Below are 71,545 nucleotides of genomic sequence, written 5' to 3' on the forward strand. Positions count from 1 at the left end.
TATTTGCATGAATATTACTCAGTGGCAAGATTCAAGGCTGCATATGCAACTCCAATTCCAGCACTTATAGATCAGTCTCCTTGGCCCGAAGTAGAAATTGAACTTTCCATGTGTCCTCCCCTAACAAAAAGAAAGGATGGCAGGCCTAAAGAGAGTAGATTCAAGGCATGGTTTGAGAAAGGTGGGAGTAGTAAAAAGGGAAAGGGTAAGAACGATGAAAAGCCAAAAAGGTCCTAAAAAGGTAACAAAAATAGGTGCAAGTTGTGCGAGGAACTTGGACACCGAAAAGGATCTTCAAATTTTCATTACACTCCTGAAAGGCCAAAGTATATTTATGTTTGTGTTTTTTTATTTGGATGTTGTTTTTAATTACTAGACAGATTACAATCTTTTTTTTAAGGAGGGAGCGTGGATGTCAACCCCTTGTTGTTGAAGATTGTTGGGCAACTAAAAAGGCAAGAAGCAATGGCTGTAGAAAAAAAGAAGTTTTGGTAGAAGTGTGTAAGATGAGCCAAACTTGGATGATGTTGTGGTGCAAAATGAGACAAACTTGGGTGATGTTGTGGGCAAAATGAGCCAAACTTGGATGATGTTGGGGGTGCAAAATGAGCAACATTCGGATGAAGTGCACAATGAGCAAGATTTGGATGTGGGGGCAAATTAAATGAGCAAACTGAGCAGAACGTGCTGCAAACTAGAAGTGAAGTTGATGCGGCTGATGTGCAAACTGAACCTATATTGAAAGTTGTGTTACAAATTGAAGTTGTTGTAGTTGATGTTGTGCAAACTAAGCCTCATTTAGATGTTGTGGTGCCAACTAAAGCTGTCCTAGATGGTCCACTGAGGAAAACCAAGAGATTGAGTGGACTAGGTGTCGTACCCGTTGTAGGATCAACAAGTGCCAAGAAAAATAAGAAGAAATCGAGTGGTAAGAAGAAGTAGAAGTGAAATATTGTTTTTGGGTGAATTAAAAACTTGCCTGGATTTGTGTAAAGAACTTTCCTGAATTTGTGTAATGCTATTTTGACTTTGATGGGTATTTGTGTAACTCTATTCAAATTCTGTCCGAATTTGAAATTTCAATAAAAACGGACTGATCCTCGGAATACACCATCATCTTTCGAAGTGCGCAGTCAATATTATGTTATATTCAAAGAAATAAGTCAAAGAGTAAAGGCTTCGCCCTTCAATACCACACTTCCAATCGAAATTCCTACAAGATTGACGTTCGAAGAAAAGGACATGGTTTGATAGAAACTTTAAGTGTCGAGTCCTAGTGGGCCTAGATTCCGCGATAAGTTTTGAGAAATGGAGGAAATGATGCATTCAAAGTTTGCTATGGTCTCAACGCCCTTACGAGGTAGTGATGAGTTTCACGCGCTCTAAGCCCGTCCCGCACGCAGTTCCGCTGCCCGCATAAGGTTCATATCCGTCCAAGGGCAATGGTATAAGGTTCGCATCTTCCCAAAGCCAAACCAAAGGAAAGACAAGGGTTGACGTAATCTCTATGAGTGTTGAGCCTGGACTCGACACCCAGGGCTGTGCCGATCCGCCAACCTCTCTTTCTAGCCGTAATCGATAAGAAAGGAAGAAATATCATGGCATGTGAAAGCAATAAATCTATAATAAAATAGGTAAAAAAAGGAAAATACTCCGGGGTAATTGGCTTTTGAGCCAAATTTCAAATTTGAAGCTGTTTAGAGCATCTCCAACGGACGCCCAATATTAGCGTCGTGCCCAAAAAATCACAAGTTTAGTGCGCGCGGAGTTAAAAATAGCACTCCAACAAACGCTGTATAATAGAGCATGCCGTAAAAAATGTTCAGCGCGCTGGGGAAAAGTGAACGGGACGCAGTATATTTCGTGTGCGAGCTCGTGCGCGCTGAACTTTTCGTGCGCGCTGAAGCTCCTCGCATGCACCCGCTGCCAGCCACCTCGCGTGCGCACGCCAGCCTGCCAGCCGGCCACGGCAAAGGCCAGCAGGCCGCGGCGGCGGAGCAGGTCGCGGCGGCGCGCGGCGGGGCAGGTCGCGGCCATGGCGGGGCGGGGAGGAGCAGGTCGCAGCCACAGCCACGGCGGCGAGTTGGGTGCGGATGATTTTGGGAGTCTGCTAGAGATGGTACGCACATTAATATTTTTGAGCGGCTGTTGGAGATGTTCGGTCATCCGGCGCGGTAAAATGCTATTTTGACGCTGTAAATTTTTTTTAGCGCGTAGCTTCGTAGCGCCTGTGTTGGAGATGCTCTTAGTTTGGGTATTGATGTTACAATGCTTTCTCAAATACTATGCATGTTAGGTGATCAATCCGATCAATTTTTGTTGAGTGAAACACTAGTCATGAAAAATGTGCTCCAAAATGAGCTCCAAGGCTAGGATAAACACCTCATTTGCAAGCAAGTTTTTTTCCGACCTTCTCTAAATGAGCCAAAAATCAAAACTTGACATCATGTGTGCAAATATAGGGTCCTTGTCCAATATTGGATCGTTCGGATAAACTATGACATGCTTAACCCTAAACCCTAATCTGAATCTGACACAACCTCGTTCGTGATAGCTACGTTTTGTGAAGGGTTTTTCATGAATAAACTCATAGACCAGGTTTCTTATTTTTCATGATGGGCGCAAGTTTCATATTTTTCTGATTTTTTTTAAATTAGTTATGGTCAACCCTAACCCTGATAACCCCTTCAAGACCCCTCATAACCTCTTCAAAACCCCTCAAATCCTAGCCAAAGCCCTGCATACTTCTGGCCGTTGGATCTCTCCAAATGGACGGTGTGGATTAGGTGTTAGGGCAACGTCAGCGATCCATGTGAGGCGCTTTGATTGACCATATTCGAGACGCTGGATCACTCCCCCATCCATTTCTGACCGTTGGATGTTGATCAGTGATTGGTTGGATGTGGATCGACCATTTCTGACCTGCAGTGCCACGTTAGCGATCCGTGCGATGCGCTGTGATTGGGTGGATTTGAAAACGGCTATTTTTTGCCCGTGGTTTGTTCTGCGCTCGAGGGTGGGCTGCTCCCATGCATGCGTGCTGTTGGACTCGTGATAAATAAGCCCGCCCGTTGGACCTTTGGACTGAATGTTGCAACGCCTCCCTTTGTTCACGCCCTAGCCAGCAGGCTACATTGCCATGCATGCGAGCAAGCAGCCTACGATGCATGGGCACAGAAGACCGAACAGGCGTGAACCCCCGACCGACGACACAGCCGCGTGCAGCGCTAAAACGTCGCAGCTTGGTTATTGATGCTGCGTTGGGTTTCCCATGCGTGTACACACACCCCTCCCGATGCCACCAAACACCGCCCGCTCATTACTTCCACGCGGTGAAACCAGTGAAAAGACACGTCACACTAGGGCTATTTAATCCACCTATTATCTTCCTCCTCGTCTCACACCCTCATACATCTCCCATCCTCTCCCATCTCATTGTCCTTCTTCTTCTCAACCCCCACAAACAACCCCAAAACCAGAGCGCCGCAGCCATGCAGTTCACTGGTCCAACCTTCCTCTTTCCCCCACCGTGCCAGAGAGGCTCTACCCCACGGAGGTGTACGTGGAGAGGACCCTTCGGGTGTGGGCGATGTCAAGATGGAGGGGCACAAGGGAGTTCACCAACGCCTTCCTCACTCTCGGCTTCGCCCACCTCCCCTGGGTATCTCCAAGGATGTACCGAGTCGAGGAGGTCATCCACAACAGGGTTGTGGTTGCTATCCTTGCCCACTTCACCAACAACATCAACGCGTTCTACCTCCTCGACTGCGTGTTCTCATGTGGCTGCGAGTTCATCGCTTTCACCACCCACAACATCTTCACGGACTACAGCAATATCTTCCACACCGCGGAGCGCATGCACACTCTGTCGTACCCTATCGACAACACCCCGGAGGAGGAGGAGCAGTGAAGGGCGCCCAGAGGAGGAGCGAGGAGGAGGCAGGCGATCTACTATCTATCTTTTCTATCTATATATGTTATTTAAGTTGTAAGCGTACTATGGGTATTTTATGTGTCTTTATATTATTAAGTTCTTGCTACTTATGGTAGTATGGATCTATCTATATAAGTTGTAGGATTAAGTTGTAATGGTACACATTATCTAATATCTATGTCGTGCTTGTGTTTAACATGGAACCGTAGACATGCATAAAAATCATGGACATGGACATAGACATGCAAACATGGAACTTTATTTTTTTTCTGGATCCGCAACCATGAACATGCAGCTAGGAGGACATGTAGCTAGGAGGACATGCAACCATGGACATGCAACTAATTTAACTCATCTAAACATGCAACTAATTTGGGTTTCATGGAACCGTAGACATGCATAAAAACAATCACAAAACAATAGTGGACAAGCAACAAATATGTAAAGCATATTTTTACAATACATACATGTCTTCATGCAGCCATGCATGAATAGATCTATCTCCCACAAAAAAATGAATGGATCTATCTATCTTCCTTAAAAAATGATTCAATTTATTTAGTGTATCACAAAATGTTTTATTGATTTAGATAGTGTGTCAAAAATGATCCATCACAAAATTAAGTGCATGATTTTTTTTATCAAAGCAACATGGGTGCACTAAGCCGTTGGGCTTGTTTGGGACTTCTTTTTCTATTCTGTCCTGCTTTTTTCTCACAATCCTCATCAACCCACGGCCCAATAACGTTTTTTAACCATGAACTCTGCATCTGCACCGTGTTAACTGCATAATTGCTACATTTTATTCATCAGGTGGAGCAAATAATCCAGGCTTTGCTTCACACAAATTCAAATTCAACTGAGAATATCATTGGGTTCGAATATCATTACCAGAATTCAGGCTTTGCTTCACATAAATTGAAATTCAGCTAACAAATGATCCCTGACTAACTGAAACTACTAGCTAGACACAATAACTGAAGGGTGGTGACCCCTGAAACTAGCTTGACACACTAACTGAAACTCTAACAATTTCTAGCGGTTGATGAACATCAAGTAAGAGAAACCCATAGCAATGACACAACAATAAAATGCTCCAGCCATCATATTTGCTTGCTGCTTCAAATCGATCAGTTGCTTTAGTTGCTTGCCCATTTTCTTCAATTCACACTTAAATTGAGCATTGTCCATCATCGGATCGGCTCTGTGCAACAAAGGGGGCGTGTTCGAGACCAAGCCCCCCCCCCCAAAAAAAAAGAGCTCTTGGGTTGATGCCTACAATTTCAGCCTCTCAATGTACTCATCTAGCCATTCGAAATGTCCACATTTCTTCAGAACCTGGAAAACGGGAGCCGGTGGCACATGAACCAGAGATCAGATCCACCGCCCAAATTCGACGGAAAAGAAAGAAATCTGGAGAAATTAGACCATATGATTGGTGAAGTACACAGATCTAACCTGCCCCGGCTGTGGCCTACTCAAGCATTTCACGAACTCGAGCCCACGGTTGCCACTTTCTTACTTCACACAAGTCAAACACTTCAGAGGCTCCACGCGCGAGCAGTCGGGGCATCTTGTCAACGACCACTAGTAGAAAACGGGCCTTTGGCCTGGACCATTTAGTCCCGGAGTGCCTCTGGGCCGGGACTAAAGGCCCGGCCACGTCGCCCCAATTCTCAATGCCTCCCTCGAGGCTTTAGTCCCGGGTCGTAAGGAGCCTTTAGTCCCGGTTCGTGTCCCAAACCGGGACTAAAGGGCTACGCGGCGGGCGGTGGTGGTGGCAACCGTTCGTATCCCCCTTTAGTCCCGGTTGGTGGCTCAACCCGGGACTAAAGGCCTAACACGTGGCATGCCGTGGTTGTGGCGGCGGTTGGTATACCTCTTTAGTCCCGGTTGGTGGCTCAACCCGGGACTAAAGGCCTAACACATGGCATGTCGTGGTTGTGGCGGCGGTTGGTATACCTCTTTAGTCCCGGTTGGTGGCTCAACCCGGGACTAAAGGACTAACACGTGGCCTGCCGTAGTGGGGCGACCGTTGGCGTACCTCTTTAGTCCCGGTTGGTGGTTGAACCCGGGACTAAAATCCTAACACGTGGCCTGCCATAGTGGTGGCAACCGTTTGGTATACCTCTTTAGTCCCGGTTGGTGGCTCAACCCGGGATTAATGGCCCAAACGGTTTGCATCCCGTGTCATTTCGGGCGATGAAAAGCACGAACCGAAGCGTACAGTCGCCATTTCTCTGTTCTTTTTCTCTCTCGCGTCGCCCTCTCTGTTCTTCTTCTCTCTCGCGTCGCCCTCTCTGTTCTTCTCCTCTCTTCTTCCCTTCTCTTCTTCCATCATGCCAACTATCTTTCGTGAGGTGGCCGCGCATGGCGCGACGAAGCTCCTTGTCGTGACACGAACCTGAGCACGGAGGTGCCGTTTTTCCTTCAACAGTTGAAGGAACGATGGTTTAACCACGCACCGGATCATGAGAAGTTCTTCGGGCTTGATCTGGAGTACACGGCCGATCAACGTGGTGTCGTCGTCATCCAAATATGCTTCGCAACCCATGTCTTGATCTTCCAATGGGCGAAGTAAGTTTTGAGGCTTTCTTTGATCCAAGATAATCCCTCCCCTAGGGTTACTACTCCCACGTTCACATGGATTTTGTTTATTTGTGTATCTGATTAAGTAGCGTAGTAGATTTTGTGTATTTGTATATTTGATTTAGTAGTGTAGTATGTGTGGAATACATTTGATTTAGTAGTGTAGTACATTTGATTTAGTACTGGAATACATTTGATTTAGTAGTGTAGTACATTTGATTTAGTAGTGGAATACATTTGTAGTAGTGTAGTACATTTGATTTTGTGTATTTGTACATTTGATTTAGTAGTGTAGTACATTTGATTTAGTAGTATAGTATGTGTGGAGTACATTTGATTTATTTGTGTTCATTTATAATTCACATTGGATCAAATTTTGTCAATCCGATAAGACTTAGTTTGTAGTTTGGATTTACTAGTTAACAAGCTTTCTTTTGTTTGCATATTATGCATAATGTCCATAATCTATCATAGTGAATTCCACGTATAAGTTTATTTGTTTCTATCATAGTTGGTTCCCTTCAAATAGTTGTAGTGAAGCATGTTTCCTTATTGCAGTAGTAGGTTCATAATCTATCTCTAGGTTCCATTGCATATGTGCTATATGAATCCTAAAGATAAGTTTCTCTTTAGTTGTAGTGAAACATGTTTCCTTATTGCCGCAGTATGTAACATTTGGTCCATTTTAATTTGTTTCTGTTGCAGGAGTGACAAGCATTGTCCAGGACTCATGGAGTTCCTTCGCAGCGGCGTCACTTTTGCTTCCGTTGACATAAGGAACGACAGGCTGAAGATGAGGCACAGCTTCGGTATTGAGATACCAGCTGGTTGCCTTGTTGATATCCAAACGATATTCAAGCTTCAACATGATAGGACTTCAATGGCTCGTATGGCAGTTGCCTTGATCGACGATTCATATGCTGATATGAAGACCAGTTTCCCAAGGTCTCAGCATAGACTTTGGGAGAAGGGCCCACTTGATGATATCAACATTGAGTATGCAGCAAAAGATGCATATGTTTAATACGAGTTGTACCGTAGGATTCGACTCGTCCACTATGGCCAGCGTCACCTATATCCCCTCGAGGAAGGTGGACATTCTGATTCAGATGATTCAGACGAGTAGTGTTCTTAACGTCGAACACTTGTATATATATCTATTCTAGCTATTATTATGTACTGTTTGGACTAGTATCATGTACTTCTTGGACCAATTTATATATGTCTAGTTTCTGTTAGTGCCATTATAGTTTCCAAATTTGAATGGTTTAGCCCTTTCTAACTTCATTTGCTACTTTTGAATGGTTTAGCCCTTTCTAACTTCATGGTATCATGCATTTCGACCACATATATATACAAAAAGTCTTCAGTTCAAATAAGTTCAAAAAGTGAAATCCCTTTTGTAACAGATCTGTTTTTGATTAAAACAATCACTTCTCCTTCTTCTCCTCGTGCTAGATATTGGTTATGCACTAGGGGAAGTAGGAGTAGCGACCATCATCGACGGTTGAAAAATCAGGTGAGCTAGTGTCCACCATATATGAGAGAAGAAGAAATCCCTTTGTGATGTGCCTTTGAATGGTGCATTTTGAACACACAAAAAGTATGGAGTTCAAATAAGTTTAAAAAAATGAAATCCCTTGTAAGAGATGAGTTCTCGTTCGAAACCCTTCTACTTCGAGAGAGATTGTCAGTTTTGTACACGAACTGCATCCAGTCTTTGTCTTAGCCCTCTTAACTTTTTAACACATGCTATGTGGGTGAAATGATGATAGCATGCCAACTTTCAACATTTTCAGAGTTCATTTGTAGTGCTTTTCAATTTCAGGGTCAACTAGCTCAAAAAAAAATTAAGTAAATGCATGAAATATAACAAATGAAGTCAGAAATTGTTGAAATTTTGTGATGTGCCTTTGAATGGTGCATTTTGAACACACAAAAAGTATGGAGTTCAAATAAGTTTAAAAAAATGAAATCCCTTTGTAAGAGATGAGTTCTCGTTCGAAACCCTTCTACTTCGAGAGAGATTGTCAGTTTTGTACACGAACTGCATCCAGTCTTTGTCGTAGCCCTCTCAACTTTTTAACACATGCTATGTGGGTGAAATGATGATAGCATGCCAACTTTAAACATTTCCAGAGTTCATTTGTAGTGCTTTTCAATTTCAGGGTCAACTAGCTCAAAAAAATAAGTAAATGCACGAAATATAACAAATGAAGTCAGAAATTGTTGAAATTTTGTGATGTGCCTTTGAATGGTGCATTTTAAACACACAAAAAGTATGGAGTTCAAATAAGTTTAAAAAATGAAATCCCTTTGTAAGAGATGAGTTCTCGTTCGAAACCCTGCTACTTCGAGAGAGATTGTCAGTTTTGTACACGAACTGCATCCAATCTTTGTCATAGCCCTCTCAACTTTTTAACACATGCTATGTGGGTGAAATGATGGTAGCATGCCAACTTTCAACATTTTCAGAGTTCATTTGTAGTGCTTTTCAATTTCAGGGTCAACTAGCTCAAAAAAATAAGTAAATGCACGAAATATAACAAATGAAGTCAGAAATTGTTGAAATTTTGTGATGTGCCTTTGAATGGTGCATTTTGAACACACAAAAAGTATGGAGTTCAAATAAGTTTAAAAAAATGAAATCCCTTTGTAAGAGATGAGTTCTCGTTCGAAACCCTGCTACTTCGAGAGAGATTGTCAGTTTTGTACACGAACTGCATCCAGTCTTTGTCGTAGCCCTCTCAACTTTTTAACACATGCTATGTGGGTGAAATGATGATAGCATGCCAACTTTCAACATTTTCAGAGTTCATTTGTAGTGCTTTTCAATTTCAGGGTCAACTAGCTCAAAAAAATAAGTAAATGCACGAAATATAACAAATGAAGTCAGAAATTGTTGAAATTTTGTGATGTGCCTTTGAATGGTGCATTTTGAACACACAAAAAGTATGAAGTTCAAATAAGTTTAAAAAAAATGAAGTCCCTTTGTAAGAGATGAGTTCTCGTTTGAAACCCTGCTACTTCGATTTGAAACACTTTTCATTATCATAGTTTTCATTATCATAGTTTTCTCAAATTCTCAAATATGCAAAAAGAATTTTTAATAAACATAGTTTTTAATTGAAAATAACAAAATAGATAATAGTTTGGATAGTCAAAATTATTAATTATGAAAATAAAAAATAGTTTTGCATTATTTATTCAATTTGAAACACTTTTCATTATCATAGTTTTGTCAAATTCTCAAATATGCAAAAAGAATTTTTAATAAACATAGTTTTTAATTGAAAATAACAAAATAGATAATAGTTTGGATAGTCAAAATTATTAATTATGAAAATAAAAAAAATTGAAACTATATTCGAGATCATAGAGAAAATTCAACCTAAATTCTCATTTGAATTTAGATTGAATTTTCCCTATAATTTCTAATATAGTTACAATTTTCAGTGAGTTTAGGCCCGTAAGCCTGCTTTAGAGAGGAGCTCGATGGAGAAGCTGCGACGGGGCTTATAAACATGTGTTAGTCCCCCTCGCTGGGCGAGGTGGGACTAAACTTATCGTGCAGCCGAGTAGAGTCTTTAGTCCCGGTTGGAGCCACGCCCCGGGACTAAAGACCCCCTTTAGTCCCGGTTGGAGCCACGCCCCGGTACTAAAGACCCCCTGCTTCCCGCCTCCTGGTCTGCCCGAAAAGAGGCCTTTAGTCCCGGGTCGTGGCTCCACCCGGGACTAAAGGGGGTCTTTAGTCCCGGTTCGAGCCACACGCCGGGACTAAAGATCCACCTATATAAGCGGGACTTTGAAAATTTCCAACCCAAATCGTCCATTTCTCTTCTTCTTCCTCTCATTCTCCTGCCCGGCGCGGCACAGCGACGAACGTAACCGACGCCGTCAGGCTGCCCGCCGTCCTGCTCGCCGTCGGCCGTCCTCCTCGTCGTCCTCCTCGCCGCCGCGCCGTCGTGCCGTCCTCCTCGCCGTCGCGCCGTCCTCCTAGCCGTCGCGTCGTGCTCCTCGTCGTCGCGCCGTCCTCCGCGTCGTCCTCCTCGCCAACACTCCGGCGAGTAAGCCCCCCGCCCCCTCCTCCCCAACACTCCGGCCAGTATAGAAGAAAAGAAGAAAAAGGAGAAGAGAAGAAGAAAAAGGAGAAGAAAGGAAGAAAAAGGAGAAGAAAAGAAGAAAAAGAAAAGATTTTTTTGTCATTTAATTCCTATTGTTATTAGGTTTGTGCTACATTATTAGGGTTAGTAATATTTAGAATTAGGTTAGGGTTACAAGAAGAAGAAATATGAACAAAAATAAGAAAATAAGATTAGGAAAAATGAAAATAAGAAGAGGAGGAGAAGAAAAGAAGAAAAAGTGTATATTGTATAGTGTATATGCTTAAGTGTATAGTGTATATAGTGTATAGTGTATAAGGAGAGGAGGAATTTTGCTATAGTGTATACAGTGTATAGTGTATAAGAAAAGAAGAAAAGAAGAGGAGGAGAAGAGAAGAAAAGAAGAGGAGGAGAAGAGAAATGAAAATAAGTGTTAATAGTTTAATTTTGCTATTGTATATGCTTAAGTGTTAATAGTTTATTTTTAGCAAGAAAAATAATAGAACTAGTTTATTTTTTTAGTTCATTTTACGATGCCTATCCCGCATCCTCGTCATCGACTCGGCGGAGGACACCTGCTTGATCAGAGGGGCCCTGTCCGGGACTGGGCTCCGCCCGGCTGGTATTGGGAGGTGCTACCTTCCGGGGGGCGTAGGTTGGTGAGGAGTCAGCCCTCGTTAACCCGATCCTTGTTTGGTGGCGGTCGCGTGGGCTAGTGAGGATGCCGAGGCTTCCGGACACCGCGGAGGTGGTACGTCACCGTGTCAGCGAGGAGGATGAGCACGTCCGTCGCTACATGGTTGCGTTGGAGGGCAGGTTCGAGCATACCTGGCAAGTTCTTCGGGGATCTCACTGGAGCTATGATCATGTGATGGTTCCTTCTCTTTGGGTGTCCACCGCCCGCGCCGATACCCGTCGGGCGCTACGGTTCTAGATGTATCAGTGATGCTATATGTATGATAGTATTCGAGGAGTATTAGTGATAATATTCGACGATGTACGGACAAAAGAGATGATGTATTTGCTTATAATTGAATGCATGCTAATTTGAATACTACTTTATTTTACGATTTGGTTTTGCTTATTGAATGCTCAAATTGGAAAAGTACTCCTACTTTGAATACTATACATAAATCTAGGAGTCTCAAATTGGAAAAGTACTCCTACTTTGGTTTTTGGTACAAAGGTTAAGAGAATCCGTTTTTTGCAGAACTATGGATCCACATATCAGGAACCTCGAAGAGGAAGAACTTCTGGAAGATATAATCAAAGACGGCCCCGACGTTGAACCAGCTGAATCTCCGTCGTTATATCTAAACCAGGACGTTGGAATGGAGGTCGAGTGACACGAAGATGAAGCCGATGGGGCAGGAGATAGGTCCAATGACGGAGAAGGTGATAGCTCCACTGATGGAGAAGCCGGTGAAGAGGAGAAGTCCGGCGAGGTATACATATGAAGTTCGACAGTCACTTGTAATATGTGAAAAATATTGGAGATAGCTCTATATTGTATACATATACATTCATTTGACAAATGTTTCTCCCTATTAGGCCTCCACATCGAGCAAAACTACGAAACGAGGCCCGACTAGAAAGTTGGATGCACGGACGCATTACACATTTGAGGTGATATTTCCTACGGGAGAACCCAAGCTTCCTAAGAATGCTGCTAACACATTCAAGAAGCAATGCGGAGTTCTCGTTAGGGATCACGTCCCGATCAGCGTTCGGGAGTGGAACAAGCGCAAAGGGGCAGCCGATAGTGACTATGTCGCCGAAAGATACAAAGATAATGTTTGGAATGATCTCATGTCACACTTCAACCTGCCAGAATGTGAGAATGAAGACGCCGCAGACAAACTGAGGGCCAAAGTCAAGCAATGGACTCTGAAGAAGATGGCCGAACGGTTCCGTAGCTGGAAGAAGAAGCTATGGAAAAACTATCTGAAGACACAGAAAGTGCCAGTATTCGAGGGGTATCTAGCCAAGCAGGCGAAACACTGGAAGGCATTTCAAGAGTACAAGGAGTCAGAAGATGCCCAGGCATTATCAGAAAAGAACAAGATAAATGCCGACAAGAAGATATATCACCACAAGCTGGGGCCAGGGGGCTATGAGACTGCCATCCCAAAGTGGGATAAGAAAGAGCAAGATCTGATAGATAAAGGCGTCGTACCTGAACCACTCCGTGATGATTGGGAATTGAGAGCAAGAAATTGGTTCCTTGCGCATGATGGGTCGTACGACGAAACAACAGGGGACCTCATCTGCAATGACAATCTTAGGATACCCAGGGAGAATTGGAAAAGGATAGTGAAAGAAATTAAGGAGGGAAGAAGAAAGTTCACTGCAGATAGAGAGAAAGATTTGCTCACACTGTTCCTCGGCAATGACGAACATGGAGGACGAACGCGAGGCTTCGGTCCTTCTTACCCGTGGTGGCTTGGGTTTGCCAGAGACCAAGACACTTACAGAAGCCGAGAGAGAGCAAAGAAGCGGCAGCAAGATGAGGAGAATGACAAGTTCAACCAGTTGCTTGCCAGGATTAACGAGCAACAGAAGCAGATTGATGAGCTTAGAGGAGTACCGCGCCAGGAAGATCCTGCAGTTGATATTACCAGCGCCCCATCTAAGCGGAAAAGCAGCGTGGCTGAATCTGAGGCCCCGCCCGACGATGAACGAAGAATGATAGAGGGCGGTCCCGGCTACCCCGTGGATGGAATCAAGGAGTCAACATCATGTGAACTCCATCAGAAATTCAAGAACATATCCATGAAGGTGGCCGTCGGACAAGCTTTACCTTCTGGCCCTGATGCACGCTGGCATGGCCATGAGATTCCAGCTGGCTTTGCTAAAGTCGGGGTGGATGAAATCATGACGGGGTTTAATGATATGGAACTCGACATAGTTGGACCCGAAGATGAGAGGACACTCGGAGAAGTACTGGGTGGAGTCATCCTATGGGACAAGAACTACATCAAGCTTCTAGGCTCGGCCCCAAGGACAACACCGCCTCCGAGTCGTCGCAGGTCACCTACACCTCCATTACCTCCAAGCCCTCCACATGTATCGGCCAGCACAACACGAGTCCATCTCGATCACCGCCGCCGGACTTGGGTCGTCCGTCTTCGCCGCCGCCCGCACATGATACTAAGCGGAAGCGTGCCAGCAAGAACGCTTCGTCGATGATTTCTAAGCGACGGAGCTCCCCAAAGCGCAAACTGTCGCCCCTCCCAAAGGTACCTCATGCTAATCTTCCTATCAGACCTTATGATCGTACCCCCGAGGAAAATGCCAGGATAGCAAAGGAACAACATGAGGCGCAGATGAAAAGGAAGGAACCCGAGCCCCGCCCGAAATACACCGAGAAGAACATAGCATGGGCAAAAGACTTCATAACCACTCCATCACAGTATGACTTACACTATAAGCCTGATGACTATACACGCACATTGCAGAAGGAAGTGAAAAAGAGCAAGTCACATGCAAGTGCAAGTGGGAGCAAATCAAGTTCAACTACAAGCAAGAAAAAATCAAACGTTCCTCAGCTTGGACAATAGGCCAAACAGTCGATCCCACCCCTCAAGGTGTTAACTGAGAATGTTCCCCCTCCGGTGCAGGAGCAAGCTTTTGAAAACGCAAAGGAGTTGGCGGATGAATGTGGTATCTCGGTTGAAAATTTGCTGGCTAATTCCCAAGACGACAGGATACCCAAGGTTGTGGTAGCCCCTAAGCCACAGTTTGTCATGGAAGAGCCTTTGGTCAGCAAAGATGATCTCCCAACAAATATGCGTTACTTGCATAAATGGTACTTAAGTGAATCAAAGAATGGGAGAACGAAGATCGTGCTGAGTGTCCCACAGGAGTACTACGGCCGCTCCGAAGAAATCCATATCGACTTTGATGAACTATTCCAGATGTACAATGGCGACGCCCTCGACAAAACGCTTATGAGTTGCTATTGTCTGTAAGTTTTTCAATTCGTTGTCTACATATAACTTGTTTAGTTATTTCAATTCATTGTCTATATATAACTTGTACTCTATTATGCAGAATGAAGATTCTGGAGTGTAAAATTAAGTGCACCATAAATATTGGGTTTATTGATCCAGATAAAATACATATAGCGACGCTAACTAATTATCCCAAGGAGACGGAGGAAAACCTTCTAAGGTTTCTAAGAGATCAAAATTTTTGTGACCACATACTGTTTCCATACAACTTCAGGTGAGGGTCTTTACTCTGTTGTGTCCATTCACTTATAAGTGTAATTGATAAGTTACTCACACACACACACATATATATATATATACATGTGCAGCTTCCATTGGATTCTGTTGGACATTCAAATTGATAAGGGAATAGTTGATGCCTTCGACCCATTATCGAGACCCTTGGAACAGTTCCAAAGCCTGCAAGACATGCTCCAAGTGTAATTTTAATCATTCTTGCGCTCTATCGGTCTCTTTCGATGATTTTCTGATATATCAATTAATGAAAAACTTAGCAAATCATTATCCTTGTCGGGCAGGGTTTGGAATCGGTTCAAGTGCGTGACTCCCGGTAACTTTCCTGAGAAGCTGACCTTTAGAGCGGCTCAGGTAAGTAGTAGTATGATATACTTCTATTAATTTTCAATACATTTATGATGCTAGATTATTATTTTGATTATATATATTCCATTCTCGTAAAGTGCGACCAGCAGCAACGGGGAACGCATCTATGCGGATACTATGTTTGCGAGACCATTCGCACGTTTACCTCTGAGTTCAAGGAGCAAAGATTCGACGTAAGAAATGAACATTCACACCTCTATTTTTACCCGTCATTCTTTGTTATCATGATTGATATTCATATTCATCTCCTCTTCTTATATAGCACGAGACCATGAGGACGAAGGTCCTACCAGAGCAACGCGCGATTGCTGTTGCAGAGGAGCTTGCGGGATTTCTGAGGACGGAAGCTATAGAAGACAAAGGACGATTTAGTGTAGCTAAGGGCCATTACTGATGTTCGTCCATGTAATCGAATAGACGGGCTCTAGTCCCGATAATTCAGATCTCCATATAATTGTATATGATCGCTTGTAAGATGAGTTAATCTTATATATATATATATGCATAATTATTTCTATTTTAAATTATATGAAAACTAATTCCCAAACACAAAACGAGGCATCACGTTAATCTCCCGAACACCTAAACCCTAAAACCCTAAAACCCAAAAATAATTTCATTCAAAAAAAAGCCAAAAACCAGCAAAATCTGAAAATCTAGAGTCCCGGTCCGTGTAACGAGCCGAGACTAAAGGGCCTTCCCCTGGGGCGCTATGAGGCGCCCACGTGGAGCACCTTTAGTCCCGGCGTGTAAGAGGGCCGGGACGAAAAGGTTAGGCCTTTAGTCCCGCCCCTTTAGTCCCGGTTGGTGAACCGGGACTAAAGCCCCTTACGGGTCGGGGCTATAGGCCCTGTCCCCACTAGTGGACACTGGACCGTACTGCGGCCATGATTGACGGGAGGCCGAAGTCGAGCTAGACATCACTCGTCGACGGTGAACTCGCCGGCGGCGCGCTTCGTTGCCGGAGAAGAGGAATAACAAGGTGGGGGAAAGGAAAGTGGAAGGGCAAGCAATGGGGGGGTGGGCTGGCTCGGGCTCGTGGCTGGCTCGGGTCGGGGCACGCTGCTGAGCATGTGCATGCTTATGGATAAGTAGTGGGTCCCGCACGCACGTGAGTAAGTGGTGGGTCCCACATTGATGTGGATAACTGATGGGTCCCGGGTGTCATAACTCAAACCGCTAACCCCTTGTGTTTTGCATTTCATGGTTAAACAAGCCATGTCACATTGGAGCTATAGTTAGCTGTAAAGATGTTGCACAAGAGCTATTTGCGTCAACTACGTTGCACTCCATCCAATTTGCCTCAAAGGTGTCCCACAAGAGCTATTGACCCGTTGGAAAATATGACGTGTGACATGTGTGTTCGGTGATCTTTTGTAGCGCCAACCTTGCATAGTTTTCCTTTGGAGCTCTCCATCAAATCATGAGCCGTGTTGCCCTCATTGCGAGTGGTTGAGTTTTGGTGCGGGTCTTCGTATGACCCCGCATGACCTCTTCGGTGCGGATTGGGTTGACCATCGTTTACGACAAAGTCACAGTCGCTTGCTAAGAGAATAGGAATGACGACGACGCCTGGGTGGTGAGAAGTGACAATGACGTTTGTGTGCTATCTCGGCGAAGTGCTCTTTCGAGCAGCGTGTGTAGAGTATCATGTGTGTGCTCCTTGTTGTGTGGGTTTTCACCTGATTTTTTGTTAATTAACTGAGTAATTCTCTTTGCTTGATTAATCGGATGTGGCAAATCTTTTACATCCATTTAAAAAACAAGTGCACAACTCTTACTTCAGCATGCATTTGATTTAGCATCGCATGGTCGCGCGCGAGATTTAGTGGGCAGGCGTGCACGTTTTATTCTTTCCAAACAATGATGCATAATCTGTTATCTCCCGGCTGAAAGCTGAGATGCAGAAACTAATGAAGAATCAATGACGGTCGTGAATGTCGCGACGGGCATCTTCGCCGGAAGGCTTGGCAGAGGCGCCTCAAATCGTAGCACGCTGACCGCTTGCTTGATGGACGGCCTCAGGCTCCGGTCAGGGTGCGCGCACCAGAGCCCGACCACCATCACGCACTGCATCTCCCGACGGTCGAACTCCAGGTTGAGCTGCGCATCGGCCGCGTCAAGGATCCTTCCGCTTTCCCATGAATCCCAGACCCATTGCACTAGATGGATAACATCCTCTCGTCCACGAGAAACCGCGGGCCGCTTGCCGCAGGCGATCTCGAGCATGACGACGCCGAAGCTGTAGACATCGGACTCAGCGCTGGTCCTTCCGGTGACCACGCACTCAGGGTCCATGTAGCCCATTGTTCCTGCAAGACCTGTTGTGTATGGTCCTCGGCCGTGGTCGACAAGCCGCGCAAGCCCAAAATCGCCTAGTTTGGCACAGAAGGACGCGTCTAACATGATGTTGCTTGGCTTGATGTCACGGTGCAGAACACATTGCTCCCAATCTTGATGCAGGTACACAAGTGCCGACCCTAACCCCAGCACGATCTCATACCTAAAAACAACACAAAACAAAACAACCTAAAGCATATTAGTTTTGGAGAGACAAGCTAGATGTCGGAGATGATTACACATACTGGCAGTATGTTATACGCACCTGAGTGGCCACGATAATGTGGCGTTTGAACTGTAAAGGTGGGTGTCTAGGCTGCCGTGGGGCATAAGATCGTAGACAAGCAAGAGCTGTCCGCCGCCATGGCACCAGCCAAGGAGCTGTACGAGGTTTCGATGTCTCAGCCGGCTTATGATCTTCACCTCTGAGATGTACTCCTTCCTCCCCTGCTTGGAGGTCTTGGACACTCTTTTTATAGCCACCTCAGTTTTAAGCTCCTTCAAGAATCCTTTGTACACAGAGCCGAAGCCACCTTCACCGAGCTTCTTCTCGTCGGAGAAGTTGCTGGTGGCGACGGCAAGATCACTATAGCGAAACCGTTTGGGCCCGGTACCTTTCTCGAACTCATCTCCTAATGGATCATCGTCAAAAGTATCTACTTGTCTCACCATGCGATTTCGCCTACGACAGCGCAAAAGGAAACAAACCAAGATACTCGATGAGATGAAGAACACGACGACCACACCGGCAGACACCCCGGCCACCAGCGGCGTCCTGCTGCTAGTCCGGTCAGCTGCAAGTGGCGGAGTATCTGAATGGAAAGACATCACCATCATGAGATATCTTCGGCAATCGGGGTGAGAGAGCAGAGAACCAGTAAAAATAATTCAGAAAAGGAAGCACTAACCTCCTGCTCCTGGTCGGAGATTGGTCGGCGGTGGCTGTTCACCTGGTGAGATATTGGACGGCCGCGGAAGAGTGACACGGAGGAAGTCGCCGTCGCCGATGTTGTATATGGCGTAGCAGCTGTAGCCCTTCATCATACCACCGGTGTTGTTAGGGAACATAGCCGAGAGGTTTGACACGAATTCGGTAAGGCACCTGCTGCACTCGCTGGCGTTCAGGTCCCTCGTGCACTGCACCATACCGTGCATGGTCGTCGTCGGCGACTGCGAGGTGGCCGCGTATGGCACGCTCCCGTTAGCGAGCCGCAGCGGCGAATGCGCGGCCTCGGCCACTAGCCGGGTGAGCAGATCCCACCTCGTGTCGCTCATGCTGGCCGGATAGTCCACCTTGGTTTTGTCCGACGTATCGAAGGCGACGCTGAGGTCGGCGACGGATGCGAAGGACTCGTCGGAGTAGCGGAGAAGGCACGCGTCGTAGGCGCCCTTCATCCGCCGGCTGAACGGGCACGACTGCTGTATCCCGTTGGCCGCGGCGTAGAGGCAGTCGCGGCACTGGTTCCAGCTGCGGTCGGCGTAGCACGCGATGAGGCCGAACACCTCGTCCGGCGATTCGCCGGCCGTGCGGGCGTAGTAGAAACTGTTGTCGAAGGCACGCGCCGGGAGGTCGGTCACGAGGGTCAGAAGATTTAGCCGGTACCTGCTATCCGCGCTGTAGTTGCTCGTGGTCGAGCAGTAAGGCTTAACCGGCCAGTACGTCTGTCCCTCTGCTACCGCGACGCCGACGCAGGAGGAGGACATGACAACGGCGACGAGAAGCAGGAGAAGGCGCCGTGGAGCAGTTGCCATTGATCCACGCTAAGCTAGCTAGCTGGCACGACGCGTAGGAATATGTAATAGTGTAACTACATCGTCATTGCACTGCAGTTGAACACTCATTCAAACGATGCGACTAGATAGGGATATAGCGAACCAACCTGCCAGTTGCGTGGTTAGAGCGATCGGGATATCCTCAGCCTATCAGGGTTTAAATTTTGATGTTTGCATTTATTTTTGGATTTATTTTAGGATTTACAACGATGTGCATTCAGTGATAGGAGACGTTCCCGTCGACGACGAGGTGCCTACGATGACTTCGTAAATTTCAAGATAATATACTGGTTCAATCTTTTAAAGGTGTTCATAGGATAGTGCAGGGCCGGACCTATAGTTGTGCAGATTATGCGGTCCACACAGAATCCATAAATTTCAGTCTCCCTCAAAAAATTATAGGCCTAGTTAAGCCGACATGCCGAAAGGTCTGGATATCGTCACACCTCGCTCTCAAGTAATTTGATGGTTTATCGATGGTTGAGATATTGCCGATCGTCTTCATGATTATTTTTGAATTTATTTCAGGATTTACGACGATGCACATTCAGTGATAAGAGACGTTCCCGTCGACGACCTTGGTAAAGGGGTTGTAGATAAATAGATGATTTAATTCAATATGGTAAAAGGGATTGTGATATCCTTAGTCCATAAGGGTTTAAATCTTGGTGTGTTCGCATTTATTTTTAAATTTATTTTAGGATTTACGGTGATGCGCATTTAATGGTAGGATACGTTTTCGTTGACGACGAGGTGCCTACGATGACTTCGTAAATTTCAAGATGATATGTCGGTTCAGTCTTTTGAAGGTTCTCATAGGGTAGGGTGCAAGGCTAGACCTATAGTTGTACAGACTGTGCGGCCCGCACAGGACCCATAAATTTCAGTCTCCTCCAAAAAATTATAAGCCTAGTTAAGCCAACAGGCCGAAAGGTCTGGATCAATAAAAAAAATAGCGCGCTACACAAAATAGTGTTGTCCCTAAAAATATGCTATTAACGTGTTATAGCAGGCTATAGCATGCTATTAGTAAGACATTATACACTGATCAATTTAGCGTGTCAATTTTGTATACGCTATAGCGTGCTATTGACGACGGTATAGCGCGTTATTTTTCAGTGGTCTGGATAGCGTCGCACCTCGCTCTGAAGTAATTTGATCGTTTATCGATGGCTGAGATAATACCGATCGTCTTCACGATCTAGAGCACGACCCTCGATCTACTATACTAACCCTAATTGCGCAACAGCCAGTCCGCAGCTATACGCTGACGACGCAGGAGAGGACCGACGGCCCAGGCTACTCAACACTCTATTAGCCCATCTTGCCTCGTCCAGGAACAATTCTGCCAGGCAAGTTTCAGGTACGTACATGAATTCTGCATCTCAGTTTTACAAATAGTTTGTTGTTAATTTTTGATGTGTATATTCCTTTAAAAAATCATCATCTGGATAGTTTTCTATTAATTGGTATAGACGACTTGTGTTTCAAAATCTAAGTTGTGTCCACTAAAATCTACCTAGAGAATGCGAATCTGGTTACTAGAAACATAAGAAAAGAGAAAAAAAAATAGCGGATTTAATTCAATATGGTAAAGGGGTTGTAGATAAATTGATTATAGTTTTATTTCTCTAAGAAAGTAAACCACATTTTATTGTTTGTGTATTTTGCCGGCCCGGTCTTGATAGGGTGTGCGTGTATGCGTTTATAAAAATGAATATATACGTGTGTGTGTGTGTGTAAACGCGTGTGTTTTTATTGTACTAAAAGAAGACATAAACATGGATACGAAGCCTACATACGTCAGAGGGACATGAAGAAAGTGCATGCAGACTGCAGGAGCATTTCCTTTGTTTTGAATAATTTAGGTTGCTTACCACATATATCATGTGGCTGGAGAAGCATTTCCTTGTCATAGACAACACCACAAATCTATTCAGAACCTTTCAACGTTTCGCCAAACATTTCAACGTTTCCAGTCTGGATCCTCAAAAGAAAAACGTGTGGACTCTAGAGTCTAGTTTTCTTTTTCCAACGTCTGGACTCTGGAGTCTATTTTTGTTTCCAACGTTTTGACTGTAAGTTTGAACCATCTGATTCACGCTCAGTATCTTCCTGTACGCTCGTCCGAATAGCTTGGTCATTTCTAGAAGAGTCAATTATACTGGTCGTGTTAGAACTTTCGCACAAACGACGACTTCGATGTCAAAACTTGCTGTATATATCGAATTGGTGCAATAACTTGGTTTGAGCGTGCAAATACAATGCAAATCTTAATTGTGTACACCCGAACCGTTGACTAGGCATGCCAGCATGGCATGGGGCCACTGTCGGTGACTCGATGACTCGATGAGGCGGTGTGTGGCCAGTTTTTTTACGAAAACCATCTTGATTTTATTTATTTATCACAAAAAGCTCCTGACGTTATTTGCTGCGGCTGAATCTCATTTTTTTTATAAATTGTTAAGAATGAAAAGAGTGCTCCGCGCCGAATCAGCGATCTCTCGCTAGCATATAGACAGTCCTAGCCACTCCACTTGTAACGCATTCATGTGTTCAGTGGATAACTAAACATAATTTAGTTGAAAAGATTGCCTGAAAGAAAAACAAAAAAAAAAGAACCCCTAAAAAAAGAGCGCCTTCATTCATCATTTGAAATAATATTTATAAATAATAAAAATGTATTTATAATTACTGAAATATAAATATTCGTAATTTAAAATTGAAAATAAAAATGTTTATATAATACAATTATATACATACAAATAAAAATGTTTCCATAATTGTAAAACTTTCAATAATTATAGGCACAATATAGTTCAAGATTTGTATAATTAAAACATACGTCATTTAAATTTTGAAATGTTCATATGAGTATCAGTGATGGATAATATATAAATTAGGTAACATTTTTGAATATGAATCATAATTAAAATTATACACATGTGAATATTTAGTACATGTTTGTATTATCAATTTGTATATTTTACATATAAGCTGCAAGTGTATTTTTTTGTATTTAAATATTTACACATTTTTATTGAAAATATATTTTAAATGTCTGTATTTACTAACATTTTTATAAAATACTTGGGTGTACATTTAAGTGTTTTATTTACTAATCATCGTCTTTATGTGTACTATTTATATCCACAAAAAATTAAACATTATTTTTATGCCATACGTTTTACAAATATCGTAAAAAAAACTAGTGGGTGCAAAATGGGCGACACTATTTGCAACCCATTTAAGCAATCCATGCGTCTAGTTTATATTACATGAAGACCTATTATCAATATTCTGCAAAATAGTATGACTCGTGGAATTGTTACTCTCTAGCATTCCAGTAATTGGTCGCGAGTTCAACCTGTTGAGGCTGTCTTATTTCCATTTAATCTTTCAGTACATGCACTTGGACCAAAGTGTTGAGGGGGTAACCGTAAACGATCTCAAAAGGGGATGCGTCTGTGGCCGAGCGCCAATTGGTGTTGTACCAATATTCACACAGGGGCGACCATTTGGACCATTTTATCGGATGATTACTGACAAAGCAACGAAGATTACACTCCATCTGTTGGTTGGCACATTCAGTTTGGCCATCGGTCTGAGGATGTGTGGCAGAACTCATACGCAATTCAGTGCCTTGGACACGCTGGAACAACTCCTTCCAAAAAGAGCTCGTGACTTGTTCAAAATAGAAACTTATTCGAAAAAAGAGCTGGTGAATATACGATCACGATCGGACACTGGCTTCCCATGCAATTTGTACACGTTGTCCAGGAAGGCTTCAACAACCGTAACAGCAGTAAAGGGGTGATGAAGAGGGATCAAAATACCAAACCTGAAGAACTTGTCAATTACCACCAGAATACAGTTATAACAACAAGTGGGAAGCCCTTCAATCAAGTCCATTGTCACCATTTCCCAAGGAAAATTAGGTATTGGAAGAGGTTGTAGTAGTCCTGGGTAGGGAACACGTTGAGGCTTCGCTTGTTGACAAGTTGAACAACGTTGTACGACCGACTAGACAAAAGACTTCATTGCAGCCCAGCAAAATAATTATTTCACTCTTCCACTAGTAGAAACAGACCTTTGGTATGGAGCTTTACTTTCAGTCGGGTTTGGGCCCGGTACTATTGTGACAATTAGTCCAGGTTCCAACGGCTAGGAGCGGACGGAGGGCACGACCAGAATTAGTCCCGGTTTAAATGGAACCGCTAGTCCCGGTTGGTGATACCCACTAGTAGAAAATGACCCATTTGTCCTGGTTTCAGAGGTCCATTAGCCCCGGTTCTTGAACCGGGACTAAAGCCCAAAACCTTTAGTCCCGATTCCTTTACCAACCGGGACAGAAGGGCCTCCACGTGGCCTCTGCGGGGAGCTCAGGCAGGAGGGCCTATAGTCCCGGTTGGTAATACGAATCGGGACCAGGAGGTGGGTTTTTTTGAATGGGGGTGTGTTGGGAGTTTTGGAGGGTTAATTGATGGGTTTCATATTGTGTTAGCTAGCTAATAGAGAGAAGTGTCCTCTCTTTCTCCGTGATGTAGAAGTAATGACTTTAGCAACTTATCCTCGGTCTCTTATGTATTGTGGCGTACCGACCGTTCATTTACAACATCTGGGCTAATGAACCCAACGTCGAAGATACATCCACACATGAATCTAATCCGCTTTTCTTCCCCCAATGATATAATAACCAATCATGATCATAATAACAAATCATCATGATAATCATGATCAACATCATCATCATATTAATATAAAAACTCTTACATCACTATAGCTAATAATCATCATAAGTCATTACCACCAACACTATTTAATCATCGTTCTCGTTAATGAGACATCATATATATAACAAAAGTTGGTCACTAGTCATAATAACAACTCCTCCTCATCATCATCAACTATAACACATTGTAGCACATAATATATAACACATTGTACCTAGGACCTACTCCTCTCTCATAGGACCTACTCTACCCTCTCTTAGGTAGAATATCATAAAACAAGATAGGCCCTGACTCTCCATTATGGAGAATGGAGATCATCTTGTCTCCCATTCTTGGCCTACGCACAATGTTGCTTCCAAGTAGCTCTCTACGATTGACCAAACATTTGTTCCAATCTTTGATTGTCATTTCATCGGCTTTAGAAAACCGGTATGGACAGGAGTGATGCAGATACCTAGGCTGACCTGGCCGTGCTGGTCGTATGCTCATAACATCAACGTGACCTCTTGGAAACATGAGATGAGGCACACAATCTTGCGGGATTTTCTGTTGAAAAACATAGTATTAACTTTGTAGCTAGCAATGTAGTTTAGTTTTACAAGAATTTATGCAAAAGATGCACGGATGTCGTAATAGTAGAAAATCTTACCATGCAATCTCCATGCATGTTACCGTAGTTCACCACGTGCACTAGTGGCACGTAATGACCATAATGTGGGGGAGTTTGCTGATAGGTATTGCAATTCTCAAGATCATTGATAAATGCGACAAGATGATGTTTCTCCTTACAAGTTAATTCCGCTTCATCATTGTAGTAATAGGTTATGTCTACCATCTTCCGTACATTTTTTGAAGAACAAAAATAAGCTGTCAATGAAAATAAGTTGTCAACTATTTTTAAATAAACAATATAAATTACTTACTAAATATGGTTGAGAAACTCACATAATGGTAGAACTGGAGGCGTCTGCACATCGACCAAGATGTCGATATTACCTTCAATTTCATCTTTCGGACGAATATCAAAGGTGATAAGCATATTATGCTCAAATGCATAAGCCTTGCATAGTGCTTGCCAATTTGTGCATTCAAAATAAGAGTAGGTGTCTGCATTGTACAACTTTACGGCAAAAGCATAACCATGCTCGGTCCTCAAGTGAACTCTCTTTACCTCCATAGTTTTTTCAGTACTGAAACTAATCTTATCCAAGACATAAATTCTTGCATGGTAGGGTATATGCTAGTAGAATAGTAAAAAATAAAAATTATAAGTCGAAGCAAAATAAGTCATGCTTAATTACGAAAAAAGACTTATCGTTGTGACTTACTGTATCCATTTCGAAGTCCTCATCCAGCATGATGTTGAAGCGCCTATCATCAACTAGGTGAGGCGTGTCGCACAGGCCGCGCTCATCTTGGCAGTATTCGCACATAACAAATTTCCTTTGGTTGTCACACACTTCCTTCCTAAAACTGATCAACACAGATCACTATTACTCAATATGCAACGGGTTGACTTTAGGTCTGTCGAGTCTTTAATTTCCTTCCTAAACTCTCATCTCACGTATATGGTGGACACTCCCTCTGATATTTCGACCATCGGTGATGGTCTCTGCTCCTTCTTTCCCGAGTGCATTACAAATATCTAGCACAAGGAAAAGAAGGAGAAGCGACCCCACGAACAACAGTCGGGATTCTTCCTCTATCTAGCACACAAGGAAAAGAAGGAGAAGCAACCCCACGACACCTAAAGTCAACCCGTTCCATACATAAAATAAATGACATATAACTTATCATCATCCTTACTCATTTAACAACTCATGAAAGTCATATAAGGAGCAACGACAAACCGAAACATAACTGATATTATCACTAGTACATCTCGAATATTATCATACAATATTACTGATAAAAACGGCTGCAATCTTCGATCGAGCAATGTATCATCGATGCTAAGAACATCGCCAGCAAGAGGGAGGAGAAATCCGACGCCGGTGGTCGGCGTTGATGACGAAGCTAGACGTCAAGCTCGACCTTCTCAGAACCAATCTCTGTTTGTTGTGAAGTGTAGTACATTGTGTTATTTTTCCTGCTGTTAAATTTTAGAGGTTGAGAAATATGTAGGTTAACATCATTTGGTTGATATTTTGCTTCTTGGTCTTTGTAGGAGTTGATGTGAGATTCAATTCAATTCTCTTTTACATATATGGTCTTGGTAGGAGTTTCAGTTTTGCAGTGTCTTTTAATGTGATATGATTTCTATTCTTCAAAAATATAAATAATGTGAGTAAAACTAAATCTTCTTGTTGCAGTTTTGCAGTGCTCTGTAGAGATGTTTCAGTTTCAGTTCGGTAGGAGTTTCGATTTTGTGGTGCTCTCTAGAGATGTGTAATATTTCTATTTGAGTAGAATTAGATATTGTTCTAGTTAGTCAATTCACTATCAACAGAAAGTATTTTTTTACTTTTAAGATAACCACCATGACTTGATATTTGTAATATGACTAGCTACTCCCTTGCAATTCTTTTTAGTGGCTTGATTACAAACTCAGACCTGCGGCACTCGTTGGTGCGACCTGGTGTGTTGCCTTGCTTCCAGTGCCAACAATACGGACAGTTTGTTGCCCTGTAAGGTGTCGACTCAAACAACTGCCTTCTTGGCTACCAAAAGTGGATTACCTCCAGCCTGTGCATCAGAACGAACGATGCATACGGTCCCTTTATTAAAAAAGTGACGATAGTGCGGCAACACAAAGTCTTGAAGAAAGAAACAAAATATTGGAAAAAAAATAAAAAATGCCACAACCGGCAAAATAGGCCTAGATGTCTACTCATCTATCCTATTAGTGGACTGTCATCCAAACCGGTTGAAGATATCCCGCGCTACCGTCTCCCATCGGGTAGACCCAGTAGCCAAAGGCTCCCTGGTTTTCACAGGAGTGAGTGATGACCAAGTACGGATCGATGCAGCCGCTCTGTGTAGTACCTGCAAAAAATGTATATTTGTATGTCTGTCAAACACCACATCATTTCTACAGTTCCAAATAGCCCAGAAAAGTGCACAAACTCCAATGCGGATATGTCTAGCAATAATGAAAGGAACTCCATCTAGCCACGTCCCAAATAACGTGTCAATGTTGTCCGGAGATGCAATATTAAAGGCTATTCGAACAGTCTGCCAAAGAACTTTCGCAAGAGGGCATTGGAGAAAGAGGTGTGAAATATTTTCCTCATTGTCACAGAAACTACAGGTGGTGCTACCCTCCCAATTTCGTTTAGCCAGGTTGTCCTTTGTTAGAATCACCTTCTTGTGTACAAACCACATGAAGACCTTAATCTTTAAGGGAACCTTTACTTTCCAAATATATCTAGATTTTGGGATGACACTTGTATCAATAAGATCAAGATACATAGACTTAACTGTGAATACTCCACTATTTGTTAGCTTCCAACGCACCCTATCAGGTTCGTCAGAAAACTATATGTCCATGAGTCTTCTAACTAAGTGAAGCCAATCTGCCCATCTATGTCCTATCAATGCCCTTCGGAATTGTATATTTAGAGGGTTAGATTGGAAAATTGTGGCAACATACGCATCCTTGCGTTGCACAATATTATAGAGGGCTGGATATTGAGTGGCTAGGGGCCTCTCTCCCAGCCACGAATCCTCCCAGAATCTAGTATCCTCCCCATTTCCAATGATGAATTTTGTTCAATAAAAGAAGGCTGATCTTACTTTCATCAATCCCTTCCAGAAAGGTGAGTCATTTGGTCTGACGTTTACCTGAGCAAGGGTCTTGGAATGTAGGTATTTATTTCGTAAAATTTGTGTCTAGATTCCATCTGTCTCCACTGACAGTCTGAACAACCACTTACTCAGCAGACACCTATTCTTCACCTCTAGATTCTCAATGCCCAGACCACCTTGGTCTTTGGGTCTACAGATAATATCCCATCTAGCTAACCTGTATTTCTTCTTGTCTCCATCTGCCTGCCAGAAAAATCTCGACCGGTAGAAGTCTAATCTTCTTCGTACCCCTACCGGTACCTCGAAGAAAGACAGCAAAAACATGGACATACTTGTGAGAACCGAGTTTATTAAAATTAATCTACCTCCATATGATAGCAGTTTACCTTTCCAGCAACTTAGCTTTTTCTCAAAGCGATTCTCAATACATTTCCACTCACTATTGGACAGCTTCCGATGGTGAATAGGAATGCCAAGATAGTTAAAAGGTAAGTTGCCCATCTCACATGCGAACAATTGCTTATAAGTGTTTTGTTCCTCTTTTGCTTTCCCAAAGCAAAACAACTCACTTTTATGGAAATTAATTTTTAATTCCGATAATTGTTCAAATAGACAGAGTATAAGCTTCATATTCCTCGCTTTTGCTATGTCATGCTCCAAAAATAGGATAGTGTCATCCGCGTATTGTAAGATGGACACGCCACCGTCAACCTCTAGTCATCCACTACATAGGTGAGTCCCTCGTCTCTCTAGTCATCCTCTGTTTGATGTGAGACTTGCCGTCGAGACGTGGTTGATTCTCTGATGGTGGACTCTAGTTTCTTGCTTATAGTCTTCCATTAAGCCGTGATTTTATTTTGGTTTGAGTTGCTATATTGATCCATATATATGATCGGAAACAAACCAGCTTGTGTACTGGACTGCGACTTCACATTGATTTCAACATGGTTTTTGATTTGTCCTATCTTTACTGTTTTTTAGTGCTTCACCACTGGAATCCATGCTTTGTTTTTAGTTTCTTTAGATACACCTTAATTACCTTAAGCTCTCAACTTTTTGTTTGTCGTGATGTTGGCTTAATAAAACTGATGTATCTCAATTTCTTGTATGTACCCATGATGTGCGTCATGGGCTCGAACTGCGTCCTCTTACTGGCTTTCAATATAGCGCCTCGGCCTCCCATAGAGGACCCCAGAAGCTTGCAGCAGCAGCAGCATCTTTGACCCCTTCCTGACGAGCTGCAGGTCGTAGATGAGGTCCTAGCTGAGGTATGCCTTCCTCTGCTCCCTCCCTCTTCCTGTCAAGTGCTTGTGTGAAAAGCAATCTTTTGGTTGCTGTGAAGTGTAGTACAATGTTCTTTTTCATGTTGTTAAATTTTAAGAGGTTGAGAAATGTGTAGGTGTGCATAGTTACAACATGTGATGTCGTTTGATTGATTTATTTGCTTCTCATGCAAAAGTAAAATGTAATTCCGTGTCATGTTGATTGCTTAGTTTATTTACTTCTCAAAGGAAAATGTTTGCAATTTGCATGAATCCAGCAAATGCTAACTGAAAGCAATACTTGCACATAGTAGTAGCTTCACCTCAATTAGTTCTCCCTGCCATTTCAATGGTTTAGAATGTCACCTTCTACCAGGACCAGCAATCTAGAGTTTCATGGGTACCTGCTCGGTTATTTGTCAATGACCAAACATATTTGAGTGTTACCGAAAAATGCTTTCACCCTGCTTTATAGATAAAGCACAGACATATTTGAGTGTTATGAACTTTAAGTTTCAATAAGTGAAGCGGTAAGGATGTGTCTATCACGATCAACACTATTGCGTTGCCTTGTTTGTATTCGTTTTTCTAACAATGTTGATTGCTTTATGTTAACTATCAGATGTCAAATATAAAGTCAGGGACATGTACTAGTGAGCTTGACAGGGGGTTATTTTCTTACGAGTGATGCTTTGACAAGTGAAATCTTATTGATTTTGTATTGTTCATATGATGTAGTAGTGCTTATGGTCTGTTGTTACTGTCGACCTTCGGTGCCAAGTTCTTTCTGTCGACATGTTGACACTTAGCGATATGGTCTCTGTTAACGATCATGCCTTGGGTTTGTGGATGGTTAGCCTCTGTAACAACTGGATATGTAACTTGCTTGCTTGTTTCTAGTTGCTAGTGTCCACTTACGCTAGAAGGTATTTGATTCTTTTACCCACCTTTTGTGTGCCTCTGTTAGTGAGGATGATTCTGCGGTGCTAGACCCATATTGTGTGCTTTTGCCCTGTAGTTTCCTCTCATTTTACCTCTCTTAGCTGTTGATTTCGATGTAATTGGCTTCCACCTCTCCTAGTTGATGATTTTTATGTGGTTACATTCCGTATAGAACTATCCTAGTTGACCTAAAATAAGTGTCTTAAGACCGTTGTTTTGAGACGGAGGAAGTATATTTCTTTATGGAGGGAGTAGTTGATAACTCGCTCCATTGGTTATTTGATTACTACAGTATCCTGTAGCGATTGTGTTGAGTTTAAAATTTCTTGGCTCAAAATAACTTGGTATTTCATTGCAGGTCGTAGTTTCTCCTTAGCTACTCATGTTCCAAGGCCTTTCTAATAGTTATGCTGTTTTTTTTTGTGCAGCAAGTGACCCAACCATGTTCATGATGGCCAGGCAGTACAAAAAAAGAGCCCTGAAGAAACGAAGGCGAAAATTCATCTAGTTGTTGCAGACCCTTTCGAACCCGGCAATGCTTCTGCAAACATGCGAATTGGTCTTCTGTTTGAGAGGTGATCATAGAAGCGGATACACAATCTGGACGAGAAGCCGAGTGTGGTCGAGTTGAGTGTCGTGTTGTGGACCATGAGAGAGGATCCTATAACTTTGAACTCTTCTGTTTTGTTAGTATATCACTATTTTGGAAATGACAACTTGTGTGTAAGATGCAATGTTGAGTAGTTTGGTTCTGTACCTTGCTGTTGCAAATCAAGTATTTTTCTAGTGCTGTGTTCTTGTCTTTGAACACTCTGTTTTGTTGTCTACATTTGAGCTGGGAAATCCAGGTCAAATGTTTTGGTCCTTTGTGAGTTGCTGGCATGTTGTACAGTACAGTAGCAATGTTAGCCTTTTGTGTCAACCAAAACAATCAGTTAAAAGTTTTGGGACAAAAAATATTCTTGTTTTTTCTGTTCTTGTTAGAGTTTACGAGAAGTAAATTCTGATGAACATGAACATCAGCATCAAATAAGGCTTAGCATTAGAAAGATGAGTAGATGACATGAGAGGGTCGAGCATAATCCCGTGGCCCTCTTTTTTTTAGTCCTCTTCAAAGCTAGGTAACTAGACTTGTGCAGGTCGAATTTGTTTGAATCCAAAAAGAGCAACTCAAACTAATTTAAATTTGCGTTGTCCAAAAAGAGCAACTCAAACTGATTTAAATTTGCATCGTCTTATGCATTGTCCAAAAAGAGCAACTCAAACTGATTCAAATTTGCACTGCCTTAGTTAATATTTTGTGAAAGGTTGGCGATTTGTATATAAAAAAAGATTGATGTTTCTTTTAGTTTTAGTTGTTGGAAACATGCTACCATCGTCATGTCATAAAACGCCACCGCATTGGCTTGCGCCACCTCACCGATCCGCAACCTCCTTCTTCTCTCCACCAGCCAGCAAAGCAAAGGTCTGTTTGCGCCACCTCATTGGCCCGCGACACTGCTGCCTCTTTGTTCTTTCAGCCATGCCTCGTAAGGTCATGTCTATATATAGTAGAGGTAGTCATACATCCGCGTGCGGGGTGCGTGTACGACTTAGGGCTTGGGGACTTGGGCGAGAGGCGAAGATCACCAACCAACGCTGCTTCGATCGATATTTGGAGAGTCAGCCTCACGCATGGGTATGCAGCAACGTACGTGCTTATCTCGGGCAATACGGCACTCCTCCGATTCAGGCCTGCTCCGAGTCTAGGCGGCGGCATGCACGTACGGGATATGAGTATCAATCGTCAACCAGGGGCGATCCATTCTCTCGCTTCTAGGCGTGCGTTGAATCAACCTCGGATCTGACAGCGAGGTAAGTGGTCGATGCGCATAGAGAGTTACTAAAAAAAAGGGCCCGTGCGTTGCAACGGGAAAAAAAATACCACACATTTTTATTTTACAAAAAGTGGTCTGTAATTTAAGTATTTGTAGCTACGACCCAAACAAAGACGATCTTAGTCTACAAAAACGCAGTTTAAGATTTCACAGGTCTTCTATTTAAATACGGCTTGCATGTAGATTTAATACGTAGAAAGAAATTGTCAAGTGATCTTCAATTTCGTCTCTAATCCTGGTTTTGCTGAGATGTTCATCCAAAATCCAAATCAGTACCGGTATGAAAGAAAGACGGGTAATGCATTATTAATTAAGATTGCATCCTAGATAATATTTTTAAAATGATTAATAGGTAAAATAACATCATATTCAGATTCTACATATTTTTCTAATCAAAATCCATATATAACATGTTAAAGTTGGAGTTACGGTTTAGAAGATATCAATATTTAAAAATATATTTAATATGCATATTCAGATTCTACATATTTTTCTAAGGGAGCTGCTAGGCGTCTACTCATGGATCCGTACTAAACATCGATCACCGAAATAGCCGTTCGATGTACATGCTCACAGCCGTTCGATTTATTTGCTGGCATACGGTTTGATTGCCTCTTCTGACCAATTAATTCCTGAAGCAACGGTCCAGTTGCAGAAACGAGCTCATTGCCCTGCAAAAATCTTTGCATCAGAGGTCGCTCCGTAAAAATCAGCCGTTCGATTTATTTGCTGGCATGCGATTTGATCGCCCCCTCTGACCAATTAATTCCTGAAGCAATGGTCCAGTTGCAGAAACGAGCTCGTTGTCCCGTAAAAATCTTTGCATCAGAGGTCGTGCCGTAAAAATCTTTGCAACAAATGTCATGTTGCAAAAAACTTTTACAACATATGTGAGGTTGTAGAAAAAAATTGTTCGTCTTTTTGGAACATATGTACTGTTGCGGAAGATTTTTTTCCAACGAAGGTCATGTTCCCAAAAACTTTACCTTGCACGTTCTCACACCGAGCACTCCTCCGACACTTTCTTCAAGCTGAGTTATGTTTCTGAAACAAGACCCTTATTGCAGAAGAAAAATATATTCATTGTTGAACCCTTTTTTCTTTTAAAAAAAATACTGTGTTGCGGAAATCTTTTGAAACTAGCCAATTGCTGAAAAAAACTTCACGACCAAACCTTTTTCTGAAACAGTACATGTGTTGCAGAAACCTTCTAAAACAATACTCTTGTTGCATGAAAGGAAAACTGACTGCACGAGACTTGTCGTCAGCGACGAGCACTCGATTAAGACCAATCCGACGGCTAAGCAAGCGGCGGATGATTCACGTGCATCAGCCGGTTGAGCAATAGAGTTTTCCTTTTTCTAATCAAAATCCTTATATAACATGTTAAATTTGAAGTTGCGGTTTAAAAGATATAAGTATTTAAAAAAATTAATATGTATTACGGGTTTAATGTTAATAATATCAAGATGTTTTTCATAAAATAGCATGACGGACTAAGAATACCTATTTTCTTTATTAGTAGGTATAAATTATATGGCTCATATTTTATTTTCATAAAGCACCTAGGAGCACGTGGTAGAGATGGCTCTTAACTAAGAGTCCGCTTACCTTAGCTTTCCTCTTCTCTCTTCTCCAATTAAGCAAAAGTATACTAATTTATTTTTTATAGCCAGCGACTCAGCTCTATTACTTGCTCTGATGGTCGTGGATAAATAACTCGGCCAACGCTATCAATGTGTCCAATAGAGGCCGCCACCGCCCTGAACCTACATCATTTTCAGCACCATGGTATTGCTGACGGTGCCAAGAATCCCATCGCATTCGAGAACGTCGTCATCGTGCACAGAGTGCGGCCGTGCGCCCCTTGGAGCGAAGCCCAGCACCGCCATGATTACCATGCCGGCCTTGCAGACCGCGAACGACAGTGCCAGCACCGCGCCGCCGCTCAACATGCATACCGCCCTGATCAGGCTGGCCCTCGCGGTCCGGAGATGGAGCCTTTGGCTCCGGTGAGAACATGGACGCCATCAAGAATAGGGTCAGATCATATAGTAACCATTAACGTCAAAGACTGAAACACAAAAGAAAATCTTTACTACGAACTACTACATTGGGAGCACAAGTTCTCACGCGAATATTACGTGCCATGCCATCCATGGCCTTGGATTCATACACATAACAGTTCACATATACGTCCCCTTGTTTCTCAAAAGCAAGTGTTGTTTCCATTAGTTTTTGCAGTCACGATCCACACACGAACTTGACTGGTGCTCTGCATCCGGCGCCATGCGCTGCTCCTCGCCGTAGAAATAGGAGGCGAGGCCCCAGAGCGACAGCCCGAGGGCGACGCCCTTCGTGCCGCTAAATGGTTCGTGGAAGAAGACGACGGCGAGGACCTCGGTCACCGGGAGGAGCACGGTGATGATGATTCCGGAGAGCAGCGCCGAGCCATAGTAGATGGCGCCGATTATGCCGAGGCAGAAGCACTGGTACACGGCGGCTGTGCCGACCAGCAGCATGTAGTAGCCCGCCTAGCCGAGTTCGGACTGTCGGGCTTCTCCTGGGATTGCCTGCGTCACAGTGCTCAAATTAAACTCTCAATTTTATGCTGCTAATATCTTTGGGTCAAATGCGAAAATCAAAAGTATTCAGAAAACAAGGACCTGAATATGTAAGGAAAGTCAGATTTTAGACATGACAAATCAGCATTTTTTCTGACTTTCATTGAAGAATCATTAGTTTGCCTTGAAAATTTTAGTTGACAAACATGGCAAATCATCTAAGTTCATTTTAGATTCTTCTTTTTTTACCCTTTGTCGGAAAAATTATTTATTACCCTTTGTCGAGAAAAGGTATACAGTGAATACAAAAGAAAGAAGGAATATATGTGCAAACAGCTGTAATGGTCATCTTTCAAAGAGCAGACAAAATGAGCAGAAAGGAGAAACGTCAAACTGTAACAGAAAATGGAATTCAAAATAACTTTATCTAGTGAATACAAAAGAAAGAGGAAATATATGTGCAAAGTCTGATAATTTTTATGACCGGACTCTATTTACATAAGAACTAAACCACTGGGATTACAAGTTCTTGCAAGAAGAAAACAAAGCAAACAAACCTGAGTTGGCGAACAACCTTCCCGAGTGTTAGCAGACTTCGATTAATATGACTACCTTCTTTTAACCTCATACCAGCTGAAGCAGTCTGAGATGCTCGCTCACTTCCAGCTAGGTCAACAAAGTTTTGTCCAGAAGAAGAACCTCAGAGATGATGGAAGCATGCTAGTACCAAATAATCATGAATATAGAAAGACATTCCGTACCACACAAGACACCAGGGTGCTCGATTTGCTTCTTCCTAAATACTGTTTAACAGAACTTTCGATTGTCTGAATGTAACAAAAACTTGTCAACAAAATCATCTTTTTTTTTGCGGGTGGGTCAACAAGTGTAGTGTAAAATAAATATATAAGAGAGCCACCAACCAGCCTGAGTATTTGGTGGGACCTAGAACTCGCTTTGTTCAAAGCCGTTTCTCCAATCTCTCTTTGAGCTGCAGTACATACCAAATTAAGCAAATGATTAAAAGAACAAACATGGTGCATGTTTTGTTTCTAAAAATTTTTGCCCGCACCTTCACACATTCCAAGAAGATCCCTAAGATGGTCCTTGTTCCTCAATGTTTCCTCGGTAAGCTTTTCAACAGTAGTCCCTTTCTGTTTGAATTCAAATGATGAAGTGGGAGATCAGCCTAGGGTTGGGTAAAAAATAGTTATAGTAAGCTTAAGCAAAGGAGAATGGAGTACCTCAGGATCGTCAAGCAGTCTAAGAGGTGTCGTATCATGGCTCAGAAGATCCCTCACAGCTTCATTATATATCTCTATTGCTGAGAATTTCAGCATGAATTCTCTTTCAGGGTGCTGTAGCAATGACAAACAATGAGGCAAATATCATCTCACGAAGTGAAGTATAACATCATCCGTGCCACGCATACGCACACGCACACCTTCTCTATGTAGTCATAAATGTCCATAACACTGTACTCAGTAATTCCAGTCATTGTGTAAGTCTTTCCGCTGCTTGTTTGCCCATACTCAAATATGCTTGCTGTCGATAAGAGATTCATGTGCAAATGTTAGTTGGTCAACATCAGTTCATCCAAAGGCCAAATTAGTGACGTAACAGAGTTGCATCGTTTGTTTTGTACATACAGTTGATTCCACTGACAACTGATAGAGCAACTTCTTTTGCTCCTTCCTCGTAGACCTGTCTGGTAGAGCAATTGGGGCCAAACACCCTGTCTGAAAAGGACACGAAAGAAGAACAAACTGAGAAATCGACTGCCGAATGAAATCCCTGCGAGGTTTCAACATCAAGAATAGCAATTGTGGCCAACATTGCCATGCATTATTTGCAAAATTGAGCTCTGCCGGTGCTTCTGCTTACCATAGGTGTAGGCGGTGGGGAACATGGCGCGGTCAGGGACGGTACTCCGGAACATGACGGTGGTGGGGCTGATGCACTCCCGGTTGGAGCTGTCGCCGGACTCCCTGCCATTTAGGGGCCGCACCCGCACGGAAACCATGATCCTCTCCTCCTTGGCCTCCACCTTCTACCGATGAAGGTCATGTGGAGGCGTAGTTGACCTGCAGTAGTATGGGGGAGATCTCGATGGGAGGAGGAAGAGGGTCACCCTGGTCGGCGATGAAGCTTCGGCTGGTGCTCTCCTCGACGGACACCGAGTTGTGGCCGGCGAGGACCGCTCCTTGACGGGTGTCAGCTCCTTGAGGGCGAGCTGGTGGCGGCGGATCTGGGAGTCGAAGGTGGTTGGGGAGGAGGCGGCGGACCCGGGAGGCGAAGGTGGTTGCGGAGGAGGCGGCGGCGGGAGGCGACGGTTGTTGGGGAGGAGGCGACGGATCCGGGAGGCGACGGTGGCTGGGGTCTTCAGATCCAGTCGAGGGCGGCGTGCGTCACCATTGCCGGTGGGGGTGGTTTGGTGGCCCGGGAGCCGCGTGTGGTGGGCGCGGCGGCCCGCGGGGGCTGTGGCCAACAGGCGCCGGGAACACAGGAGGGCGGAGGTCCCTCTGCGCCCGCCGGAGCCGGCGGCGTCGCCATTTGCGGGGTGGGGGTTGTGGGGAGAGAGGGGGGAATGAGGGAGGAGTTAGTTTTGATAAAATATAGGGTGTTTTTTGCAAAACTTAAAATAACGGTTCGACTTGACTTACAGAAGGACTGCGGGTTGAATCGTAAAAAACGGAGGGGCTTTTGTGCAAAACCGACGACGACGTACGGCAGAAGCGATTCGTGGTTTATTATTAGGGGAGATTAGTCGGTGAGTGGTGGCGTTTTCTATCTCATAAATATAGGATATGATATATAGCAGATTATAGGCCGTGGTTGATTGTCCACCACAAATCTCGAAAGGTGATGGGTCTCTTTTGTGCAACCTACAGTCACGTTTAAGAAAGAGTAACAGTACCGAACGTCTCCGGCGCTGTCTACAGTGGTGCGCCTTCCACGCCCCGTCGGTTTCACCTTTCACGGCAGCTCCCTTGACCCTTGGCCTGTAGTAAACCGCACGCGTCGCTCGGTTCACCGCGCGAGCCCAGGCCAGCAGAACCCAACAAGGTCAGCGACACCGGCGACGCGCCAATAACCCACTCTCGGCCAAGGAAGCCAACCACAAGATCGACCCTCTCCAATGGCGTTGGCGTGCTCCCCCGAACCCCCGCTCATGGCAAGCGCGTGACCGATCGATCCCGCGCAACCTCCATTCCACGGCGTTGGCGCGGTGTTGCCTCCCCACCTCCCTCACCCTGTCCCTCTCGTGTTGTTTATTCTTGCGCCCCGACACGGCAGGACGAGGAGGGGACGGATAGGAAAGCGCAGCCCAACTCCCAACGGTTTCTCCTCCCGGCCAGTTCGTGGGCGATCCCCGGAGCCTGAGTCGTCGCCGGCCCGGTTCGTCTTCGGTCTTCTCCCGGGGCTTCTTCTCCTCCAGGTACAGACAACTTTTCTCCTTTCTTGATTCCATTTCTTGTTCTTGCTGTTACCTGGATGGATTGGTTGTTCAGTTGGTTCTTCCCCGTTCATGCTCTGACGATGATATTGAACCACTCGTGCTCACCATGCTCCCCTGGGTATTGGTTTGGTAAATCCTGTGCTTGCGTCTGAAAAACTCTGAAATCCATCAGGCTCTGTTCATCTGAAACCCCCTGCTATTTTACTGTACTTCAACTCTGCAAGACTGCAACTATTATGACTGTGTTCATCTTTTTAAAGGGAAATAAAACATGCCTAGCATCAGCAGTACAGTCAGATTTAGGGACTCCCGAATATTCATGCTTATTATTTACTCAAGGTCCATGAACCAGCACAGAGTTACTGATAAAAGTAACAACGTGAGTGAAACCTTCATCTCTCCCCAAGCTTGAGCTTTTGCGTATGAAGTCAAAGGTTGGGGTGACAATTAACAAGTCAGAGTTGCATAAGGGCTGCCATTTAAGGCCGCCCTAACAATTAATAAGAATAATAAGGGCCGCCCCTCTATCTGTTCTTGTCAGCTACTGTACTATAATACTCCAGGCACCGCGGATCGTGCTGCGATCCACTCACGGCCGTAGCAGCATGTGAAAATCTAGCTTGCGCACGTTTTTCGATCTGATTCGGGGTGCCGGCGTAGAACTGTCGTAGCTTTGCTTGTCCGCTGTGCAGTATTGCTCCTCAGGATAATTCAACTTTTTCTAGATCTTGGACTTGTTCATGGAGTAGGACGTGACCTTTGTAGTCTACTAGCACAGTTGATTAGGACGTAACCTTTGTAGGCTTAACACATTTTCTGACCCTCTCAATTGATGGGCGACAGAAAATAAAGGGAAGATGCACCCATCCTTTTTCAGAGATAGAGGCAGTAGGTAGAGCAAATTCGCTTATTTATGCTTGCTGAAATGGGTCCAAATACTTGTGGTCTTCTTATGATTCATTCAGACTTAACAGGATGGTAAGACCTCACACTCACAGTGTGGTAATCTTTCCATTGGCACACAAAAGTGCTGACTTATGCTGTTCATTCAACAACATTCTCTAGTAGAAGACTAGAAATATAATTACATCATGGTAATTTTTGTCCAACTTTAAACATTATGGTCATTTTTGTTCAACTTTAAACATCATGGTCATTTTTGTCCAACTTTAAACATTATGGTCATTTTTGTCCAACTTTAATTGTCATTTTGTAGTGTTATCTGCGAACTCTTGTAATAGGAGTAAAAACATAATAATACCAAGAATCTCACTACATGAGCTCTGAACCGCATAAACTGGATTTGAAACCACTTTCTCTCAAAAGCACGATGAATTTATTTTGAAATTCAAGGAAAAAAAACAGTATTCAATTCTTTACTCATCTCACGTGCATGTTAATTTATCACCATTTCACATTTGAAGGTCGAGCCTCAATAAGTTGAAGACAACATGTTTCGTAGGAAGCACGCCTCTCATTTCAATTCAGATGATTCTGAACAACGGCAAGCAAAGGTAATAATTGAAAAATATTCATGTTTTGGTTATGCTGTAAAGCTATTACCATGCAAAGTACATGTTCTAGGAGCTAATATTGCAATGCTGATGTATTTATTAGTTTTTCTCCAAGGAACTTTCATAACATATACACCGGTAATGGTCGTAATGTAGTTGTCACTGCAATATTAATACGACCCCCCAAAAACAGAAAAACAAATGGGATTAAAATGGGAAAGATAAAGAAAAACTTAAAAGTTTCAGTATAACTTCAGATTTTTTATCAAGCTTCCATCTTATATGCATATCTAAACAAGTTAAAATGTGCAAAACTTTGAACCTGAACATAGCATAGTAGCCCGAATGGTTCTGGCTTAGTAAGTGAAGACCAAAGCCACATATATGTAAGTAATCACCTATATATTATTTATTTGTTGTGAGACAAATTGTTTGACATACTCCCCTGCAAAGGATGGTCCCGTCCTATGTTGTGATGGGAATGATACTGTGACAATATGAGTCTTTGCATAATTTTTTGTGGCAGTTCAGATCTTATATAGACTGCTGAATGATATCTTGTTTTGCATAAAAGCCCATATTGTAGCATTTTAAGGAGTGTGAAATGTCTGACCACACAATATTTTCTACATGTGCTTTGATACAGATGTACATGTTGTAACTGATAGTCTGATACAACATAGTTCCCTTTAGTACGAGAGCCTGCAGGAGCTCTATTATGATTCTTTTAGATGTTTCCGGTTCAGTGGAAGCCTGTAAGCAATATCGATGCATACTAGTTCTTGTCGAAGATAAAACTACCCTTGGTATCCGATCTTTGGTTAAACAGATGTACTGTTTTTTCTTCCATTTCTCATGTCAATCTTCTGCTAGCAGATCAACGAACAGAGAGCTGCACTTGGGCCTATGTCTCCACGTGGCGAGAAGTACTGCAGTGAAGCATGCTTGGCTAGGTATCTTGAAGCCCGCAACTGGAATGTCGACAAGTCTAGGAAAATGTTGGAAGAAAGTTTAAAGTGGAGGGCACTTAGCAGGCCTGAGGATATTCGCTGGGTAAATATGCTCTTTCCTTCCCTGCAATGCTCAAGTGATTTCTTTCTCAGAACTTGGTCAAGTAACCAAGCGTTCTTCTGATTGTTTTCATTTTCATTCCAGCCTGATGTTTCTGTGGAGGCAGAAACAGGTAAAATGTACAGGGCAACTTTCACAGATAGAGAGGGGAGAGCCGTCGTTATTATGAGACCTGCAAAGCAGGTAAGAACTCGCCCTTTTTTTGGTGGACTAAGCTTCCTTGACCTTTAATTCACCCGTATAATTTTTTTTAGAATACGTCATCTCATGAAGGGCAGTTGCGATATCTTATATATACCCTGGAGAATGCAGTTCTCAGCCTGCCTCAGGGTCTAGACAAAATGGTGTGGTTGATAGACTTCACAGGATGGACACTGGCCAATGCAACCCCCATAAAGACTGCCAGAGACAGTGCGAATATCCTGCAAAACCATTACCCCGAGAGGCTCTCGGTTGCGTTTTTGTTCAATCCCCCCAAAGTATTTGAGGCTTTCTTTAAGGTGTGGCCTCGAACATCATCCCTTCATTACTCTGATTCTCTTCAGAAAGATTATCGATAAGTGCTATATATTCTGTATTCCCTATGTTCCAACTGAAATGTTTGAAATGGTTTCAGGTTATCAAAGTATTCCTCGACCCGAAATCGATCCAGAAAGTCAACTTCGTGTACAAGGACAACGAGGAAAGTATGAAGACAATGTACAGGCACATTGATCCAGAGGTCCTTCCGGTGGAGTTTGGAGGGAAGAACATTGTGGTGTACAACCACGAGGATTACTCTAAGTTGATGACAAAGGATGACATCAAAACAGCAAGCTTTTGGGCAGCAGATGTTAACCATGTCGTGAACGGGGGTTCGGTGCCTCATGTTATACCGGAGTCGTCATCAATTGTTGCTAAAGCAAGTTGAGGAACATCGGCGAGCCATCTCGCATGTTGACGGGCTTCAGCAAGCCAATGTGGCGCGGTTCTTGGTACAGCTCTGATAGAGGAATACAGCGATACGTTGAGGATGTTTGGATAAATAAATGTAACTGCAGAATATCTCGCATGTGATGTTACAAAAATAGTACTGCAGAATCTATACGTTGAGTAGTTATTACTAATTGGGCGAATAGCTCCTGTGCGACGTTTTTGAGGTGAATTAAAAGGAATGCGACGTCGTTGGTAAGAATGGCTCTGCTGCGACACCTCTATGCGCACAAATAGCCCAGACACGACATGGCCCTTAAGCACAATATGTATCAGGATTAGGTGGAGCCGGGCGGGACCCATAGCTGATCCACGTTGGCATGGGACCCAGATGGCGGCTACTACAGTCAAACAGTTATCCTACGCGCGCATCCTCCCTCTCCTTCTCCGGCGACGAAGCACGGCAACACCGGCGAGCTCCGATTCAGAAAAGCGGGCAAATTTAAAAACATTTAAAAGAAAAGAGACCGAATTCAAAGAAACATAGATCCATTACAGAAAATATCATAAGTTCATTACAAGGGCCACCTAACCCTCCCCGATTATACAGGCTAGCTCCTAACCATCTCCAAAAGTGGGCGCTCACCAGAGCCCCAGCGGTGCGGCCCCGACGTTGCGGCTGCGCCGGTCAGTCGGAGTCGGAGTCGGAGGCGCCCCACCCCCTGTCGGCGCGGGATGCCTCGATGGCTTGGCGGAGGCGGATCTCGTCGAGCTCCTCTTCCCTCTGCCGACGCGCGGCGACCTGCTGGGCCTCTTCCTTACTGCGCTCCATCACCTCGGCCATGACGTCCTCGAGCTCGCCGTCGTTGACGTAGTCCTCCGGCAGAAAGCCCGGCGGCACCAGCGCGGGTGCAATGGCGGAGGAGCCCGCGGTAGGGGCGGCAGAGGAGCCCGCGGCAGAGGAGCGCGCCGCTTCCACCATTTGGCGGGGGCGGTCGTACTCCTCCACCTCGCGCCGGGCGAAGGCACGCGGTGGCGCGAGCCCCCCAGTTGGTGTACCTTCGGGCGCCGCGCTTCCGAGCAGCGTCGGAAGCAACCCGCGCCGCCCGTTCGCGCTCAGACTCTGGGGTTTCAGGCACCGGCCGCTTTGGCCTCCGATTTCCGCCGCCGGAATGGCCGCGGCGCGAGATGGAAGATCCTAGCCTCCCCATGATCCGTGCGGCGGCGAGGCTGGAATGCGTGGGCTGGTTTTGGTGGGGTTCATCGGCGGTGAGGGGCGAGAGCAGCTATAGCGGCACAGATCTGAAAATAGCTAGGGCACGACACCTCACCGTATGAATAGCTTCGATGGGACACTGATGTGACGCCCGCTGACTTCCCTGGCCCACGGGTCAGTTTGACCGCTCGGTCAGATTGACCGGTCAGCCCGAGCGCCATGCTCTGTTTCCAACGGGGTTGCCCTGTTTTCAGTTTTCAGTTTAAATACATACACGTTTTTTATGTAAATAAATACACATGTATTTTTATTCCAAATGTAAACGAAGAGCAATTTACATGTGTAAACGAAAACGAAAACGGCGAACAGAGTGGTCTGTTTAAATGTTTGTCAAACTTTGGTTTGACCAAGTTTGAAATGAGCATAAAAAATAATAAAATAATAAAATATTGTACAACCAGTGCACATATTCTTACTTTGTCATATACTAACAACTCAAATTGATTTGGCTGTTTTAGACATGATGGACAAAAAAACTTGTTTTAGAAATGGGGTATTTACCCCCTTTGAAGCTAATTTGTAACTCAAATGGTTTTGGGTATTGAACTTCAAACTTTTAAAAACATCACAAAAGCTTCATTTTGGAGTGACTAAGAAGGATCCAGGCTTGATTTGTCATTTTCATGTTTGCAACTTGTTTAAATGTTTGTCAAACTTAGGTTTGATCAAGTTTGAAATGAGCATAACAAGTAAAAAATAAAATATTGGAAAGCCAATACACATGTTCTTACTTTATCATATACTAACAATTCAAATTGATTGGCACAAGTTTCCTATTTTTTTAATTTTTTTTGAATTACTTATGCTCAACCCTAACGTTTGAAAACCGTACAACCTCGTTCGTGATAGCCAAGTTTGTGAAGGTTTTTTCATAAAAAACTCCATAGTCCAGATTTCTTATTTTTCCTGTGGAGTTAGTCACATATAATGATGATTGTCACAAGTTTCCTATTTTTTGATTTTTTTTTTGAATTACTTATGCTCAACCCTAACGTTTGAAAACCATACAACCTCGTTCGTGATAGCCAAGTTTGTGAAGGTTTTTCATGAAAAACTCCATAGTCCAGATTTCTTATTTTTCCTATGGAGTTAGTCACATATAATGATGATTGCCACAAGTTTCCTATTTTTTTGATTTTTTTAAATTACTTATGCTTAACCCTAACGTTTGAAAACCGTACAACCTCGTTCGTGATAGCCAAGTTTGTGAAGGTTTTTTCATGAAAAACTCCATAGTCCAGATTTCTTATTTTTCCTATGGAGTTAGTCACATATAATGATGATTGCCACAACTTTCCTTTTTTTTTTGAATTACTTATGCTCAACCCTAACGTTTGAAAACCCCATCAAAACCCCGCACCTGTCCGGACCATTGGATCGCCGTGAATGAACGATCTGGATCAGGCAGTAAATATTTCTTGGCAAATTTCCAAAGTTTCTGATCCAAAGGAAGCTTTGTGAAGCAAGTGCTAGCTAGGAGTGTTCAAATGCGTTGAAACTTTGCCATCATCTCAAAATGTTCAAATAATGCCTCTTCTACAAATTTGAGCATCACTCCTTCAACCATGTGACCATAGCATCAAATGTTTTTCTTTGGTCATTATTTTGGATTGTGAAGCAACTACGTTTTATGTTGCTCCATAAATTGACAAATTTTACCAAGACATTCTCCTACCTATAAAACCTCTCTAAACAAATGTTGAGCCCATTTTATTTAGCCAATTATTGCCAGTAATTCTTCTAAGATTCTGTCCAGCAGGATGCTGTGTGAAGGAAGTGCTCGCGGGTATAAATCTCTGTTGTGTAGCTCGCTGGCGAGTGTGTGTGTTGAGTCTAAGCTCAAGGAAGGGCGTTCGTGTTGGATAACGTAGCATAAATTCAAAAAAATTCCTACGCATATTCAGATCTTCCTATGGAGAGACCAGCAACGAGAGAGGGATGAGTGCATCTTCATACCTTTGAAGATCGCTAAGCGGAAGCGTTACTAGAACGCGGTTGATGGAGTCGTACTCGCGGCGATTCAGATCGCGGTGTGATTCCGATCTAGTGCCGAACTACGGCATCTCCGCGTTCAACACACGTGCAGCCTGGTGACGTCTCCCGCACCTTGATCCAGCAAGGAGGAGGGAGAGGTTGGGGAAGATATCCAGCAGCACGACAGCATGGTGTCGATGGAGAGACGAGGTCTCCCGGCAGGGCTTCGCCAAGCACCGGCAGAGAGGAGGAGAAAGAAGAGCAGGGCTGCGTCGAGGGAGAGGGAAAACTGTGTCTAAAACAGCCCCGAAACCCCCACTATATATAGGAGGAGGGGGGTGCCACCCCTAGGGTTCCCACCCTAGGTGGTGCGGCAGCCCCCCAGATGGGAGGTGCGGCGGCCAGGGCAAGGGGAGGGGGTGGCGCACCCCTAGGTGGGCCTTAGGCCCACCAGCGCCTAGGGTTTCCCCCCCCCCTCTCCACCTCCTGCGCCTTGGGCTGAGTGTGGGGGGCGCACCAGCCCATTTAGGGGCTGGTTCCCTCCCGCACTTGGCCCATCTAGCCTTCCGGGGTCGTTGCCCCCTTCCGGTGGACCCCCGGGCCACCTCCGGTGGTCCCGGTGATCCCGGTACGTTACCGGTGACGCCCGAAACACTTCCGGTGTCCGAAACCATCCGTCCTATATATCAATCTTTACCTCTGGACCATTCCGGAGCTCCTCGTCACGTCCGGGATCTCATCCGGGACTCCGAACAACTTTCGATAACCTCGTATAACAATTCCCTATAACCCTAGCGTCATCGAACCTTAAGTGTGTAGACCCCACAGGTTCAGGAGACAGGTAGACATGACCGAGACACCTCTCTGGCCAATAACCATCAGCGGGGTCTGGATACCCATGGTGGCTCCCACTTGCTCCACGATGATCTCATCGGATGAACCACGATGTCAAGGATTCAATCAATCCCGTATACAATTCCCTTTGTCTGTCGGTATAGAACTTGCCCGAGATTCGATCGTCGGTATACCTATACCTTGTTCAATCTCGTTACCGGTAAGTCTCTTTACTCGTTCTGTAGCACGTCATCGTGTGACTAACTCCTTAGTCACATTGAGCTCATGATGATGTTCTACCGAGTGGGCCCAAAGATACCTCTCCGTCACGTGGAGTGACAAATCCCGATCTCGATTCCTACCAACCCAACAGATACTTTCAGAGGTACCCAAAGTGCACCTTTATAGTCACCCAGTTACGTTGTGACGTTTGATACACCCAAAGCACTCCTACGGCATCCAGGAGTTGCACAATCTCACGGTCGAAGGAAAAGACACTTGACATTAGAAAAGCTTTAGCATACGAACAATACGATCTAGTGCTACGCTTAGGATTGGGTCTTGTCCATCACATCATTCTCCCAATGATGTCATCCCGTTATCAATGACATCTAATGCCCATGACCAGGAAACCATGATCATCTATTGACTAACGAGCTAGCCAGCTAGAGGCTTGCTAGGGACACATTGTGATCTATTTATTCACACATGTATTACTGTTTCCTGTTAATACAATTATAGCATGAACAATAGACGATTATCATGAACAAGGAAATATGATAATAACCATTTTATTATTGCCTCTAGGGCATATTTCCAACAGTTCGAGCGCCGGAAAAACCACCTCGTTGTGTCCCTGTTCTTCTTCCTTCTCCGATCCGACAAGGTGTTTGTGCACCGGGGAACCCTGGGCGTTGTCGCTCTCGCGTTTGCTGGTTGTCTCCAATGATCGTCGGAGCGTGGTGGTTCCATTTTTGTCCTGACATTTGGCATCAGAGCTAGGTTGAGAGCGGGAGGTCGCCGGCCATGGCACTCGTGCCGTACTCTGGTGGATCGGGGATTGCGATGGCGACGTCGATCCCCTTGCTCACGGGTGCCCCTTGCTCACAGGGGAGAACTTCACCACCTGGGCCATCAAGGTGGAGGCCGACCTGGATGCCGCCGGTCTCTGGGAGGCGGTGGTGCCGCTGGAGGACGCGGCGTTGGCGGTGATCGCCAAGAAGGATAAGCCGCTGGTCTCAAGTTTGCAGATGTGAGTGGTGACTTCTGTGTATTCCTCGAGCTCGAACTCGAGAACAGAGGAAAACAGAGGGTGCTCTCACCACAGCCGCCGACGTCGCCGAGAACGAAAGCGTCGTCGCTGCTGTCACCTAGAACAAAAGCTCCGCCGCCGCCGCTGGCTGACCACCGGGAACGAAGAGGAGGGAGCAACACAGGTTCAGACAGGGATGCTCATTTAGACAGGCACGGGGATACGTTTGACCTGATGCACTGACAAGTGGGGCCCGTTCTTACGTGGATAAGTTGTGGGTCCAGCTCCATATAGCTAATGAGGGCATCAGTTCAGATTAAGGGCCATGTCGTGTGTGGGATATTTCCTCGGTCAGAAACGTCGCACTGAGGCAATTCAGACGAACGACGTCGCACTCCTTCCAATTCACCTAAAAAACGTCGCACAGGAGCCATTGACCCATTACTAATATATCACTAAATAAGTGATCTCACAGAAAACCCATATTCACTTGGCCAATAATTTAGCACACTAAAGAATAATTCACTTGTTATTCTCTTGGCCGGCTCGTCCTTGACCGGCTGGAGTAGGGACGCTGGCTCCTGCTTCATGCAGTGTCGTGGCGGGGACAACGGTTCCTGCCTGATGTGCGCCGGCGATGGTGGTGAAGGCCCATGTGATGGAGCGCTCCGTCATTATCTCAATTCGATGGACGAAATCTTCCCCGTTCTTCTCCTTGTCGGAGGAGCCAACCACCGTGGACGCCGAAGGGCTGGGGGGGGGGGCATTAACCACCGGACGAGTAGCTTTCACGGAGCACATGTGATGGCATGGAGCACCATGACTACTGCATCGGCACCGCTGGGCTCGGGCACAGGCACATGGGAGGGGAGGGGAGAGGGGCGGTGCTTGAGTGCGCCGTTGTGCGTCGTCGGCGCACATCCTAAATAGCCGCAGCTAGGCCAGGCGGTCAGCCCACACCAGTGCGGCGGAGCGGTCGGAGTTGGTTCCTCGGGACGCGGCGTCCGCATTGAAGCGGCGATGCCCGAGAGGTCATGTCCGTCAACGTCGTCGTCCCGTCCGGTCAAATTACGGCATCCGTGACGGCCGTTGCATGCTCTGAACCGACATGAATGCGGTGAGACAAGTGGCGCGGAAGTTCTATGAAAAGCACCGGGAGGCAAGTGTTTTTTTTTTGTGTGTGTGGGTCGGCAGTCAAACGCGGGCTTGAGAACGGCGTAGACGCCCGCAAAACCCTACGTTTGTCTTCAATTTTTGGCAGACACACGGCTGAATCATTTGACGGGTCGATATAAATTTGTATTGGATGACTTTCTTGAACGAGATATATGCGTCCGGTTTAAAGGTGGACGGAGTAGATGCACCGTGGAAGGAAGAAAGAGATGACATTTCGGGGGTCCCGGTGCCGTTCACATGCATGCAGTACGGGCCCGTCACACATCTTGTGCGATTGTTTGTCCAATAGGAAAGTTTGACACCAGACGGGCCCGTCACGGTCACACGCCCGATCCCACCGGTCAGAATCCAAAACCTCTCCGGAAAGCGCTTCGTCGTCCACAAGCAGACCCCGACCCGAATGGCCTGCTCCTCCAGATCCCTCCCGTGATTTCCACAGATTCATTTCCACGGCGTCGTTTCGGCGTTGCTTCCCCGGCCCAGCTCCCCCTCCCTCCCTCCCTCCCTTCAGAAAAGTCGGGTCCAACTCTCTCTCTCTCTCTCGGCATCTCTCTCTCTCTCTTTTTAACGCCTGTCCAGCCAGGTCTCCCCGCCATTGCGTCAGGGGCTCTCACATCCCCGGTTCTTGGACGTAGTCCAAGGGCTGGTTCGTCTTCCTGACGCTCCCGCCGAGATCGATCCTGGTACGTATGGGGGTTTATTCTTGATTCAGTTTTCATTTCCTGTTTTCTTGTTGTTCTGCTGGATTGACGACAACTGCTGCGGTGAGTTCTTGCTCGTTCAGTCTGATAAACCACTCGTTATATTTCCTGGAACAACCCAACAAGAATCCGGTCCTTCTCTGTTCATGTTACTGTTAACTCTGCAAGCATGAACATGCTCATCCTTCTTCCTGATTCGTGCTGCCTTGGGATTTCTGACCATCGAATCGAGATGGTAAAACTAACGTGTTGAACCTTCAGCTTCCACAGACTTTCCAATTTAAAAGTCAGAGTCGAATGCTTAGGCACATTTAGCGGCAACAGATTACAACTACCGTAGGATTACTTGGCCTTTGTGTAGCATTGATTGACAGATATCACGATTGTTTCTGGACCGTACTTTTTCACCGAGCGAGATTTTTTGTGTTTTGCGTGTTATAGTCTGGTAAAGCGATTATATTAGGACGATGTTAACAGGCTTGGCATTTGGCTTGTGTACGTACCGAATTGATACATTGATAGCAAAATAAGGGAAAGAGGCACCCATCATTGTACGCTGATAGAGACAATTAATAAATCGATGCTCTTATTTATTTATGCGAAAAATATCCGTGGTCTATAATCCATCCAGACTTCATGGTATGGTAAAATTTGCTGCTTTTTGAAGTATGAATATCGACGCACAAACTATAATATGCATTAATAGGCTAGAACTATAAATACTACTCCTTTGTTTCAAATCATCTGAGGTTGTCCGGAGTCAAGTTCATAGAAAAATGTGCTAATATGTTTCACCAAGCTCATACAAAAACGTGTTAATATCCACAATGTTAAATATATATCGTCTGGAAATATATATACTTTATGATGAATCTAAAGAAAATAATTTGGTGTTATAGGTGTTGAACAAACTTAACAAAGTTTGACTTAGGACAAAACGAAAACTCAAATAATTTGAAATGGAGGGGGTATATTGTTGTCACCTGCCTTTGGTTCGTCCAACTTTAATTGCCGTTTTGTAGCGTTACAGGAGATCAACAGCAGATCTTTCTGGGGGTTGTACTTTTTCATTGAGTGTTCGAGTGAACTGCTTGTGTTTTGCGTATCATAGTCTGGTACAGTGACTAGGACGACGTCAATAGGCTTGACGTTTGGCTGGTGTACGTACTGAACTGGTACATGAAAGCAGCAAACAGGGGAAATACGCACCCATCGCTTTGCACTGATAGAAACAATTTTTAAGCTAATGCTCTTATTTATATGCGGAAATGTGGGGTCCAAATATTTGTGGTGTATAATTTTGTCGGACTTCTCACAGTAATGGTACGCAGGATTCATTGTTTTATAATCTTCGGACATATATACTTTGGAGTATGAATGTTTACGCACTTCATTGCAAATTATTTGAAGTCCCGACTTTGTCTTAAGTCAAACTTCTCTATACTTGAGCAAGCCTATATAAAAAAATTGCTAATATCTATAACATCAAATATTTATAGTGTGAAAATGAATTCTATGATGAATCTAACAAAATTAGTTTGGTATTGTAGATGACGATATATTTCTTCTAGACTTGGTCAAACTTAAAGAAGTTTGACTTAGGATAAAGCTAGAACATTTAATAATTTGAAACAGAGGGGATATATCATATATATATTGTTATTATCACCTTGTGTCCAACTGTAATTTTCATTTTATAGTGCTATGGTTGAACTCTTTTACAATTTTAAAAGAAAAGTGAGAAAGCATCCAACACCTTTCTTTGGATTTGAAACCAACTTTGACATTTTTCATATTTTCATGCAGTCTAGGTTTATATTTCTCTTGAAAGCCACTATAAACTTATTTGTAAATCTGGTCAAACAAGAAATTATTTTTTCCATACATATGCAATCATATCAATTGTGCAGAATCAGGCATGTATATGAATCATTTCAAATTCTGGTGTTCTTCAATAGATATTTGATAGTTCTTGCACTTACTATTTGAAATGTAACTGCACTCGAACATTTGACATGGGTTTGCACAAGGGTTGGCCACTGTCACCTAATTTTGTTCCAAATACCTTTTCTGTTTAAAGGTTGAGCATCACTGAGTTAAAGAGAACATGTTTCGGAAAAAGCAAGCTTCTCATTTTGATTCAGATGATGCTGAGCAGAGACAAGCAAAGGTATTTTTGAAAATTATCATATTCTGGTTACCTTGTGGAATTATTAGCATGCAAATTTTATGGCTTCTAGTAAATAAATTACAATGTTGACCCCTCCCAATAAGAAAAAGAAGAGGTAAAATGTTTCATGATGGCTGCATTTGTCTATCTCAGGCTTCAGCCTTAGTTGCATTTGTAATCAAATGAAAATGGTCAAACGGTAATATTTTTTTTAGAAAAGGAGGAACTTAGCCCCCGGCCTCTGCATGCAGCCATGTCAAACGGTAATATAGCCAAGTAGAAGCCTGAAAGACCATGTCATGGTAAATCAGGAAGAAAGGGGCATTATGTCAGTTTATCTCCTGCATACATACTATATATTAATTTATTGTGACTCAAACAACTTACTATCAGCCCTTGTGTTATGAGTTAATTTTGATGGCATCCCATCTTCACCTTCCATGGAGTATTTTGTTTCTCCATGGTAACGATTCTCGGTTTTATGCACAGAAAACTACGTGATTACAACGTTATGTTCAGTTTGTGTAGTTCTGCTCAAAGAAATAAAAACGCATCAATACATCCTTTGCAAGGAAGAATATTTGATCATCACATCTCACCCTCTGATGATAATGACCATTTGACAAAATGTGTCTTACTTAGCATAGTCTTTTGTCAGCAATTCAGAGTTCAAGTAGTCTACTAGTTGAAATTTTGTTTTGCACAAAATCCCACTGTATAATTTTAGGAGTGTAAAATGCCTGACCAGACATTCTTTCATCTAGCTGTACATATAGTTGTACGTTGCAACCGTAGTCCCCTTTTTAACCAAAGCCTGCATGAGCTCTCTTAGGAGTCCTCTCATCTTTCACTTCACTGGAAGCTCGTAAGGGGACTACGGTGGAAAAAAAACCTAGTTCTTGTCGCAGAGAACTGCTGTTCATCGTTATCTTTTTAAAACATACCGGGTTTACACATATTTATTATTCTAGTCTGTTAATTCAAACATGTCTACTATTTTCTCATCAATTCTCTCATGTAACAATCTCCTGGGGACAGATCAAGGAACTGAGAGCTGCTCTTGGGCCTTTATCTGGCCGTGGAGAGAAATATTGCGATGAAGCATGCTTGATAAGATATCTTGAGGCCCGCAACTGGAATGTTGACAAGTCTAGAAAAATGCTGGAAGAAAGTCTCAAGTGGAGGGCAGCTAAGAGACCTGAGGATATTTGCTGGGTAATTTTCTTTTCTTTTCATTTTCCTTGCTTGCATTCATCAAGTAGCTAAACTCTCCATTAATTGTTTTATTCTTCATTTCAGCCTGACGTTTCTGTTGAAGCAGAAACAGGTAAAATGTACAGGTCAACTTTCACTGATAGAGAGGGCAGAACCGTGGTTGTATTGAGGCCTGCAAAGCAGGTAAGAACTAAATAATGTTCCTATCTTTGGAACTGGCAGTCTCCTAGAACTCACTTGTATTTTTATTTTTTGAAAAAAATTCAGAATACATCATCTCACGAAGGGCAGTTACAGTATCTTATATATACCTTGGAGAATGCAGTCCTCAGCCTACCTGAAAGTCAAGACAAAATGGTGTGGCTGATAGACTTCACAGGATGGACACTGGCCCATGCAACCCCCTTCAAGACGGCCAGAGACAGTATGAATGTCTTGCAAAACCATTACCCAGAGAGGCTTTCAATTGCATTTTTGTTCAATCCACCCAAAGTATTTGAGGCTTCTTTTAAGGTATACCATTTGAACATTACCGCTTCATAGCATAGTGTTGCATGCCTCATTTTTATTCAGGAAGGTTTTTTAAATAGGTATAAAACGGTACAACTATAGTATCATACTGATTGTTTCCCAACTTAAATGTTTCAAATGCTCCCAGGCTCTCAAAGTATTGGTTGACCCGAAATCAGTCAAGAAACTGAACTTTGTGTACAAGGAGAATATGGAGAGCATGAAGACAATGTACAAGCACATTGATCCAGAAGTCCTTCCTGTAGAGTTTGGGGGGAACAACAATGTAGTGTACAACCATGAGGATTACTCTAAGTTGATGACAAAAGATGACATCAAAATGACAAGCTTTTGGGCGGCAGATGGTAACCATGCCGTCAATGGCCACTCGGTTCCTGAGGTTCAATCACGGTCATCACAAATTGTTGCTAAAGCAAGTTAGAGGAACATCGGCCATCCATCCCACCTGATGTTGGTAAAGCAAATTGAGATTCATTAGGCAGCTATTATGAGTTTACGATGGCCTTCGGTACAGCTCTGAAAGAGGAATAAATAAATGTAACTGCAAAATATCTCGCTTGTGATGTTACAAACAGCAGTTATACTTGTCCATCACCAAATAAGTGATTTCATTACTATCCCATGGCCAAGATATCCACACACTAATTAAGATCCAGTGGTATTTATTTTTCGAGGGAAAGATCTAGTGGTACTCCGTATTTGGTAGTACTCCTTCCCACAAAATAGATCCCCTGTGTTTGTCTTAAAACAAACTTTTTTATTAAGTTTGAAAAAAAATTATACTCACTTCGATTCAAATTAATTGACACTCTGCTTTAATACAGTTTTAGTACAAAGTTGTATGTACTAAACAGTGTTAATTAATTTGGATCCGAGGGAGATTCATTCATATACCAAATCTATGTGCATTACAATATCTCTACTATTAAAGGGGGATCTGCCGTAGTCGTGATGGTTCGACCTCGAGCGATCCCCCTCCTACCGCTACCGCTAGCCTTCCCACCGTTCCACCGATTTTTTTTCAATCCCTCCATAAACCAGACGATAAACCAGCCGATTAGTTCAATAAAAAACCTACATCGCACCTGGAACCACCACCCTTCGGTCGACCTTCTCCTTCCCCATAAAGAAAAACGGCAAGAGAGAAAAAAAAAAGAAACAACCAGAAGCCCACGAACCCACGATCCAATCACCCCCGACCCCGTCGCCCTCATTCTCTCCCGAGAAGACGACGCCTCACCCACCCCAACCACCTCGCCGCCAGCAAACCCAGCCCCGCCGAAACCCACGCCACGCCGCCTACCCCGACCCCCTCGCCGCCCGCCATCCCAGCACCAATCCAGTGTGGCGCGCAGATCACCGAATCCCGGCGTCGCATCGGCTCTGCCCTTCTGCTCCGACGCGCCCACCCCATGCTCCCCCCTCTGCCCGGTGACCGCGGCCGGCGTGCGGACGCTGCGGAGGGTCGATGCCAGCGCGCTCAGGTCCTTCGCCGCCGACCCGCTCGTCGCGCAGGTCGTGCCCGACCGCCCGCTCTTCTCCGACTCTGCCATCCTCTCCCCCTATGCCACCGCGCCGGACGACATCGTGCAGGGGTTCGCGTCCGCCGCCGAGCTGCCCGACCCCCTCTGGCGCGCCAGGGCCGACCCGCCGCTGATGCCCATCTCCGCCGACCTGGCCACGGACGCTCTGGTCGGCATAGTCACTGACGATGCCGCGCAGCATGCCCTAATGGACGCGGAGATGCCCACCACTTTCCCGGCCGACGCGACCGGCGTCGAGGAGTCCGTGGCCAGGTTCATCGACAACCTCAGCAAGCAGATATTCCAGGCGGAGGACGCGCTCACCGAAGGGTACGACAAGCCTGGCGGGGGCGTCGCTGTACACCCCGGGGACGGCCCTCCCGCCGGCGGGGTTCTCCAGCGGCTCCCTCGGCTTCTCCGTGTTGGCGTAGAGGAGGATGCAGAGGGTCAGCGACACCGCCAAACCCACCAGGGTGAACTTCACCCTCTTCAGCACCGGCTTCACCTGAATAAGAAGAATAAGCATGCCCCGATGTTAGTTTTCTCTCTTTGTAAGTTTCAGTATGATCTAATGCCCTGATTGAATTTTATTTTATTTTAATCTTATCCTTATTGTTTTTCAGATAGTTGTTTGTGCCATTTTTTTAGGATATTTCTCTTTCTCCTTCACTTGCTAACTGTGTGCTGACTGTTTAGGTGTCGTGGATCAATGAACTAAGAAGTCAAGCTTATTACTGAGGTAATGCTACAGTTACAGCTTACAAGTACTTTCATGTTAGGCTCAAATGTTAGCATTTACATTATACTTTGTCGTCTGTTGACCCTTCGTTGACCATGGGTGAATGTCTTTAGAGTCCGTCTCGGTGCCACGGTGCCATTGTTCAACATGACCACGAGATGGACGGCTGGGCAATTGCATGCTTATCTCGCTGTAAGCTTCCTTATTTGAACAGTCCCCCTTATCTGAATTTACTTTGAAAGATAATCACTTCCAACTGCGATGGTGCTCAAAGTCACAGCTCAATTGGGATTTTGCTTCTATGATTAGCACTTAGTCATTCATGCCATTTCAAATCTAGGGTAAAAGATTGAGGATTCCCTTTTGGAATTTACAGGGCAACATGTGTAACAGTAACACACCTTAGAAGGATCCCTCCACAATTGGCCCGTCAAAGAAAGGAAGAATTGTTGTGATTGGCTAAGCTAGAGGTAAATAAGATGTGAGTCTATCTGCTCTCGCTTGTCTCACTATCTTGCACCTGGGCTGGAGTTGCGTCTAAGCCAAAAACAAATTTGATTCACAAAAGAAGAAAGAAAAACAAGAAATCCTGCCACGAATCACTAGAAAAATATGACGACAATTGGCACTATTCGTTATTCAGAGACTTTTTGTAAGTTTTATCATCATCGACATGTCGATCAAATTCAGATTTCAGATTTCTTCTACACGGTAGATACACACATATATATGTATTGTGCTAATGTTTTCAAAAAATGTTTTCATGAGCTGATTCAAGACTGACTCTCGCTTGTATAAAATACTAACATGGTGTTCTTCTTGTTCAGGTCTGCAAAAACTATACACGTGCATACTTGCATTGTCTTGTCACGAAAGATCATATGGGCTCTCAACTGCTGTCATATCACAATTTATTGTTTATGATACGGGTACCCTGTCAATATTTTTTCCGATTAGTTCATTTTGAGCACCGTCAGCTGCGGCCAAATCTAGGTACCAGACGGTCCCTTGTGTGTTGCAACTTGCAAGATGTGAGCTTGCAGTCCCCCCGAGGCTGGTGGCAACTGGCGATGAGATGTGGCTACATGCCTGGACTATGATCCTTCGCTGGTGGACGATCTGATGTCAAATTTCTAGGTCTGGCTGTCGATTTCTTCTCTACCTCTCCCTGTATGAGTTATGATGTTCTTGTTTTTAATGTCTCGAGTAGAGTTCGTGTGTTGCCCGTCACCATACTCTTATTTCCGTAACAAATTCTCTCTGCTCCCGATGCTCCTATGTGTCCAGACCCGTTGTGGAGTGTGGATCATCTCAGGTTGCTTTATGTTCGTTATTTTTGTTTCATCTTGATTTCTTTCTTGCCCCTTTTATCTGAACATTGTGATATTATTTCTTCCAGTTGATTTTTTTAGCTAAATAGGGAGCGAGTCCTTGCCTCTTAAAATCATAAAAACAAGATTGTGCATCGCTGGGGAGAGCATGAACACTTGAGTGCAAGAACAAATAAATAGCTCCAGAGGGAACACTTGATTCACCTATTTAGTGAGCATGTGTCCCCATTTCTTAATCAATGAGCCCACAATTAATTTTACTGCCTCCAAGCATTGATTTCGTAACTCAACTCAGGTGGTATGTCCATGTTGTCAAATACTCCCCTCTTTTGAGCCAGACATATAGTCCAACGGCAAATGTCAGCTTTCCCATGCTCTCATTCTTTGCTTACCAAACAGATTGTTGCAAGTTTCACAGATGTCACACGTTCTTAATTGTATACCCCCAAGATATTTGGGATCACTTTAGTTTGGTTGAACTGCAAAACAAAATGCGCCACTATTTCCTGATCTGCTTAGCCGGAGTGATATCACTGTCGGCCATGATTTGTTTTTCAGTAGAACTGAACAAACTTCAAGGCTTTGTCTGGCCAACAACCAGGCAAATGATTCTCCTTTTCTTGGGGCTCCAGGTGATTTCCTTCGTGGATTCGTGTTCCCAATGGGCGGGCAAAAAAATTACTGGAGCAAATAGTACCATATATAAATCAGTTATTAGTTACACCACAATCCTTTCCTACTCCATTTCTAACTCTCTGACTTTACCTTTTGCTGGAAAAAATGAGATTATTGTTCTGCACTTTAGTCTATACCTACTATTAAAGGATGGAACGTTTCTGTCCGTCCGTCATGGTCATTTTGCAAAAAACACTCTGTCTTTTTCGTTAATTAATCCGCAGTTCGTCTTTAAGTGTGTCCGAACCTTTTTTTTGTATTTTACACAAAACCCCCTCGCATTACGCTAAATAACTCGTGGTCCATATTGTAGTCACAGCGAATCGTTTTTTATAATTTTGCGTACATCCCCCTCACATATGTGTTAATAACCCCGGAGCCGATGAATAGTTCAGAATTTTGAGAACAAGGTAATTCACTATAGTAGCTACGTGTTTTTATGATGATTCATTTTCACCAGAATTTAGCTGCACTTTGACCATAAGCTGCACTATACATTATTACTATAAGAAATTTTATGCGGCATCATGGAAGGAATTTGTGCGCGGCAATTGCAGACATATCTGGAGAAGGAATGGTGCATCCATTGCGTCAAAAAAAACAAGGTTGCAGAGTCAACCTACAATGGCAGAGGCTAAAACTTTGAGATCGTTCCCTAGAAATTTATGGTGACAATATTTCTGACATACTTATTCTTCTCTTTTACCGTAAACTATAATAGTATCTCTTTTTAATGTAGCTTATTTTACTGCTGGTTTTTTAAGGTGTTGGCAAATAAGAGATTATTCTCGACCAGGAATCATTGATTGACTAAGTAAGTTTACTCATTATCTAGGCTAGCCTTTTTGCAGGGAACTGCGATCTTCTTCTTGCAATACACCTCATTCTAACATATTTTGCGATAGTTCTTTCTTATGCCATTTTTTTTGTTGTTCTTTTTTTTATCTTGTTACTGATAGTTCTTTTTATGAATAGGTTGGGCCAAAGCAAATGTCATCTATGATGTCATAGCAAAGGTTATCTATCATGTAAGGTTGCTTCTGCCTTTTTTTCGTTCTCGAGTAACTCGTTGTTATCCTGATTCCCACACAATCAAGAATACTAAATTTGGAGCAAAGTACTTAATGCGCAAAATAATTCAGATATCATTATGTTCAATGTACATACTTTACTTCAGATAGATCATATATTCTTGTAAGTACAAGATGTAGGCAGTAGAAAAAGAATGTAATAACATGTAGCCATCTAGAATTATTTGGAGCATTCTAGAATAATATGCCCACTTCCATTGTTCAGCTGATTATCTGTTGTGCTTATATAAAGAAAAAATATCCAAGGATTTCAAACAATAGTGGAAAAAGTCGAGGTGATCTAAGACCAGTCAATCCAGTCTTGTTTTGCATATAGATTTGACTATGGTTTGGGTCTGGAATTCAAGATTGAGCATGAACCTATCAGATTTTGTTGCCGTTTTCAAGGGAAGATGTTATATATGTCATGATTGCTGGTATTGGCTCAATTTCAACTACAGTTATACAAAAAAGGATATGTAAAGATGAGGAGAGTGAGTAATTACATGCTTTTTGTTACTCCGTTGTTCATATTTAGAACTAGATAGAGGGAAAGAGAGTTGCTAGCTCATACTACTTGAGAGTGAAGGTCATTAGGACTTCAATTTTTTGTATAGTACCTTATATGATGGCATGTAGTTTTCGTATATACATATACTTGAGATGTTTCTGGGTAAATCTGGAGCTATGATGAGTTTGTTGGGGAACGTCGCATGGGAAACAAAAAATTTCCTACGCGCACGAAGACCTATCATGGTGATGTCCATCTACGAGAGGGGATGTGTGATCTACGTACCCTTGTAGACCATACAGCAGAAGCGTTAGTGAACGCGGTTGATGTAGTGGAACGTCCTCACGTCCCTCGATCCGTCCCGCGAACTATCCCGCGATCAGTCCCACGATCTAGTGTCGAACGGACGGCACCTCCGCGTTCAGCACACGTACAGCTCGACGATGATCTCGGCCTTCTTGATCCAGCAAGAGAGACGGAGAGGTAGAAGAGTTCTCCGGCAGCGTGACGGCGCTCCGGAGGTTGGTGATGATCTCGTCTCAGCAGGGCTCCGCCCGAGCTCCGCAGAAACACGATCTAGAGGTAAAACCGTGGAGATATGTGGTCGGGCTGCCGTGGCAAAGTTGTCTCAAATCAGCCCTAAAACCCCACTATATATAGGAGGGAGGGAGGGGGAGCCTTGCCTTGGGGTCCAAGGACTCCCAAGGGGTCGGCCGAACCAAAGGGGGAAGGTCCCCCCCCCAAACCGAGTCCTACTTGGTTTGGAAGGTGGAGTCCTTCTTCCCTTTCCCACCTCCTCCTTTTTTTTCTTTTCTCTTTGATTTTTCTTCCAATGCACATAGGGCTCTTTTTGGCTGTCCCACCAGCCCACTAAGGGCTGGTGCGCCACCCTCAATGCCTATGGGCTTCCCCGGGGTGGGTTCCCCCCCCCCCCCCCGATGAACTCCCGGAACCCATTCGTCATTCCCAGTACATTCCCGGTAACTCCGAAAACCTTCCGGTAATCAAATGAGGTCATCCTATATATCAATCTTTGTTTACGGACCATTCCAGAAACCCTCGTGATGTCCGTGATCTCATCCGGGACTCCGAACAACATTCGTTAACCAACCATATAACTCAAATACGCATAAAACAACGTCGAACCTTAAGTGTGCAGACCCTGCGGGTTCGAGAACTATGTAGACATGACCCGAGAGACTCCTCGGTCAATATCCAATAGCGGGACCTGGATGCCCATATTGGATCCTACATATTCTACGAAGATCTTATCGTTTGAACCTCAGTGCCAAGGATTCATATAATCCCGTATGTCATTCCCTTTGTCCTTCGGTATGTTACTTGCCCGAGATTCGATCATCAGTATCCGCATACCTATTTCAATCTCGTTTACCGGCAAGTCTCTTTACTCGTTCCGTAACACAAGATCCCGTAACTTACACTAAGTCACATTGCTTGCAAGGCTTGTGTGTGATGTTGTATTACCGAGTGGGCCCCGAGATACCTCTCCGTCACACGGAGTGACAAATCCCAGTCTCGATCCATACTAACTCAACGAACACCTTCGGAGATACCTGTAGAGCATCTTTATAGTCACCCAGTTACGTTGTGACGTTTGATACACACAAAGAATTCCTCCGGTGTCCGTGAGTTATATGATCTCATGGTCATAGGAACAAATACTTGACAAGCAAAAAACAGTGGCAACAAAATGACACGATCAACATGTTACGTCTATTAGTTTGGGTCTAGTCCATCACATGATTCTCCTAATGATGTGATCCCGTTAAAAAGTGACAACACTTGCCTATGGCCAGGAAACCTTGACCATCTTTGATCAACGAGCTAGTCAACTAGAGGCTTACTAGGGACAGTGTTTTGTCTATGTATCCACACAAGTATTGTGTTTCCAATCAATACAATTATAGCATGGATAATAAACGATTATCATGAACTAAGAAATATAATAATAACTAATTTATTATTGCCTCTAGGGCATATTTCCAACAGTCTCACACTTGCACTAGAGTCAATAATCTAGTTCACATCACCATGTGATTCTAACGAATCCAACACCCATATAGTTATGGGGTCTCATCACGTCTTGCTCGTGAGAGAGGTTTTAGTCAACGGTTCTGAAACTTTTAGATCCGGGCGTTCTTTACAAATCTTTATGTCATCTTATAGATGCGGCTACTACGTGCTATTCGGAAATGCTCCAAATATCTACTCTACTATACGAATCCGTTTCACTACTCATAGTTATTCGGATTAGTGTCAAAGCTTGCATCGACGTAACCCTTTACGACGAACTCTTTAACCACCTCCATAATCGAGAAAAATTCCTTAGTCCACTAGTTACTAAGGATAAATTTTGACCGCTGCTAGTGATTCAATCATGGATCACTCTCTGTACCTCTCAACAGACTTTGAGTCAAGGCACACATCAGGTGCGGTACACAACATGGCATACTTTAGATTCTACGGCTAAGGCATAGAAGACGACCTTCGTCTATTCTCTTTATTCTGCCGGGGTCGGGTTTTGAGTCTTACTCAGATTCACACCTTACAACGCAACCAAGAACTCCCTTTTTGCTGATCTATTTTGAACTTCCTTCAAAAACTTGTCAAGACATGCATCTTGTTGAAACTTCTATTAAGCGTTTTGATCTATCTCCATAGATCTTGATGCTCAACGTTCAAGTAGCTCAATCCAGGCATTCCTTTGAAAAACTCCTTTCAAACAACCTTATATGCTTTACAGAAATTCTACATTACTTCTGATCAACAATATGTCTACCACATACACTTATCAGAAATTCTATAGTGCTCCCACTCACTTCTTTGGAAATACAAGTTTCTCATAAACCTTGTACAAACCCAAAATCTTTGATCATTTCATCAAAGTGTATATTCCAACTCCGAGATGCTTGCACCAGTCCATTGAAGGATCACTGGAGCTTGCATACTTGCTAGTATCTTTAGGTTCGACAAAACCTCCTGGTTGTATCACATACAATGTTTGCTCAAGGAAACCGTCGAGGAAACAATGTTTTGACATCCTACGTGCAATATTTCATAAATAATGCATCAACTACTAACATAATTCTAACAGACTTTTAGCATCGCTACGAGTGAGAAAGTCTCATCATAGTCAACAGTTTGATCTTGTCGAAAACATCTTTGTGACAAGTCGAGCTTTTCTTAATAGTGACTTATCACCATCATCGTCTGTCTTCCTTTTAAAGATCCATTTTTACTCAATAGTCCTATGACCATCAAGTAGTTCTTCCAAAGTCTACACTTTGTTTTCATACATGGATCCTCTCTCGGATTTCATGGCCTCCAACCATTTGTCGGAATCCGGGCCCACCATTGCTTTCTCCATAACTCATAGGTTCACTGTTGCTCAACAACATGACCTCCAAGACAGGGTTACCGTGCCACTCTGTAGTAGTACGCGACCTTGTCAACCTACGAGGCTTGTAGTAACTTGATCTGATGCTTGATGATCACCATCATTAGCTTTCACTTCAATTGATGTAGGCGCCACAGGAACAACTTCCTGCGCCCTGCTACACACTGGTTGAAGTGATGGTTCAATAACCTCATCAAGTTCTACTACCCTCCCACTCAATTCTTTCGAGAGAAACCTTTCCTCGAGAAAGGATCCGTTTCTAGAAACAAACACTTTGCTTTCGGATCTGAGATAGGAGATGTACCCAACTGTTTTGGATATCCTATGAAGATGCATTTATCCGCTTTGGGTTCGAGCTTATCAGACTGAAACTTTTTCACATAAGTGTCGAAGCCCCAAAATTTCAAGAAACGACAGTTTAGATTTCTCTAAACCTCAGTCTATACTGTTTCATCTCAACGGAAATATGCGGTGCCCTATTTAAAGTGAATGCGGTTGTCTCTAATGCATAACCCATAAACGATAGTGGTAATTCGATAAGAGACATCATAGCATGCACCATACCAAATAGTGTGTGACTATGACGTTCAGACACATCATCACACTATGATGTTCTAGGTGGCATGAACTGCGAAACAATTTCCACATTGTCTTAACTGCGTACAAAAACTCGTAACTCACATATTCATTTCTATGATCATATCGTAGACAGTTTATCCTCTTGTTACGACGAACTTGACTCTAAAACAGAATTGAACTTTTCAATATTTCAGACTTGTGATTCATTAAGTAAATACTCCTGTATCTACTCAAATCGTCAGTGAAGTAAGAACATAATGATATCCACTGCGTGCCTCAGCACCCATTGGACTGCATACATCAAAATGTATCACTTCCAACAGGTTACTATCTTATTTCATCTCAATGAAAACAAGGCCTTGCTCATGTGGTACGATTTGCATGTCACTAGTGATTCAAAATCAAGTGAGTATAAAGATCCATCAGCATGGAGCCTCTTCATGCAATTTATACCAACATGACTCAAGCGGCAGTGCCACAAGTAAGTGGTACTATCATCATTACTTCGTATCTTTTGGCACCAATATCATGAACATGTGTAACACTACGATCGAGATTCAATAAACCATTGAAGGTGATTATTCAAGAAAATAGAGTAACCAATATTCTCTTTAAATGAATAATCGTATTGCAATAAATACGATCCAATCATGTTCATGCTTAACGCAAGCACCAAATAACAATTATTTAGGTTTAACACCAATCCCGATGGTAGAGGGAGCGTGCGACGTTTGATCATATCAACCTTGGAAACACTTCCAACACGTATCGTCACCTCGCCTTTAGCTAGTCTCCGTTTATGTCGTAGCTTTCATTTCGTGTTACTAATCACTTAGCAACCGAACCGGTATCCAATACCCTCATGCTACTAGGAGTACTAGTAAAGTACACATCAACATCATGTATATCAAATATACTTCTTTCGACTTTTGCCAGCCTTCTTATCTACCAAGTATCTAGAGTTGCTCCGCCTCAGTGACTGTTCCCCTCATTACAGAAGCACTTAGTCTCGGGTTTGGGTTTAATCTTGTGTCTCTTCATTAGTGCAGCAACTATTTTGCCGTTTCACGAAGTATCCCTTCTAGCCCTTGCCTTTATTGAAACTTAGTGGTTTTACAAACCATCAATTATTGATGCTCCTTCTTGATTTCTACTTTCGCAGTGTCAAACATCGCGAATCGCTCAAGGATCATTGTATCTATCCTTGATATGTTATAGTTCATCACGAAGCTCTCATAGCTTGGTGGCAGTGACTTTGGAGAACCATCACTATCTCATCTGGAAGATTAACTCCCACTTGATTCAAGTGATTGTCGTACTCAGACAATCTGAGCACACACTCAACGATTGAGCTTTTCTCCTTTACTTTGTGGACAAAGAATCTTGTCGGAGGTCTTATACCTCTTAACAAGGGCACAAGCATGAAATCACAATTTCATCTCTTTAGAACATCACTTATGTTCTGTGACGTTTTAAAACATTTTCGGTGCCTTGCTTCTAAGCCATTAAGTATTTTGCACTGAACTATCGTGTAGTCATCAGAAACGTGTATGTCGGATGTTCACAGCATCCACAGACGACGCTCGAGGTGCAGCACACCGAGTGGTGTATTAAGGACATAAGCCTTCTGCATAGCAACGAGGACAATCCTCGGTTTTACAGACTTAGTCTGCAAAGTTTGCTACTATCAACTTTCAACTAAATTTTCTCTAGGAACATATAAAAAACAGTAGAGCTATAGCGCAAGCTACATCGTAATTCGCAAAGACCATTAGACTATGTTCATGACAATTAGTTCAATTAATCATATTACTTAAGAACTCCCACTCAAAAAGTACATCTCTCTAGTCATTTGAGTGGTACATTATCCAAATCCACTATCTCAAGTCCGATCATCAGGTGAGTCGAGAATAGTTTCAGTGGTAAGCATCTCTATGCTAATTATATCAACTATATGATTCATGCTCGACCTTTCGGTCTCATGTGTTCCGAGGCCATGTCTGCACATGCTAGGCTCGTCAAGCTTAACCCGAGTGTTCCGCATGTGCAACTGTTTTGCACCCGTTGTATGTGAACGTTGAGTCTATCACACCCGATCATCACGTGGTGTCTCGAAACGAAGAACTGTAGCAACGGTGCACAGTCGGGGAGAACACAATTTCGTCTTGAAATTTTAGTGAGAGATCACCTCATAATGCTGCCGTCGTTCTAAGAAAAATAAGGTGCATAAAAGGATTAACATCACATGCAATTCATAAGTGACATGATATGGCCATCATCATGTGCTTCTTGATCTCCATCACCAAAGCACCGGCACGATCTTCTTGTCACCGGCGTCACACCATGATCTCCATCATCATGATCTCCATCAACGTGTCGCCATCGGGGTTGTCGTGCTACTCATGCTATTACTACTAAAGCTACATCCTAGCAAAATAGTAAACGCATCTGCAAGCACAAACGTTAGTTTAAAGACAACCCTATGACTCCTGCCGGTTGTCGTACTATCGACGTGCAAGTCGATATTAACTTATTACAACATGATCATCTCATACATCCAATATATCACATCACATCGTTGGCCATATCACATCACAAGCATACCTTGCAAAAACAAGTTAGACGTCCTCTAATTTTGTTGTTGCATGTTTTACGTGGTGACCATGGGTATCTAGTAGGATCGCATCTTACTTACGCAAACACCACAACGGAGATATATGAGTTGCTATTTAACCTCATCCAAGGACCTCCTCGGTCAATTCCGATTCAACTAAAGTTGGAGAAACTGACACCCGCCAGTCATCTTTGAGCAACGGAGTTACTCGTAGCGATGAAACCAGTCTCTCGTAAGCGTACGAGTAATGTCAGTCCGAGCCGCTTCGATCCAACAATACCGCGGAATCAAGAAAATACTAAGGCGGGCAGCAAAACGCACATCACCGCCCACAAAAACTTTTGTGTTCTACTCGAGAAGACATCTACGTATGAACCTAGCTCATGATGCCACTGTTGGGGAACGTCGCATGGGAAACAAAAAAAATTCTACGCGCACGAAGACCTATCATGGTGATGTCCATCTACGAGAGGGGATGTGTGATCTACGTACCCTTGTAGACCGTACAGCAGAAGCGTTAGTGAACGCGGTTGATGTAGTGGAACGTCCTCACGTCCCTCGATCCGCCCCGCGAACTATCCCGCGATCAGTCCCACGATCTAGTGCCGAACGGACGGCACCTCCGCGTTCAGCACACGTACAGCTCGACGATGATCTCGGCCTTCTTGATCCAGCAAGAGAGACGGAGAGGTAGAAGATTTCTCCGGCAGCGTGACGGCGCTCCGGAGGTTGGTGATGATCTCGTCTCAGCAGGGCTCCGCCCGAGCTCCGCAGAAACGCGATCTAGAGGTAAAACCGTGGAGATATGTGGTCGGGCTGCCGTGGCAAAGTTGTCTCAAATCAGCCCTAAAACCCCACTATATATAGGAGGGAGGGAGGGGGAGCCTTGCCTTGGGGTCCAAGGACTCCCAAGGGGTCAGCCGAACCAAAGGGGGAAGGTCTCCCCCCCCAAACCGAGTCCTACTTGGTTTGGAAGGTGGAGTCCTTCTTCCCTTTCCCACCTCCTCCTTTTTTTCTCTTTGATTTTTCTTCCAATGCGCATAGGGCTCTTTTTGGCTGTCCCGCCAGCCCACTAAGGGCTGGTGCGCCACCCTCAATGCCTATGGGCTTCCCCGGGGTGGGTTGCCCCCCCCCCCCCCGGTGAACTCCCGGAACCCATTCGTCATTCCCGGTACATTTCCGGTAACTCCGAAAACCTTCCGGTAATCAAATGAGGTCATCCTATATATCAATCTTCGTTTCCGGACCATTCCAGAAACCCTCGTGACGTCCGTGATCTCATCCGAGACTCCGAACAACATTCGTTAACCAACCATATAACTCAAATACGCATAAAACAACGTCGAACCTTAAGTGTGCAGACCCTGCGGGTTCGAGAACTATGTAGACATGACCCGAGAGACTCCTCGGTCAATATCCAATAGCGGGACCTGGATGCCCATATTGGATCCTACATATTCTACGAAGATCTTATCGTTTGAACCTCAGTGCCAAGGATTCATATAATCCCGTATGTCATTCCCTTTGTCCTTCGGTATGTTACTTGCCCGAGATTCGATCGTCAGTATCCGCATACCTATTTCAATCTCGTTTACCGGCAAGTCTCTTTACTCGTTCCGTAACACAAGATCCCGTAACTTACACTAAGTCACATTGCTTGCAAGGCTTGTGTGTGATGTTGTATTACCGAGTGGGCCCCGAGATACCTCTCCGTCACACGGAGTGACAAATCCCAGTCTCGATCCATACTAACTCAACGAACACCTTCGGAGATACCTGTAGAGCATCTTTATAGTCACCCAGTTACGTTGCGACATTTGATACACACAAAGCATTCCTCCGGTGTCCATGAGTTATATGATCTCATGGTCATAGGAACAAATACTTGACACGCAGAAAACAGTAGCAAAAAAATGACACGATCAACATGCTACGTCTATTAGTTTAGGTCTAGTCCATCACATGATTCTCCTAATGATGTGATCCCGTTATCAAGTGACAACACTTGCCTATGGCCAGGAAACCTTGACCATCTTTGATCAACGAGCTAGTCAACTAGAGGCTTACTAGGGACAGTGTTTTGTCTATGTATCCACACAAGTATTGTGTTTCCAATCAATACAATTATAGCATGGATAATAAACGATTATCATGAACTAAGAAATATAATAATAACTAATTTATTATTGCCTCTAGGGCATATTTCCAACAGAGTTATCATAATAAATTTCGTATATACATATGATGGCATGTAGTTTTCGTATATACATATACATATACTTCTCTTTTTATCATCTTCCCAAATGTATGTTCTTTTGCCTTACTCCCTTTGATGAGTTATCACAATAAATTCATGTTTGGAAAATACATGAAGCATTGGTTTGAATTGTTTGGTTAATACAAATTATGAATTTTCAGGGAAACAACTCACCATTCATGAGTGTTATTAATCCATACAAAAAGCAAGAGACACAACATAAACGCGGTAACATATCATGTCATCGTAAATGTTAACATACCATATAAGAGAAACGCACACCTACGCATGAGCGTTTGTCCTGTTCGTAGGGTATGATGTCCCATGGCAACGCACGGGCGATCAACTAGTTGATGATAAAGAGAGAATTTTCTCAAATATTTACTTGCCCTATCTGTTTTTGTTTTCATCATGGGTTCGATATTGGCCAAATTCGTAATCCAGGTGGAGAAATTTGAATGTACTTGGCTACTTGCAAGGTATCCCGAGGTGTAACTGCAGAAATTTGAATATATATGCTTTTTAACACTAGGGGATACTTTGTTACTTGGACTATAGATATATTGTTAGTGTTTAGTGATCCGACCACTGGAGATAGTAGATGGCATGATGATGTTGTTCATCAATGTTGATCGTGCATCTAACTCCCTAATGCATTTTGGGTGAGTTATGGGAAGGCAATCAAGGGATGAATGAGTTTACAGAGTTTATCAAGCACCCCATAGGCATCACCAAATAGGGTTCCCCCCGCCTTTATATTATAAAACACCGACCATCGATCACAAGGTAACTGCTGGGGCGATCAGCACATCAAGCCCAGCGACTCCCTCCTTTAGCCCCCTCTCCTTCCCTTTCCTCCCTGCCGTCGTCGCCTGCTCCCGCCGCGGGACTGGCCCAAGCGACATTGGCGGTGGCGGCCCCTGGCCCTTCCCCTCCAGGGGCTCCTCCGGCGCGAGACGAAGCAGCTCCGGGTTGTGTTATTAGGCGGTGGTGGTCCTGCGTGGGCGGGGGCGGGCTCTGGGCGGCGACATCATCGTTGGCGATGGGGATGCGGCAGCACGGGCTGGCGGCGCCCACCAGGCCCAGATCTGGGCCCTTTGGGCCCCATCTGGGTCTTGGCGGGCCGACGACAGGTCGTGGGTTGGCGTGGCTCTCGGGAGGTGGCGGCGGTGCGTCCGACTGGTGGTGGATGGCGGCTCAGTTTCCGACGTGTAGTAGCGCGGTGGCTGGGGCTTTGCGGGGCCAATCTGGGCTCGGCTGGGCCCGGGTGGCCTTGTTTGCCTCGGGTGCGAGCGTCCGGACGGCAATCCATGTCGGTGCTGGAGGCAAGGGCCTCCGGCGCGACGGCGGTGGAGGTGGCTCCCTCCCGTGCGGCTCCCGTGCTCCCGCCCTCGCCGCTAGACGCTCCTTGGCTCTTATCTCTTGACCTCATGGCGGTGTTCGCAGCGAGGCGGCGTGGATGGGTCCAAGACCGTGGTGGCGCGTGCTTGCGGGCGGCAAGATGGTTGTATGGCTCCGGTTTGGGTGGCGGTGCATGGTGTGCGGGAGAAATCCCAGCCGCTTCATCCGGCTTCGACGCGATGACGACTGAGGGTGTCACCATTCCTTTCTAAAGGGTGTCGGTGCTTCCCACCCTGTGCTCCATCTCGTGTGCCATGAGAAATCCTAGGACATGTTCACGCAACAACGTCATTGGCGTCGGGTTTTTTCTTGAAGGTGTTGTTTAGGTATGCGACGGTTCTAAGCCATGGCACGTGGTGGGACAAAGACGAGGACGTAGCGGTGATGGTTCATCTATGCTTACCCACAGGCATCTAGAAGCATGCATGATCCTTTTCTGGATCTTTTATTTACGGAAGTAGCTTCGCTGCACAATCTGCACTACATCCAATCCAATGGATTTCACTAATTAGCCTTACCCACAGCCATACCTTCCCCACTTCCATACAGCCATACCAAGGCGAAGAAGACTAGCGATATAGCAGCGGTTGATCCAACAGAACTGAATGAGTGGTAGCGGTGAAGTAGACGTGGAAAGCCCGACACAGGAGGAGAGCATCGATGGAAATTCTGTAGTAGGAAGGTCATGGGACAGAGGGACCTACATTAGCCTGGAGTTGAGGTAGAGCATTTTTTTCGAGTTGTTACAATTGCACTTATTGTTCCACACAGTGACACACAAAATGCACCTAATGTATGCACACATGTTTTCTCTTTTTTTTAAAAGGAGGTTAAGACTCACGGCCTCTCTGATCAATCGATGCATGCGGCCATGTTTATTATAGTTATTTAACAAAGGTCTGATAAAAATATACATTAAGCCATCCTAAGACACCATTCATACTTACAAACTAGATAATGTGAAGTGCTTTCACCTCTTACATTTAAAATCGGTGTCATTGTCGATCCATCCACATAACGTATCAGAACCTACAGCCAGTGCAGTAAACCTTTTTTTTTTTGAAACACGGTCCCTGAGGTACCGATCTCATTAAAAAAGATCGAAGAGAGTTGCCCGGTTAATAATCGAAAAAGCGGGCTAAAACCGTCAGAATGCGCCCGCCACAACAGGACACACAGGGTGACCTGGCAACCTTCACAAGAACGCACACACGCCGCCTAAGGGAAGAACTCCGTCGAGGTTGTAATCCGGCGTCATCGTCATCACGCCTCTGCGAGGGCGACTCCGACTTCACCATCGACGACCACCGACGTAGCCTCCACCTCAGACAAGCGTAGAGGCCTGCGTCGGACAACGCCAAACAGTCCACCACACGCGCCGGCGACCAGGCAACTTCGACTCAGCCGAGGAGCATTGAAGGAAGAAAGCACTAGACCTGCGTCGAGCCAGCGCCAGAACCAACCACCCATCTTCACGTCATCGTCGCCGCAAGGATCCCCCTCAAACAGCTCCGACTTCAGAAGACAAGAGAGGCACGGCGACCCCTCGAACACGCCGGACGAGACCGACTACCAGGACCCAACAACAAATCCTTCTCCGCTTGAAGGGGCCATCGTTGCCACACAAGAAACCGCGCAGATCATCCACATTGCCGGACGATCCCCAGCCGACCGCAATGTCGCGAGCGTCTAGCCCCTAGAGAGTGCAATCGAAATCCAAAGCTCTTCAAGATGACGCCCCCAAGGAGGAAGCGACGATGCCGACGCCGTCGTCCGGCCCAACCGGGCCTAAGGTTTTCACCCGAAGAACTGGATCCGAGGGTGTGCAGGGAGAGGACTCCTCAACGGTGCCTCCAAGAAGGTGAGACGACGTCCACAGACGTCGACACCGTCGGCCGGCAAGCTCTTGCCCGGCAAGCTTTCGCCCGGAGCACCTCCCAACACCACAACCCCACGCACAGCACCTCCGCTAGCCCACACGCCTCCCACAAAGCCACCGCGCCAGCGGCACTGGAGAGCCACCAAGCACCTCCTCCACGCAGCACCGCAGCAGCCCCCAGCGACACGAGATCTCAGTCCCGCCAAATCCGCCGCACTCTCCAGCCACTGCAATCATCACCCGAGGCTGCCGCCTCGGCTTCCTCCACCGCATCATGCCGCCACGGCAGGCCCCGCATCATCACTGCCTGGAGCAACGGAGCGACGCCGCCCCCGCTCTTGAGACAGCGACCGAGGGGTCCCGCCGCCGCCGCACCGCCAGGGCTTTGCCCGGCGACGGCGAGCGGAGAGAGAGGCGTGGAGGGACCGGCTCGAGCCCGCAGGGGCGCCCCGGTGTGGCCCGGCGCGGCCGCACGGGAGCGGGGCAGGAAGAGGGGAGGCCCCAACTCGAAATCCGCCGCGAGGAGAGAGCCGGTGAAGACGGCGCCGGGCTTCGGGATGGGTGGAGAGAGGACGTTGGCGGGGTTCCGAATCTGCGATTGGCTGGGCCGGAGGTGGACGGAGGAGGGAGATCAGCCGGCGGCGGCGGCGGTCCTGTGCTAGCGCGAGCCGCGAGCCGCCAACTGACGATGGTAACAATATGCTTTGCTTTCAGACGGACAAACGGATAGTGCAGTAAACCTAAAGCGTACACCACATGCACATGTTTTAGAAGCCGCCATCATCATCGAACCGCTGACCCATCTTGAGGAAAGAGATCCACATTCTCCTTGCTAGTCCGTCCATCCGTCGTCGACGCCACGACGCCCAACGACACCACCTCCCTGCGCGAAAACTGTTGAGCACGTCGCGGTCGCCGCCAATACACCACGTCACCATGCCGCCGAGTACCACCAGCCGACACAGCTTCAAGCCTTTGGATG

At 44.5% G+C, this 71,545-nt stretch overlaps 4 protein-coding genes across 4 annotated transcripts; 2 read left to right on the plus strand and 2 right to left on the minus strand.

The window, feature by feature from the left end:
- Positions 1-17,120: 17,120 nt before the first annotated feature.
- LOC123451075 (L-type lectin-domain containing receptor kinase IX.1-like) lies at positions 17,121-19,334 on the minus strand. Its single transcript, XM_045128088.1, has 3 exons — positions 18,491-19,334; positions 17,848-18,394; positions 17,121-17,745 (listed from the first exon to the last, which is right to left on the minus strand). Exons 1-3 carry the CDS (start codon positions 19,332-19,334, stop codon positions 17,121-17,123), a joined length of 2,016 nt encoding a protein of 671 aa, XP_044984023.1.
- A 15,636-nt stretch (positions 19,335-34,970) lies between these two features.
- On the minus strand, positions 34,971-38,011 carry LOC123450213 (kinesin-like protein KIN-7H). The gene is made up of 9 exons (XM_045127578.1): positions 37,972-38,011; positions 36,612-36,958; positions 36,365-36,530; positions 36,130-36,219; positions 35,925-36,025; positions 35,725-35,838; positions 35,553-35,634; positions 35,242-35,471; positions 34,971-35,162 (listed from the first exon to the last, which is right to left on the minus strand). Exons 1-9 carry the CDS (start codon positions 38,009-38,011, stop codon positions 34,986-34,988), a joined length of 1,347 nt encoding a protein of 448 aa, XP_044983513.1. The 3' UTR covers positions 34,971-34,985.
- Positions 37,504-41,699, plus strand: LOC123447617 (phosphatidylinositol transfer protein PDR17-like). Its single transcript, XM_045124224.1, has 6 exons — positions 37,504-37,919; positions 39,365-39,454; positions 40,331-40,507; positions 40,610-40,708; positions 40,780-41,025; positions 41,142-41,699. Exons 2-6 carry the CDS (start codon positions 39,392-39,394, stop codon positions 41,433-41,435), a joined length of 879 nt encoding a protein of 292 aa, XP_044980159.1. The 5' UTR covers positions 37,504-37,919; positions 39,365-39,391; the 3' UTR covers positions 41,436-41,699.
- Positions 41,700-48,382: 6,683 nt separating this feature from the next.
- Positions 48,383-53,183, plus strand: LOC123447618 (phosphatidylinositol transfer protein PDR17-like). The gene is made up of 6 exons (XM_045124225.1): positions 48,383-48,632; positions 50,731-50,820; positions 51,859-52,035; positions 52,120-52,218; positions 52,303-52,548; positions 52,694-53,183. Exons 2-6 carry the CDS (start codon positions 50,758-50,760, stop codon positions 52,985-52,987), a joined length of 879 nt encoding a protein of 292 aa, XP_044980160.1. The 5' UTR covers positions 48,383-48,632; positions 50,731-50,757; the 3' UTR covers positions 52,988-53,183.
- The last annotated feature ends 18,362 nt before the right edge of the window (positions 53,184-71,545 follow it).

This window comes from Hordeum vulgare, chromosome 4H (assembly GCF_904849725.1).
Source record: "Hordeum vulgare subsp. vulgare chromosome 4H, MorexV3_pseudomolecules_assembly, whole genome shotgun sequence".
Classification (NCBI taxonomy): domain Eukaryota; kingdom Viridiplantae; phylum Streptophyta; class Magnoliopsida; order Poales; family Poaceae; genus Hordeum; species Hordeum vulgare.

Coding starts and splice junctions, on each gene's coding strand:
- LOC123450213 (XM_045127578.1), bottom strand. CDS start 38,011: ATGAACGGGGAAGAACCAACTGAACAACCAATCCATCCAG. Junction 36,531..36,611: donor AAGCTTCATCGCCGACCAGG/GTGACCCTCTTC, acceptor CTTCATCGGTAG/AAGGTGGAGGCCAAGGAGGA. Junction 35,635..35,724: donor GACTGCTTGACGATCCTGAG/GTACTCCATTCT, acceptor GAATTCAAACAG/AAAGGGACTACTGTTGAAAA.
- LOC123447617 (XM_045124224.1), top strand. CDS start 39,392: ATGTTTCGTAGGAAGCACGCCTCTCATTTCAATTCAGATGATTCTGAA. Junction 40,508..40,609: donor GGCCTGAGGATATTCGCTGG/GTAAATATGCTC, acceptor TTTTCATTCCAG/CCTGATGTTTCTGTGGAGGC. Junction 40,709..40,779: donor TTATGAGACCTGCAAAGCAG/GTAAGAACTCGC, acceptor AATTTTTTTTAG/AATACGTCATCTCATGAAGG.
- LOC123447618 (XM_045124225.1), top strand. CDS start 50,758: ATGTTTCGGAAAAAGCAAGCTTCTCATTTTGATTCAGATGATGCTGAG. Junction 52,036..52,119: donor GACCTGAGGATATTTGCTGG/GTAATTTTCTTT, acceptor TCTTCATTTCAG/CCTGACGTTTCTGTTGAAGC. Junction 52,549..52,693: donor TATTTGAGGCTTCTTTTAAG/GTATACCATTTG, acceptor AAATGCTCCCAG/GCTCTCAAAGTATTGGTTGA.
- LOC123451075 (XM_045128088.1), bottom strand. CDS start 19,334: ATGGCAACTGCTCCACGGCGCCTTCTCCTGCTTCTCGTCGCCGTTGTC. Junction 18,395..18,490: donor TCTCCGACCAGGAGCAGGAG/GTTAGTGCTTCC, acceptor CTTTCCATTCAG/ATACTCCGCCACTTGCAGCT. Junction 17,746..17,847: donor ACATTATCGTGGCCACTCAG/GTGCGTATAACA, acceptor TGTTGTTTTTAG/GTATGAGATCGTGCTGGGGT.